The 72089-nt window shown below is 42.6% G+C and overlaps 2 protein-coding genes across 2 annotated transcripts; both read right to left on the minus strand.

The window, feature by feature from the left end:
• Positions 1–15241: 15241 nt before the first annotated feature.
• On the minus strand, positions 15242–38752 carry LOC147881048 (Cytidine/deoxycytidylate deaminase family protein). Its single transcript, XM_087369761.1, has 3 exons — positions 38309–38752; positions 36925–37223; positions 15242–16545 (listed from the first exon to the last, which is right to left on the minus strand). The coding sequence occupies exons 1-3, from the start codon at positions 38690–38692 to the stop codon at positions 15894–15896; spliced, it is 1335 nt and encodes a 444-aa protein (XP_087225887.1). The 5' UTR covers positions 38693–38752; the 3' UTR covers positions 15242–15893.
• A 16312-nt stretch (positions 38753–55064) lies between these two features.
• LOC147881049 (membrane protein PM19L-like) lies at positions 55065–56170 on the minus strand. Its single transcript, XM_087370152.1, has 4 exons — positions 56005–56170; positions 55665–55878; positions 55492–55537; positions 55065–55404 (listed from the first exon to the last, which is right to left on the minus strand). Exons 1-4 carry the CDS (start codon positions 56126–56128, stop codon positions 55234–55236), a joined length of 555 nt encoding a protein of 184 aa, XP_087226278.1. The 5' UTR covers positions 56129–56170; the 3' UTR covers positions 55065–55233.
• Between the last annotated feature and the right edge of the window lie 15919 nt (positions 56171–72089).

The following is a 72089-nucleotide window of genomic DNA, read 5'->3' on the forward strand; positions in this document are numbered from 1 at the left end:
ATGACTAACTCCACATTAGATTTAGTTGAAAATGTAGAATATATACAAACCCATTTAGGGTTAGGGTTAGGGGCAAATTCAAATAAGGTAGCAATAAACGGTCCTACCTTGGAATGAGCATTTGAAGTGCTCAAATCCTTTCTAGCTTTGAGTGGAGCAAATGTGCCCATGATATCTTTGCTCCCTTCTTGGATGCACTCAGCATAGCAAAAGAATCTCTGCTCATAGTATTTGTCTTTACTAGCAACTGCATCCTTTCGAGATACCAAACAATCTGCTAGCGCCTTCTCAAATTCTAAATCGACATCCTTTCTGTACACAACCTCCTCATTCTTTCTGCATTTCAGAATCGACATCCTTTCTGTACACAACCTTCTCATTGATGATGGGAAGCTAAAAGAACTGTGCTATAATTTCAGGGGAAACCATGACATTCTCAGTAAGCATACCTCCGCTTCATTGGAAGCTCTTGTATTGTGCCTATGCATGCAGGGAAGCCTTCCATGATGCCCAAGGTAAGCTCGCGTACTACAATAAACTGATTTTCTTTAGCCACTTCTGATGATCGGAGAGATCCAACGATACCTTGAAGTTTACAAAGCTAGTTGTGAGCATCTGCTTCTTTTACAAAGGAAGGGGTGGTTCTCCATCCGATTCAGTCTCCTCTAGGTCTGCTATGTGTATAGCGTTTTCTGCGGCCAGGCTTTGGCGTGGGATTTTTCGAGTAGGGATGAGAGATTTCTTGGGACCCATGGCTACGTCAAGGAGCACTGTAGTGCTTAAGAGCTAGAGGTTTGGCTCTGGCTATTCTGATGGGCTAGTAAGTGTGAGCCGATGGCTTCTTTTGGGTGCCATAAGTAGATCAGTCGCATGGGAAAAGCTTGTGTGGATGTGTTGTTGTGATGGATGGTCCGTCAGTGTGGCATGCAAGGAACTGGCAATGCTTTTCGGCGATTGGGAGAGACTAGTGTTGATATTTTGTTTAGCACTATGGGCAGCTTGCAAAATCTTTTTACCTGTAATATCTCCAGAGAAGTGTTCTCCTACTGGTCTCCATGGGCTTCAGCTAGGATAGCCTTCTGCTCATGATCTTGCACACATCTTATGATCACCTGGTCAATTCCTCTTCTATACAAAACACCAACAATTACTAGGAAAGGTCTGCTATGTAAACAAGTTTCTTTCTTTGATCCCTAGTTAATGTTTCGAGGATCAAACCATCAGTAAGAAAGAACAACATTGTGCACATGGGACCGGTGTAGTTGCAGATATTGATATCTGGCATAAGCGCATTGGTCATTTTAATGAACAGTGACTTGAATCAATGCAGGCCCAAAATATTGTTGCAGGATTGCCTAAATTCAAGGTTGCAGAAATGCATAAGTTATGTGAAGCCTGTCAATTTGGAAAACAGGCAAGGAAACCATTTCCTAGACATGTTCAAGAGAGTAAGAAGCTAATCCACTCTGATGTGTGGACTACTAAAGCTGCATCTATTGGAGGCTGTCATTATTTTGTCACTTTTATTGATGACTACAGCAGAAAATTTTGGGTGTATTTTATGAAAAAGAAAAGTGAAGTGTTTGGGCATTTCAAAGCTTTTAAAGCTATGGACCAGTGCACACTTGTGACTGTCTAGGGAGCGTGTGGCCTTGCTTGGGCTGTAAATAATGGCTCTCATCTTAAATGCAGGTGTTTGCATTGAGTATGGATGCCTATGGTCACATGGGTGTGATAGTAGAGTAATGTGTTGTGATACTGATGACTACTGGGTGAGGGAAGAGCATTGAATGCGAGTGAGTTGGTACTCACTGTGTAATCTCCTTGTGAGGAAGTAGAAACTAAAGAAGAAGAAGAACCAGAGAATGTCAAAGCTCTCACTGCAGGATGAAAGAGACACCTACAACAACTTTTCTTTTTTATGTTGATGAAGCATTTAGTCTTTCATGCCAATGTGGGACTAGGGGGATGGTCTTGGAAAATCCTAAACATTAATAGGTATGGGCACAAAGCCAAGAATTCCTTGGTATCAGAAGTAATAATACAATTGAGTATAAGGTTTGCTTTTTGGTTTGGAATGTTGTCTTAAAAAAACTAGGGAAAAAAAATCCACCGAGAAACCCTGGTATAAGGTCAACGAAAGGTGTATGGATTAACTTGACCTTAAAAAACAAAAAAAAACAAGACAACACCCAACTATTGATTCTAGGCCTAAAACAAAACCCAACCATTAATAACAAACTAAACCATAGACCTGCTGCTAACCAGCCAACAATGCCAAGGTAAAGCCTTGAGCATGCCGAGGTACTTAGTTGACCAAGGTTGGTGCGAGCGTGGTTAGGCTTGAAAAGCAGAAGCCAAGAAGAGGGCACAAGACCCCGGCAGGAGGGATGGGGTGAGCGGCAGTGGCAATATTGATGAAACTGTCTTTTTTTGAAGTGGGTCGCAGTTGAGAAGAAACGGAACAAGGAGAAACCAAAGAAGAGAAAGAAGAGAGGAGCACAGAAAGCAACAACAGAAAAAGAAGAGGAAGAGGAAAAACCCAGAAGCAGAAGCGGAAATTCTCTCAATGTCAATCATCCCTAAAGGTAGTACCCTTCGCATCCGAGAGGTCTGGGCCGACAACATACCAATTTGGTGGTTCTTCAATTCTTACCATAAAAATGCCTCCATCAAGAAGTTCATCTGGTATACCTGTTGGAGCTTCCCCTGATTGCAACCTACTCAAGTAATTAGCAATGGCATGTTGCTTTCCAGGCCTATGCACAATGCTATAGTCAAACTCTTGCAACAAGAGCATCCATCTGGCCAATCTTCTTGTTAATTGCAGTTTATTCACTAAGTAAATGAGAGCTTGATGATCTATATGAAAATTCACTTTGTTGCCCAATAAATAATGCTGAAATTTGTGCAATTCATAGATCATTCCAAGTGCTTCCCTCTCTGTGACTACATAATTCTTTTCATGCTTTGTTAAGATTCTCCTGGCATAGTAAACTGGTATGAATCACTTAGGTGTTTTTTGCTGTATAAGCACTGCACCTACTACTGCATCAGAAGCATCAACAAAAACCTCAAATGGAGGAGTCCAGCAAAGGGGTTGTAGTACAGGTGCTATCATCAACATTTTCTTCAAGATATTAAAAGCATATTGTTGTGCATCACCCCAGATGTATGGACCAGTTTCCCTTGTGATTTTTGTGAGTGGATAGCATATGTCAGCAAGGTATCTAAGAAATCTGCAGTACCATTTAATCTGGCCTATAAATCTCTGAAGCTGCTTAATGTTTTTGGGTGGTTTGGCATGTTGTATGGTTGACACTTTGTTGGGATCTATCTTCATTCCCTCCTGTGATATAATATGCCCTAGGAGAATTCCTCTACTCATAGCAAATGCACATTAAGCTAGGTTTAAGCTGAGACTAGCCATTCTACACTTTGCAAAACATAAACTCAAGTGTTGTAGATGTTCCATTTTTTCCCCAAATACTGAAAAATCATCAAGGAAGAATTTCATAAAAGATGTAAGATACTCAGCAAATACCTCTTGGATGTACTTTTGAAATGTTGGTAGAGCATTCTTAAGACCAATGGTCATGACATTAGAAGCAAATACTCCCCACTTAGTGAAAAATGATGTTTTGTCATTCTCTTCAGGTGCCGTTCTTATTTGGTTGTAGCCACTGAAACCATCCAAAAAACTATAGATTTTATGACCTGCTACTACAACATCTAGCAAAGAGTCACAAAATGGTAGAGGGAAAGGGTCAATGATGGTGGCAGCATTAAGCTTTCTATAGTCCACACATGTTCTGAGCTTTCCATTCTTTTTGGGCACAATGACAATAGGTGAAAGCCATGTCACATGGGTGAGAGGATATATAAAACCAACTCTCAACAACTTATCAATCTTCTCTTTGACTTGCTTTGCATAGTTGGGATTCATTCTATATCTTCCTTGCACTACTGGGACATCATCTTGCTTTAAGTTGTGTTGATAGAACTTAGGGTCTACTCCCTTCATATCAGTATAATGCCAAGCAAATATGCCTTTATACTCTGTCAATAAGTCTTTTAGTGCCATTTTGAAAGGTGGAGGAAGACCTATACTTACCAAAAATGTCTTGGGGTTGTTAGGGTCTCCAAGGTTCATCTCTTACAAGTCATCCTGTCGGACTCTGGCACTCTTTTGCATATGCTTCTGAAATTGAGTTTCAACTTCTAGGATGGCGTGTGCAATTGATTTTTGATTGTTCTCTTGTAGGGTGTCATCTGGTCCGCACGATTATCACTTGTCATTTTGTGGTTGGTAGAGTCTGCCTTCGACTGCTTTTCGACCGTGATCTATTCTGCAGTCATCGGTTGTAGGTCATGCTATTGTGTTTGTTGATTTGAGCATGCATATTGATCAATGATTTTGATTACATCAATTTCAAATATTTGGAAAATAGTAGGATTTATCCTAAGGAAAATCTCCTCCTCATCTTCCTCAAATTTAGCTATCATGTTGATGCCCTCTGCTTGTAGTGTGGCTGAACTTGTCTTGGGAAGCTTCTCGTTGAAGAGAGATTGACTTTAAACTTCTTTTTTCCTTTCTTGATCATTGTTCTTTATGATCTACAGTCTTGTTTTACTTTGGCAGCTCTCAGCCATGGCCTACCCACAATAACATGGAATAGGCACAATCTCTTTCCTTCATTCTGAGTACCACAAATGTGACTGTAAAGGATAGTCCCATTATGCTAATTTCCCATCCTCTTAGTATTCCAAGAGATTATATTCTTCTTTGATCAGCGATTCTGACCTGAAATGGTGCTGATGCAAGTTCATTGCAACAAAATTTTTTTAATAGATCCTCACAGAAGATTCTCTCCTGGTCCTCCATCTACCAATACTTTTGGTATCCTTTGCCTTTTATAATCCACATCTATGAGTGGGACTTGGTAATCCACATCTTCAATGGTGGATGTGTAAATGTCAGGTGTTTCATCTGCCTCTTCACTCTGTGGATGATTTTTTGTTTGAGGAATGTCCTTAAAATGCAAATTCTAACATAATTGGTTCTTGAATGCTGGAATAAGATTTAGAAGTTGATCCAATGTGATCTGAACTTTGGAGTCCAAAAGCTCTTTAAAGAAGAGTGTGGGGTCTTCATGTTCATATTTTGCCTTTTCTTGCATCAAACTTCTATTCTTCAATGTGTTGTCTGCAATTGGAACGGCTTGCTCTCTTTGATTTCCGTTAGCTTGACCTTGTCACCTCTATTTTTGTGCTCTGCTAAGTTCGAGCTTTTTCCGTCCAGCAAATCAACTTTTTCTTTGGGAATATATTTCAGGTTGGAAGAAGCTTGTCCTGTTGCGTGTGTATCTGGAACCCTATTAGGTTGTTGAATGCTACTTTGCTGAAGTTTATTATCTATATTTTGATGTCGGACGTTTTTCGTCAGAAGACTATCAGACTGTGTCCAGAGTTGTCTATAGTCGAGCTTAGCCTTACCCTTGTTTTGGAGCTATGATGTTCTTGCATCTATTGCTGCATCACTCTCAACTATTTGTTGTAGAGATTTATTTCGAACATGTGCTTGATTGGGCCAGTTCATTGGCTTTGCCATCTCTGTTGGTGCATCTCCAAGGCCGGGTGTTGGTTTTGTACCTCTGAATCTTGTAACTGCTAGTGCGTGGATGTTCCTTTGATTTCTTTGATTTTATTGATTGTAATCCTCATTGATAGGATCCAAGTATACCATATGAACACCTAGTGGTGTCTACTGCCTGCTAATTTTAGTTACCTCTTGCATTATAATTGATTATTAGAATTCCTCTTTCTCCTCTGTGTTTGTACCAAAGCTCACATTGAGGACCTTATCTGTGGCCTTCCATGCCACAATATGTGCATGCTTGATCTTGGTTTTGTCCTTGTTGATTTTCTCAATTTTGTTGATTGGGTCTTCTTGGTGCTGCATTGTTTAATCTTTGTTGTCCTTGCCTGCCTACTGCAACTTGATTAGCTGCCACCACGGGTGGGGCTTGATTGTTTGAATTTTGAACATGAGGAGGGACTCTCCCCCTATAATTTGGATTATAACAGCATCTCTCTTTCTCATGATTGTCCTTCCCACAAAATGCACAAGAAACTTTAGGCGGGGGTGGGGGTGTTTTTAAAGTTTCCAATTGCTCTTTAATCATTTGCTCTAACTTAGAGAGCTTGCATGTCTTCTTTTTGGCTTTTGATTTCTCTCCATTCTTGCTCTGTCTTTTCTTTTTCTTTGAGTTCTCTTCTTCACTCTCGTCATCTGATGTATCATATTGTGTATCATCACTATCCTCATCTTCTGCATCAATGTTTGTCTTTGTTTTAGAGTCTATGTCAGAGTCGGAATGCCTTTTGTTCTTTTGTTTTTTAGACCTTGACTTCGTGCTTAGTCTTCTTTTTGCTCTTTGTGCCGCATCAACCATGTTGTTTAAATCATTTACTCCTCCAAGTTGGTCTATGCCAGCTACTACTGTCTACAATTCTTTATTTAGTCCCTTACAAAAATAATCTTCCAACTGCTCATCAGTGGGTTGTTGATTGTTTGTTAGCCTTCTATTTAGATTTTTGAACATTTGGGCATAGTCTTCAACTAAGAGATGTTTTTGCTTCCTATTCCAAAGCTTCTTAAGTATGTCTTTTGGAGTTTTTTTTTTACAAAAATGGCTTAAAAATGTAGTTTTCAAATCATCATAAGATGCAAAATGAGCTACACCATATTGCGTAAGCCAAATCATTGCCTTACCATTAAAAGTTGCAATAAACTGCTCTTTCTTGGTGAGGTCTAGAAGTTGTCCGAATCCGCTTGCAGCCCATCTTGTTTCAAATTGTCCGACATGACTGTCTGGATCTTGCCCTTTCTTGTTGATGGATTTGGCTAACTTTACTAAAGGATTCTGCATTCTTGGCTGGCGTTGTTGTCTTTTAGCTTGAGCTTACAATTTCTTTTTTGGAGGTGGAGGTAATGGATTGAAGTCGAGTTTTCTTTGAGCCTAAACAAATATGCATGCTACGAAATTTGTTGCAATACTCCTTTTAAGTAATTCTTCAATAAGTGATTGCACCATCAATTTGAACCTCGCTTATTTCTGTGCTATGCACAAAATTATCAGAAGAGCTTGTTCCATTCGGTGTGTAATCTAGATCGTGGAAAATATCATCTTGATCATATGTTTGTGTGCCTGCTTCCAATCTAGCACAATTTCTTGTAAAATAAGCGTAGCCAATTTGGCGAGATGACGTTTTCTCCTGAAAGTTATCCGACATGGACCAAGATACTTGCCATGTAAGAAAGAAATAGAGAACTATGGCCAGTGGCTACTATTGAGTTTCTTGTAGTGCAATTCGATGAGGAGTCTGCTTGCACTTTGTTGGGGCTTCTTGCCTTGAATATTTGATGGTGATGTTGCGCAGTCGGATGACTGTCCGCCGCTGGTAATCTAATGACTACTTGCTAGCTTGTCTGGTCGATGTGGTGACTGAAGAATTTGATAGCAATGTCGCTTGTCGAACTGTGTATTGTACTTTTCTTGCCAAAGAGTTAACAAGTGTTTGTCGATAAGGGATTTTATCAAGTTGTTGCAAACTTGTATGGTTGGAATGGAGTCAAAAGAACAATCCACTTCTTGCTGAATGCTCAATCCGAGACACAACTTTGTAGACACCTCACTCATCACAGTGTGTTCACTTACGACACCTCACTTATCACAGTGTGCTCACTTTGATAGCAATGTCGCTTGTCAAACTATGTATTGTACTTTTCTTGCCAAAGAGTTAACAAGTGTTTGTCGATAAGGGATTTTATCAAGTTGTTGCAAACTTGTATGGTCGGAATGGACTCGGAGTACAATCCACTTCTTGCTGAATGCTCAATCCGAGACACAGCTTTGCAGACACCTCACTCGTCACAGTGTGTTCACTTATCCAAAGTGTTGTGGTGGCTATCTAGCTGGTTCTTGTCGTGAGATAGCTAGCTACATGCATTTGAACTCTCTCCTTCTAATGTAGTGTACAGTTTACTACATGGGTATGCACTCCTTTCTCTCTCCCACGATCGACTCCTATTTTGACTATCATGATAGCAATGTTTTGATACTCAAAGGCATATGCCTAAGGACAGGGATTAGAACTTGGAAGGCAGGACAAATTTGGCCTTGATGACATAGAGCAGCACAAAATTTGATTGGATGAGATTGATACCTAGTAGCAAATGCCACGGCATGTAGATCAAGACAAGGATTCTGTCTTAAACTGTGCCATCTCAAACTTCAAGACACAAGTTCATCCAGCTGTTTGCCAATGAGGTTGTATGCCGTTTCATGCTTTGTTAGAAGTTGTCTTTGCGACCATACGTTGTTGTTGATTTGATTTTCTTGGGAGCTATTGCCTCTGTTGGTCGATTTGTCTTGTAGTCATTGTAGATCGTACGGTTTTTACTCTTTTGCAGAATTGTTGTAGCAACAACCGGCAGCAGTCAGAGCTTGAACGCAATAGAGGATCACCAATAGTGTTAGTGGTGTCTCCAAAAGACTAAAAAACACCTACACATATCCACTCCTAGCAATGGGAATGCCAGGGGCGGACGTAAATTTGACTAATGTTGGAAAAGAAAGAGATAGTACAAAACATGCAAATAGCCGAGACAATCGTTTGTAGGGTAAAAATATTGTATATAGTTTGTATTTCAATAAATAGCAACAACAACCCTCATGCAGGAGATGATGATCAGCTTATAACATCCCATGGTATTCTGACCTCAGTGGGATAATAGTTAGAAATAGACATAGTTCCAGAAATGATGTGGTGAATAAGGCCACTACTACTGGCTACTAGGGACAGTTATAATTGTCCCTACAATTACAAAAGTATCCACTACTTGCTATTGTAGCCCCCCGGTCTAGTAACCCTCCTTGGTTAAGGTCCACGTGGGTGGAGGGGTCATCCTCAACAATCCACATTAGCACATCCACATCATCTGCCATGTCATTAGGGTTGACCAATCAACTACCACATCACCCTATCCAATCAGCACTGCCACATCATCATTGCCACATGGCCCTGACCCTTGTAGGCACAGTCTCCTACCAAGAACACTATGCGCACATTGCATGTGACCACACCTGCCACCTCAGTACAGGGCTTCACAGGCACACCTCTTGCTAGGCACAGTCATTGCATGTGACCCCCTGAGTGCCACATCATCACTGAGCACATTTTTCACCCTTTTCTGCCCCTCTACCTAGATCGTCGTATCTCTTGATCCAAGAAGAATTTGAGGGCACTCCAAATAGGAAAAAAGTTCAATTTTTTGTGCTCTATGTGCTTGTCACATTAGGCACACATTTCGATGCAAGTATCACTCACTTTTAAGCCTCACTGACAAATCCACTTCCTTCACACACATCAGCCTTTACATCGGTGCATCTAACCCAGCACATAAAAAGAACCAAAGAAAAAGAATTTATTTGTTGTTCTTTTCTTTGATCGACGGTTGGTCTAGATCTAGACCAGAGAAGACTAGATCACCAAAGTGGAGAAGATTTGAATTTCTCCAAGTTGCCAATATAAGCCATGCCCAAAATTCCCGACTAGTTCCTACTCGGAGTCAGTCCCTACGCTCACATGCGGTTTCACATCATCACATTACCTGAAACCTGATGCTCATTAGCTCAGTGAGCAGACTTCAAAGTGTTCAGAGGCATTGACCAATTGTTTGATGGGCAAATAGCACATGATTTGATTTCACACACACATGCCATCATTGTAAAGCCTATTTGGCTTTTTCACGGCATTGTGCACTTTATTCCAGTTTTGTAAAGCCTCTTGGCTATTCTCGGCATTATTTGCCACAAGCTTATAACAGATCAGATTATATATTGCAGTTCTACCTTCACTGACAGTTCAGATTTCACTTGCTACAGTCAGTATTTTGCAGCAGTTGATTCAAACAGCGATTTTCACAACACTTTGAGTACATTTCTTACACCACGTCTATGACTAGCAAACTCAATCTGGAGGCATCTACTAAGTTAGTCAACTCCAATTATGGCACATGGAAATACCGAATGGATACCATTCTTGTACTTCAGGAAAAATGGGAGTATGTCGATGGATCTACACCCAGACCATTGGATGATCCAGCTAACAGTAGCTCTACTCCTCTTGTTGTCACAACACCAGTAGCAGTGGGATCTACAGTGGGATCTCCAGCTACACAAGCAGTTTCCACACCTCTAGCAGATCCTGCCATTGCCCCAGCACAGGCAGAATGGGACCAGAAAGACAAGTATGCATATTACTTGATCAAGTAGAATGTGCAAGATGTCATGCTAGGACAACTCAACACCATCAAGACATCAAAAGAAGCATGGGATATGTTCGCAGCTCTCTACGAGTCCAAGAACACTTCCAGGATTCTCATATTGAGAAACCAAATAAACCAGAGTTTCTGCAACAATAGTGAAATCGATTGTGCTTACGTACTTAGGATCAAAGATTACAACAATCAACTCGCATTAGCAAGAGAGACTATGAATCCCACAAAAATGGTTCAAGTCATCATGAATGGACTAGGAGAGGGATACGAGAATCTAGTCCAGAGCATTACCATCCAATGGCAAATTCCAACACTGGAAGAACTTCAGTCAGTTTTACTTGGTGAAGAACTCACGACTCAGGCATTCGTGCGCGAAAAGGTCATTTCAATGATCAAGCATTCACAGCTTTAGATAGAAGTAGAGGAAAAGGCATAGGTAGAGGTAGATCATTCTAATGAAGTGATCATCATCAGCATTAAAATCATCATCAAAGTCAGAATCAACATCAGCATCAGCATCATCCTCAACAACATCAGAATCCACAGAGGAAATCATTCCAACCGAGGAAGATCCTGAGAATAAGGGAATGCATCCACCGTGTCAAACATTCAATGCAACTACTACCATAAGTTTGGACACTACAAAAGAGATTGCCCGCAAGAATTAGTACAACCAAGGCGATCAATCCAATAGTAATCGACGGAATTTTCACGAAAGAGGAAATCATCATGATAGACATTCTAGTCACAGTCATTATGCAAATGAACATGGGAATATGTTCCTTGCAAACGAGGAAATGTAGAAGATCGATACAATGTATCTAGACACTCATTGCAATTCAAAAGAAGATTTCAATTATCAAATCAACCAAGTAAATCAAGATCCTTGGTACATCAACAGCGATGCATCATCTCATATAACAAAGCATCAAGAATGGTTCACAGAGATGAAACCATTAGAAGGTCAAAATAATGTCCTCTACACAGTAGATAATACACCGAATCCAATTCAAGGGACATGCATTATCCCTATGAACAATATCACTGGTACAAAAGGATTGGTGAAAGATGTACTCTATGTTCGGAAGCTCAGCAAGAACCTCTTGTCAGTAGGTCAAATGATGAAACACAACTACCGAATCATGTTCGACGGAGATGAATGTACTATCAGAGACAAATCCAAAGGATTTCAGCTAGTAGGAAAAGCAGTCAAAGAAGGACGCTCGTTCCACAGTACCAGATATGCATGCCATGTCAACTCAACGGCAACAGATGCCACTATCCGCAAAATGGCACAAGAGATATGGACATTTCAAAAGCTTGATAGAGCTCAGAAATCAAAACATGGCAATTGGGATTCCTAAGCTACAGTTTGTTGAAAAAGTTTGCGAAGCATGCTACTTCGGCAAACAAAAGCGAACCAATTTTGGTAGAAGCACCTCTCAAGCACAAGGTATTCTTGATTTAATTCATATAAATGTATGGGGTTATGGCCAAATCCATAGCATCAATGGTTCACTTTACTACTTGACTTTCTTTGACGACTACAATAGATATTGTTGGGTCTACTTTTTGAGAGAGAAATATGAGGTCTTTTCCAGACTTCAAGAATTCGAAGGTCCAAACTTCAAGAATTAAAATCCATGGTAGAAAACCAAACATACAAAAAGATCAAAGTCATGAGATCAAATAGAGGAGGTGAATACATGTCTTTAGCATTCATGAACTTTTGCAGAAGCCATGGCATTCGAAGACAATTCACTTGTGCAGATACTCCTCAGCAGAATGCAAGAGCTGAAAGGAAGAATGGTACTTTAGCAGACAGTGCTAGAGAAACGCTTAGTGAGAAGCATTTTCTGAATCAGTATTAGGTAGAAGCGATAGCCACTACAAACTACTTGATTGCAATCAGCTTCCTACCAAACCAATTCAACATATGACACCTTATGAAGCATTCACTGGACACAAGCAACACATTGGGCATCTCCGCGTATTTGGTTGCATAGCATATGCCCACATATATGACGATCATGACATAAAATTGGATACAAAGTCACGTACATGCATCATAGTTGGCTACAATGAAGACATCAAAGCATACAAGTTATATGATCCCATCAACCGAAAGGTCATTATCTCGAGATATGTAATCTTTGATGAGGAATCAGAATGGAAAACCTCAAATACACACGAGATAGACTCACTGATTACTCAGTCATCTACAAAAAAGGTTGATGAAGAAGAGCAAGAATTTTCGAAAGCACCCAAAGCAGAGCCACAGCAGCTCAGATGGTCTACTAGGGAAAGCAGACCTCCAACCAAATTGACATATGCTCACAAAGGCAAAGCAATTTAGGTTGAAACCACCAACTATGCTCTTATCACTACCCTCAGGGATACAAAAGAGCCAGTGTACTTCAAAGATGCAGTTTGACAAGCCTGAATGGCAAACTGCTATGAATGAAAAAATGGATGCTTTGTATAAGAATAATCTATGCGACCTTTCACCAGGAAAGAAGGCCATATCAAACAAATGGGATTGAAAGATGCAAAGCCAGACTAGTTGCAAATGGATTTGCACAGCAACATGGTCAGGATTATGATGAGATTTATGCTCCAGTATAGCAAAGATGGATTCCATACAATTCTTGATATCACTAGCGACACTCAGCAGATGGAATGTGTACCAGCTCAATGTCAAGAATGCATTTCTCAATGATGATTACCTAGACGAGGAAGTTTACATGCAACAACCAACAGGTTATGTTGAACCAAGAAAGGAGAATCAGGTTTGCCATCTCAAGAAAAGTCTCTACGGCTTAAAGCAAGTACCCAAAAGTTGGTACAGTAGAATTGACAAGTATTTTACTGATCTAAAATACATGAAATCCAATGCAAATCATACTCTCTACTACAAAGTTCTACTATTGCACTTTTGTGACTTATCTGCAGAGTTCAACATGAAAGATCTTAGACTTAAGCACTATTGTTTTGGTATTGAGTTCTGGAGAGATTCAAATAGCACCTTTATGAGTCAGTTGAAATGTGTTGACAATCTCCTGAAGAAGTTTTATATGGCACATTGCAAGATTGCAGCCACTCCCATGAAACAAAGTTTGAAACTTACAAAAGATTCAAAAAACCCTACAGTCAATGACAGGTACTACAGGCAGCTCATCAAATCTCTTATATATCTGACTATCACATGGCCAGATATTTGTTATGTAGTAAATTCACTTGCACAGTTTATGGCAAATCCAAAACAGTCTCACTGGAATGTAGCCAAAAGAGTCTTGAGATACATCAGAGGTACAAGACAGTTTGGGATATAATACAGATGAAGTCATCCAAGGTTGCATGGATATTGTGACAGTGACTCAACATAGGGATATGCATTTTTAGCAACAATTCGACCCTGAATGAGGAGGATCATTAGAGGAGACAACTAAGGAGAGTATTGGCGCACAATTCTTCGAGTCTAGGAGCTAGTGGAGGCTAGGAATCCAGAATGTTTATAGGCTAGTTGAACCCTAGCTTTTAGAAAGCCAAGCATTCCAAAAAAGCCATCCGTCTAACTTGGAAGGCTTTTCGGGTTTTTTAGCTTCTAAGCATCGAACCCTTCTGGGCCCAATCCCGGTCTGACCAGCTCCCATCGCACCTCTCCTCCTAGCCTCCTAATACTCTCAACCAAACATTCCGCTATGGTCCCCCAAAATTTCCACCATAGCCTAGTGCTTCAATTTAGCAACCCTACTCAAGCTAATCCTCCCGCCATAAGATCCTCTCAACTCCGAATCCCTAGGTGCAAATCTGTCTCTCCCTGATCCTTCAACAAATCTTCCTAACTCTCCTTGCTTCACAGTGAATCCTCCTGGGCTCTCTTCACGAATCCCTTCTATCCCAATTCAAATGAGCTATAACCCTAACTAACAAATCCACGAGCTCTTGCAGGATTGAATCTTGGAGAAAATCATGTCCAGTCTTTCTTGCAACAAAAATTCATACCTCAAGAATTGGCTCTGATACCAACCAACACAACCCTACAGCTCCTAAGGATCCTGACCTACAAGCAAACACAACAGAAAATGTGAGGATCTGAGCAGGCTACTCACCACCCAACCACGACATCTACGAGACATGATCTCGAACCATGAGATGTCCCCTCCAAGCCACGAGCTAAGCTACTGACATGAACTCCCAACCAACCTAGTGTCCCATACCACCAGATGTCGCATGAAGACCTTGGATCCGCGAGCTACGCTACACATCTGTGACTCGATTCAAATAAGACCTAGCACTAGGAAACTAGATTTGCTCCCATCGACTCTCTAAGACTAAACCTCTAGGTCCCGAGGCTTTATAGGCTCGAGTCCAATGCACCAAAAATAGCGGAGACCTCTATCTGGTTCGTACCCTTGCCACTCAACCCGAGAATCAAGGATGCCTAGCCCTGAGCCTCCCCAAGCTACTTGAGCTAGTCTTCAGTACATAGCAGATACCAATCCATGCACATGACATTGGCATGGACATGTTAGAAGCATATCCCAAGAGTTGCATGTAAGTTGATTTTATGCTGCAACAAAATGACATTTGAAAAGGCAAGAGCCATGCTTTTCACATCCTTGTGATTATGGAGACGGAATAGTTGTGCATATTACAATTCTTTCTTTGTATGCCTTTTAGTAAACTATATGAACACTCCCAATGGGAATCATGGCAACCATATAAAGAAGGAAATCTGTTTCTAATCCGGTGTCCCATATTTTTGTGGTCATGCTTATTCATTTAATGATGTCCTTTTTAACTGTGGCCAATTCTCCCATATATTTTTCTCTAAATCTGAGTGACACCCTAAATTTGGAAACTCACTCCAACATATTTATTTCTTTGAATCCATCATGGGTGGTGTAGTTAAAGACAGCCCTAAAGGTTTGAAGACCACACGGTTTTAAATCACACATGCGCCTTAAGAAAGTAATACCTGCACTACAAGAATAGGGGCCAGTGGTTACAGTCCATTCAAGTTATGTCAGACCTTTCAAAGGTATTGCTTTACACTGATTCTCGTCATATACTCAAGATCTGTATAAAGTGAGGATGGCCTCTCTTAGATGACTCAATTCTGGGCCAAGCTTGGACATACATGGTAGAATTGGCAAAACTAGACTGTCAAACACTGGGCTCTCAGTCTCACTTCTTGTCCACTGTCCACTTCGAAGTCTAATTTGCATGCAACAGTAACCCTGAAAACCATAATGTCTCACCATGACCTCATAGACACCAAACAGTTCTACAGCCACTCGAACAGAGAAGTGTACATGACCTGTACTGTCACGTACGCCTGTAATTATGACCCTTGTCATTAATATGAAGAGGGCATACTTCCTCCCTTTTAAATAAGGACACTAACAGCTCTACTTCAAGAATGACCCCTTCACCATTGAAGGTACCAGTCTCCAATGATAGCAAGGTGTGGTGGGTTTTAAAAAGAACACCCCATCAACAAGAGCATTTACCAGCAACAACTTTGATGCTGCCAACAGCTATATCAACGTGGGATGTAACCTTCAACTATCACCTCCTCTCCTGACATTTTTGTACTCACTCTCTCCAGACGTAGCATGTCTTTACCAACAGTGAACCCTGGACCAGTTCTGTTGCATCCACAAATGACAGGAGAAATAGCTACTACGAGCTTCTGCAGCACACCCTCGTCCAGGGCCTGTATACCCAGAGAGTTTCCAGAACTCAACAGATCAGGACCGCGAGAATCCAGCAGCAGCGAGCAAAAGCCTTGTTGGTAGCAAATATCAAGCACAGAGTCCAAATTTAGCTCCTTAACTGCAATCACATCGACCCCTTTTTGCTGCAACAAGTATTCCATCGATTGACCCCCCCTTCCGCTGTTACTATTCTCTAAATCAGCCACCAAAGCCTGCTCAGTAGCAAGCACCAGTGTGGGTGCGAGTGAGGTGTCAAATATGTGCGACTCCAGAGGAAAATCAAAAGTCTTCGATAGCACAATACGGAATGGTTGCTTTGATCCGGGCTCTGAGGAAAGAAGGGTAGCATTGTCATAAAGTGCAGCATCCGGGACAACTATTGCATCGTTTTCCTGTAAAAGTTTTGAGAAATAGCTTCCCGGAGTACTGTTAACTGGAGCAGATCCCAAGAAAGCTCCATCCAGTGACATTGAAAACCTGTAAAATGTGTACTCTCCATCAAACTTGCTTTTCATTCAGCACCTATGTTAATCAGTTATGATCACGCATTATTTATTCACCTTAGGACTGCAATAATACAGGATTGGAAACAGGGACTCAAACAGGAAGTAAACAGATGGCGCTTAGACTATTCAAACAACAATCACACATTTTGAAACATCTTACAGAAAATTGCTGCTCTGACAGGAAAACTTTGCAAAAGCTGCATTGATATAAAACAAAACAAAACTTTCAGATAACATAAACAAGGCAACCGTAAGGCACAGCTCTGAAACCTCTACAATACCCATGTCTCTATTTCTCGTTGAACAAAGTTCCATTTGCACCAAAGCTGAAGAGAACTGAACATTCAAAATTGTGCTTTATCAATTGAACCTCACAAGGAGACGAGCTAGATTCATAGGTACTAACTTAACCCCCCCCCCCAAAAAAAAAAAAGCCCCATATGCCAAAAGGGACAGACAACACTTGAAAATGCTAGAAAGAGGACTGCAATAAAGACGTACCCTGCTCATTTCACCACAAAAAGGGTTTTTAATACAAGCTGAGGGCAACAAATTCCCCCCATCCTAACCTTAAACCCATTCACCCTGATGTCCACTGGACTACTATAGCATGAAATAAACATTATCTCTGTGAACCTCTTCACAAGATGCATCACAGGATTGGACGGTGTGACATCCCCTGGACTGCTACAGCACATTAAAAAAAATCATCTCCTCTCACACCATCTCCAAGTGGCAATGGTCACAATGGATCTGACATCATACACAGAAGCCCAACATAGGCAATTAAGGTCTCTCGCATGACCGATCATATGACTAGCAGACACTAGTGTACCCTATAACAGCTCCATCCCCAGGAGCTGTAGGCTGCAAGCCACAGTCTTCCAACTGCCCACTCCATTCCAAACACCCTAAAACTCATCATCTACTGGCCACACAATAAAGCTCATTTACTACAACCATAAATCCCTTCAGAATACTTGAGACCCCACACATATATATAGCCGTTTAAAAAGGCCCAAACCAATTCAAAAATATGCTCTACAACTGTCATAGCTGAAATATGCTTAGGAATGGGATGAAATCCCTTGGACCCCTCGTAGTTGGTCTGGGCATTTTTCACAGACAAAGGTTCACTTTTTTCGGGAGACCCTTGTTTCTGTTCACTGCAGGTTTTACATAGTAGGGCCTGGAGGACTGTTACAGATTGAGACAGGCAAGGATGGTCTGGATGCTTGGATGGTTTAGAGTGGCAACGGATCAGGGTAGTGGGCCCCGCTTAGGCAAGAGATGGCATATTGATCCACACACAATCCTGTTATCCCGAGAGAGATTAGTTGGGCATTTGTGGCTCTACGAGGGCCGTAACCTCGGTGATATTCAATGGGACCCCAAGGAGTAGTTCTAGCCAGCCAAAGTAGGGCAATTCAGTAGAGTAGAGAAGGTGCCCTTTTTCTCCTACACGACTCGCATTGGCCATCGTCTTCAGCTAGAGGCAGCTGCTTGGATACCCTCGAGGAAGCGCGTCTCTCAATTCTGGCCTTGTCTCTAGACTAGCATGAGACCACGGAAGATCTCCTATTTCTTTTGGTTGTTGACCCATGGGGGCTTGCCTAGTGGCCCTTGGCTAGAGTAGATGTGTGTAGATGGCAGATGCTGCATAGAGGGAATTCTGGACGACACCCCATTGCCAATGGGAATGTCCTACAGCAAAGGATTTGGCTGGCGACTTTTAGCATTGTGGCCCACACACAACGGATACAACGTGACTTCACTTGGGGGATGATCGCATGGATCATGGGGGGAGGGCATGCCTTCTCGATCAACCCAGCCTCTCCAGCATAAAGAGTGTTGGAAAGGTCACCTCCCCATCTGTAAGCCCCCAAATGAGGGAGTGTGGGGGAGGGAGACCTAGGGCACCATATGCCCAGAAAAGAGAGAACAGAGGACAAATGTACCTGGCTGATCTGAGTGGATCAGAAAAACAAGGAGTCCAACTCCGATTCAGATGGTGACACAAAAGCCAAAGCTAATGTGGCATCTTCGTGTGTTACTGAGGTAAGATATGCCGACCAAGAAGTCACAGTGATGATGTCTCACATTGAGATGTGGGCCGACGGAGAGTCGGAAACCTTTGTGAAGGTGAAGGACAGCATGGAGTGCTTGGAATCTTCCAGATGCATGGCTGTTGATACTGACATGAGGGTGGATTCCGTGGAGTGCCCTAGGGTTTCATGTTCAGATGGTTGCTGTAGTTCAGAAGGGGACAGTACAGGATAGTGCAGGTTATTGGTATGTGCCTCGATGAGGTGCATGGTTTGCTTTCAGAGCAACCACACAGGCAGTACAACGGTCTGGTATGTACTTGATGTTCTTAATATGGGAGCTGCTGCGGCAACGTCATCAACGTGTTGGCATTAGGTCGAGATGTGTCCGTGAGAGGGAGTGTTGAAAAGGTCACCTCCCCATTTGTAAACCCACAAATGAGGAGAGCGTCAGGGAGGGAGACCTAGGGCAGCATATGCCCAGAAAACAGAGAAGAGAGGACAAAGGTACCTGGCTGATCTGCAGGAGCATAAGGCGGAGCAGAGGAACTAAGAGAAAAGGCTATGAGCTCACGGACGGCATCAGCAGAAGTACGGATCAGTACAGGATAGAGGCACACACATGTGAGCGGATCAAGGAGCCAGAAGAGAGCGCAGCAGAGGTGGGACAGACCAGCACATGGATCGACCAAGAGAGAGGCTGGTTGAGCTGCTTGGAGGCAGCCAACAAGGCCTTTTATAGGGCAGACCTAGGTCTGGGCCCTTGCCTTGATGCGAGGGCCAGTGCCCTAGTTTTGTGGGCCAAGGGCCCCTAGTTTTGAGCCCCAAAAGGAGCGCTTTTAAGGAGCTGGAGTCGGCTGTAGGCCAGACTGAGTCTACCAGAATGGGACAGACCAGTCAGTATTTTTGGGGCTCCTTGAGGCCTATAAAAGGGCCCCCTTGGGGGGCATAATATCATCCAGCACACCAGCAGTTGTGGGTGCAGGCAGTAGTGTACACATCTTCAGGTCTACTTCCAGGAGGCAGAAGAGTGCAACAGAGGCTGCAGACTGAGCTCTACTAGGGCTGGAACTTGGCTGTCTTCTAGGGCAGCAAGAAGCTGAGATCTCTGGACGGAGAAGTCTGCATACGCTCAAAGTGGAGCACGCAGGCTCAAGTTCTAGAGATATCCAGCAGATAGTAGAAGTACGTGGTGGTAAGATCAAAGAACCACCCTCTGGTGGGACTTTGGATCTATCTCTCTTTGTATTGTGTCCATAGTTTTGGACGGAAATATATTCTTTTGGTAGCTTCTATATCTTGCTGGATTATTGTCTATTGATGAGTCTGCACATCTATTTTTTGCGATTTCACTCCCCACATACAATGTGTGAGCTCCTGGGCTATTCTATCAATCTTCTGCTGTGCGTACCCTCTATTGGTTGATTTCTAACACAGAGTCCATGGTGAACAAGTCTTCCAAATAGAGACTGGTGATGCATCGCCACCTTCCTGTGTATGCCGATGCCCACACCAGAGGACAATGTTTGGGAGACAATATCCAGCATCACTACCTGGAACATATGGGTCACACGGTGCAAACAAGTGCTAGGAGCTCAGCAGATCACTCCATCTGCTACGCTTATTGCCATCTAGCAAGACATTATCTTTACTTTGCGTGCTATTTGGGAGCGCAGTACTCCAGGATCGAGAGCAATTGTTGAAAGACGGGAGCAATTCTGGAAGGCTTGGCCACTTCTACACGCTTCCTGCCGGGGATATCCGTTGGATGTATAAACCCCCACCCTAGTTGTTAGCCCATGTTGTGGAGATTCCCTAGGCAGTCTGTTGGGTTCTCTAAGCAACAGGTTGATTATTTTCTAACAGCCAGTTCTTTCCCTTGTACTTGCCTCCTTTTGGCAACTGAGTTGTTTTTTTCAAACACTAGTAGAAGCTTCCTTTTTCTATTCAAAAAAAATAGTGGGGGTAGGCCAGAGTATCAACATATGCTCTCACACATACATATCCACATACCCACACACACTTCAGCATCCATTTATACAGAGGTCTTTGTGATGACTTTCTGTCAGCACTCCGGAGGGAAATTGCAAACTTATCCGTGACAAAGACTAGTATTAAAGAAGAAGGTTACTGAAAAACTAGTCCACATTCTCTTCATTCAAGCTACAACTACTTGTGAAGACTATACGATCTCACTTTAGTCTCTCCTTGACGAGCATTTCTAAGCAAAAAAAACTTAGACAATCTAGCTAATAGGGCAATACACCATTTAAGATAGAAAGAACTTATCGCAATATTAGCAAGATGCAACATGGACAAAAACTTCACAAGATGAAATTTGCATGTCCGCAAATATCAAGAGCATGCCCAAACATCTCCTCTAGAAACGCAACACGATGTGCAGTTTCAATATCATGGCAGTCACTCACAAGGTTGAAAACCATAAACTCATCACGCATAGCATGGACTAGCTACTATGGCATCCCCACCAACGTCATCAATGCTCAATAGTAAGTGTAGGCCATAGTATAAAATATGGACTCACACAACCATCCATTTATATAAAGCTCATCTTCAGTCTTTCTTTTGAAAAAGATCTTGTACATGCACCTCGACTTATCCAGTGCATTTCAAGACAGGATGTTGACATTGGTGTCAATTCCACCATTGAGATAGGGTTCATGTGACAAACTCTAACCTTAACCATAATGGGTGAACACGTATAGATTTCAATTTCTTTGTAATACAGCACAGTGTACAATTGGTCATCTGTAATGCACTCCACTCTTCTCCCCCCCAATCTTTCAAAAAGCAATGGTAAGAACTTAGCAATCAAGTTTGGCATGTGCAATTGTTTGGATAGATCGGTCATGTCCCAACCTATGAGCCTCCCATATGAGGGGAAAACACCTAAACAAGAAAAGGGACTTGTAAAATGGTCAGAAGAAATGGTTGTCATGTGGGCAGTAAAGATGACTATATGGGCTGCAAGGTTGTATGTGTGTTTGTGTAATGCGGTACATGATGTGTGTTAGTTGGTATGATGGAGAGATTCAAGGAGTAGTTTGTGGATCTCAATATGCTCATCTATGAGCTCACGTATGATGTAAGAGCACTAGATGCTCAAGCCTACTTGAGGCATACTCAACATGAATAAAACACTTCCGATTATGTTGGCATCTTCCCTTATTGAGCCTCCACAATCCTTTCCTCTCCACTCCCAGCACTCACCATTTTCTACAAAGCCTTGCTTCCCTCACCACATCCACCGTGATCATGGAGATCTTTTCAAGAACTGTGTGGAGTTCCTGTTGTATTTAAGGAGGTCCCGATCTGCTTTTTGGGCTCTTCCAGATCTGCCTGGATCGCCTACTTGTGTTGCCGCCCTCCAGCCATTGCAGGCTGCCCTGTCTACTACAGGAGACACCTTGTTTTCTATCTGATTTGTACACTTTTTTATTTGCTTTGGCTAATTGCTCTATGCTCGTATCTACTACTCAACCATGGTCTCAACTCTCATTGCCACCATTTCAGACATCTGTCCCTCGCTTGCCAATCAGAATTGACATTTGTTGCTGTCACGATAGCAGTAGAATCACTGAGGGCCCCCTCTCCCAATCAGGGGAGAATTTGCTGTATACTTGAACTGAGAAATAAAAATAACACTCTTCGAGAGAGCACAAAAACGCACTTTTAAAGAGGACACTGTGCACACGTATTGCAGACCCAAAGACCTGAGAGGCAATGCCAACCGATACCGAGACCTTGATGATGTCCACAATGACAATGTAGGGCCCTTCTGCAAGGCAAGGAAGAGGCTTGTGCTGTCCACCGGGATGCAGGGTTACTGAGTGAGTGAGAGAGTGAAAGCTAGGAGTAATAGATTCTAAAAGAGAGCTGAGAGATGACTGAAATATAGAGCGGAAAGAAAGAAAGAAAGAAAGAAAGAAAGTTTATTAAAGTCTTCCGAAGACCGATGGATCTATGAGACTGTGAAAATCCTGATACAACGAGCTGTGGTAGTGCAGCTACTAAACAAGCGTCCATACCAATGCAAAATGCAAAATGCCAAAAATGCAGAATGGCAGTACTAAGTCCTAAGTACAACATAGTCATGTCGGTGGTCGACTATATATCAATCTCAGCATCATCATCAATATCATCATCATCCCCAGCAACAGCAAGATATCAGGATGGATGAGGCAGTGGAGGCATGAAGTCGGCAATAGAGTGCTGTCAGCCACTCAGAGGTGCGGTCCTGGCACGTGTCTTGGTCGTAGCTCTACGTCTAACCAGGGCTACTGTGACCCCCGTCGGTCGGGCTCCAACTCTAAACAAGGAGGGGATGTCTCCAAGTGTGATTTGTGTGTCGACCCTCTGTCTGAGCTGTCGGGTCACGGGCTCCGGGTCACGGTCATGTCGAGGCCTCGTCTCGTTGGGGTCCATGTGATCTAGCTGAAAGAACTCCGTGATAGAGCTCTGAGAGGGATCAACCGAGGAAGAAGTCTGCTCCTATCTCCGTGCTCGGAGTATCCTCTCGCGGTGTCTAAGTGCCTCATGAATGAAACCTGCCAAACTGTAAAGAAAGCTGTAAAAAGCTGCTGAAACAGTACCCTAACCCTACTCCGTTTGCTGGTCCGAATCCTCAACTGTGGTGCTGCGTATACACCTTCCGAACAGGCTGAACTGAAGGCCAGGCTGATCAGGGCCAACTTCGGAGGTGTTCAGGGCTGCACACAAGAGGCTGGAGGGGAGCTGTTTGGAGTGCTGAAAGCTGCGGAGCTGGATGAGAAATGAGGGCCTGGAGGCCCCCTATTTATAGGGCTGAAGGGCTGAGCCAACCTGCCCAAAATAGCCAACTTTTCAGTCGGCTGTTTTGGGGCTGGTTGGCTGGTCCCTTGGCCTCATAAAGGCAGCCCTAGGCCCCATAAAAGGTGGCCTAGAAAGGGGTGTAGGGTAGCCTATAAAGGCAGCCTTTGCCCTACCATTCCCCTTCACTTGTTCCAGCCCTGAGGGGGCCTAAAAGGGCTCCTATCCTAGGCTGGACCTAGACCTATCTCTAATCCTAAGACAGAAACACTACCCCACTGTTCTCCAGTGGGTACCAGTGAATAGGGACAGATCTATCTAACTGACCTAAGGCTGAGAGACTGACTTATGTAGCTTGTGCCTGACTGTCCTTGGACAAGCGCTCACAAAGGGGCCACAGCATACGACAAAATCCCCTATTAGGGAACTATTACACACTTGTCGATGTAGCCAGTGTCACATTGCACCGAAGTGTAGGGGTGCATGTGGCCAGTCTACAGGCAGATTTCAGGGGGCTCCAGCCCGATGTAAAGGCAAAGGGCCTTGGCTCTATTCATTGTTATCCATCAGTTGTGCCTCACAATAGGCTGTCCAGCAAGGAGGCCAACATCTACTGTTGGTGGGCCAGAGAATGCGCAGCAGTCTGGAGCAGCAAACATCAGCGCCCAACAGTGGGTGTAGACCATAGTATAAAAATATGCTCTCACACATACAAATCCACACACCCACACATACTTGAGCATCCATTTATACAAAGTCTTTGTACTGAGTTTCTGTTGGCACTCCGGAGGTGAAGGGCAGACTCAGCCATGACGAAGGCTAGCACTAAAGGAGAAGGCTAATCAAAAGGTAGTCCAAAATCTCTTCATTCAAGCTACAACTGCTTGTGAAGTCTAAACGTTTTCATTTTAGTCTCTCCCCAACGAGCATATCTAAATCTAAATCTAGCTGATAGGGCAATGCACCATTTAAGATAGAAAGAATTATCACAATACCAGCAAGCCGCAACTTGGGCGAAAACTTCACAAGGTGAAATTTGCATGTCTGCTAATACGGCAGAAGCATATACCTAGATGAATCCAGGAACATTCCCAAACTCATCCTCTAAAAACACAACATAGTGTACTTTCAATCTCATGATAGTCACTCACAAGGTTGAAAACCATAAACTCCATCATGCATAGCAAGGACTAGCTACTATGACATCCCCACTGACGTCATCAGCGCCCAACAGTGGGTGTAGACCATAGTATAAAAATATGCTCTCACACATACAAATCCACACACCCACACATACTTGAGCATCCATTTATACAAAGTCTTCGTACTGAGTTTCTGTCGACACTCCGGAGATGAAGGGCAGACTCAACCGTGACGAAGGCTTGCACTAAAGGAGAAGGCTAATCAAAAGGTAGTCCAAAATCTCTTCATTCAAGCTACAACTGCTTGTGAAGTCTAAATGTTTTCATTTTAGTCTCTCCCCAACGAGCATATCTAAATCTAAATCTAGCTGATAGGACAACGCACCATTTAAGATAGAAAGAATTATCACAATACCAGCAGGCCGCAACTTGGACAAAAACTTCATAAGGTGAAATTTGCATGTCTGCTAATACGGCAGAAGCATATACCTAGATGAATCCAGGAACATTCCCAAACTCATCCTCTAAAAACACAACATAGTGTAGTTTCGATCTCATGATAGTCACTCACAAGGTTGAAAACCATAAACTCCATCATGCATAGCAAGGACTAGCTACTATGACATCCCCACAGACGTCATCAGCGCCCAACAGTGGGTGTAGACCATATTATAAAAATATGCTCTCACACATACAAATCCACACACCCAAACATACTTGAGCATCCATTTATACAAAGTCTTCGTACTGAGTTTCTGTCGTACTGAGTTTCTGTCGGCACTCCGGAGGTAAAGGGCAAACTCAACCATGACGAAGGCTAGCACTAGAGGAGAAGGCTAATCAAAAGGTAGTCCAAAATCTCTTCATTCAAGCTACAACTGCTTGTGAAGTCTAAACGTTTTCATTTTAGATTCAGGAGCTGTTTGACAGGTCGGGGCAAGGCACGAACATGCAACAGACAAGCACAACAGTCGGGGCTTCCATGTGGCAGCGGCTGACCAGGTCGAGCCAATGGTGTAAGAAATCCTAGATTTACTATATTTAGAAATGTGCTAAGGAACAAAAAAGGAGACTAAAATAGCAGAGAACAAGGAATATTTGTATTGCTTGAGTGTCTGTAGTGTGTCATCCATACAGTTGGGCCTCTCTTATATAGAGAGTGAAGAGTCACACATGAAAAGGTGTGTACTCCAAAGTGTATGTGCATAAAGAGGTGTGTACCCCTTATGAAGGGTGTGACCCTTGATGAGAGGGTACATTATGGTAGTGTCTCTTTAATAGAATGTCTCTTGTGAAGGGTTGTGCCTCATGGGAAGTGTCCCGTCGAAAGGGCATACCCTTCCACAAGTGTCCATTCATCAAACCATCCATAAGTGTAAGGTATAGAGAAAGGAATACGTCACAGATCGTGACATCCCCTCCCACTCCCTGGTGGAGATAATGAACTGGTGTAGAAAATATCACAGTAAATTCTGAAAATATTGCTGTAAAATGTCAGGGTACTGCTGTAAGTCTTCATCAGATTGCCAAGTAGCGTCGGAGTCGTCCAGATCTCGCCAAAGAACAAGGAATTCCGTGATAAGTCGATGTCGAGTCTCTCGCTGTCGATGGTCCAGAATACACTCAGGAATAAGGAAAACATAATCGTCTTCGATACCTGGGACATCAAGAGGAACTACTTCATCGCCTGGAATGTACGTCTTCAGCCAAGAAATATGAAATGTCGGGTGGATTTTACCCCATGATGGTGGTAATTCCATTGTAATCTAAAGGTGAAATTTTCTTGATGGTCCGGAAAGGTCCATAGTATCTTGGTCGCAACTTAGGAAACACAGAATTAACAGTCTTGTAGCGATGTGGGGCTACAAATAATAGCACCATGTCACCACTTTCAAATTCCAGGTGATGTCTATGTTTGTTAGCAGACCGTTAATACCGCTCTTGCGCTTTTCGCATATCATCCTTGACTTGGAGTAGAATGTCTTGCATTTCTTGAACCAGTTGATCAACTAGGGCCACTCGATGTTGAAGTACAAAATTCGTTGGTACAATCAAAGTGTGTCCATAAGCTACTTGGAATGGAGCCATGTTGATGGCACTATGGAAAGAGTTATTATAAGCCAACTCAAGGAGTGGTAGATACTCTTCCCAAGCTGCTAGGCGTGACTGAATATAATGTCGAAGCATTTCTTCTAGAATTTGGTTGACTCTTTCAGTCAGTCCATCTGATTCTGGGTGGTAGGCTGAATTGAACAGTAGAGTTGTACCCAAAGATTCGAACAATGAAATCCAAAAGTGACTGGTGAACTTAGGATCTCTGTCGGAAACGATATTCTTGGGCAATCCATGGTGTCGGAAGATGTGTTGTATGAAAAGTTTGGCGATGTCCAGAGCCTGTGCACTTCTTTCACTTGGAACTGGAAGAGACTGAAGAAGTCTTGCTGGAAGTCGTCGGCTTGCTTTCATTTGTTGACAAGATAAGCAAGATGTGACCATTTTGATGATGTCGCTTTTCATCTGAGGCCAATAGTATGTTGCACTGAGTAGCATGTAAGTCTTGTTGATGCCTGGATGGGCAGCATAAGGAACTATGATGCTCTTTTAACAAAAGACGTCGAAATCCTTGTCATGTGGTACACAGACGCGATCTTGATAATACAGAAGGTCGTCCGTATAAGAATAGGATGAGAATCTTCTGTTCGGAAGTTGAAGGTTGATCTTTCGAAAGAACTTGTACTGCTGTGCCAAAGTCTTTATCATTGAGATACTTCCCTTTGAATGAAATCGGAACATCCACAGATAATGTAGAGATTACCATAGCTAATGCTAGAGTTAACCTACTGAGAGCATCTGCAACTACATTGCAGTCCTAGAATGTACTCAATGGTCATGTGAAAGTTGGCTAGAAACTCAACCCAGCGTGCTTGTCGAGCGTTCATGACTGGCTAAGTAAAGATATACTTTAGAGAGTCATGGTCTGTCTTGACCACCGAGTTGGCTCCCATGAGATAATGTTTCCAAAAGCGATAAGCATGTACAATGGCAAGAAACTCCTTATCATAAACCGGGTATCGGGTTTGGATATCGGAATGTTTATGGCTGTCAAAAGCAATAACTCTGCCTTCTTGCATCAAGATTGCTCCTGTAGCAATGTCGGAAGCGTCGGTCATGACCTCAAATGGAAGATTTGGATCAGCAATGGCCATAATTGGTGTGGTAGTGAGTGCTTGCTTGAGTTGTTGGAAACTATACTCTGTTTCGGGAAGCCACTGAAAAACTGCTATGCTTTTCAATAATTCCAACATAGGAGCTACGATCTCCGAAGACTGATAGACCTTTGTATGGTAGAAGTTGCCAATCCGAGAAAAGAGCGGACATCATGAACATTCTTAGAAGTAGGCCAGTTTCGGATTACCTCGACCTTCTTGGGATCCACAGAGATGCCTTTAGCTGAAATAACATGTTCCACATATTCGAATTGGGTCTTGAAGAACTCACTCTTCTCAACGTTGATGTACACAGAATTTGCGCGGAGAACTTCAAAAACTTGGTGAAGATGATGTTTGTGCTCATGTAGGGATCTGCTGAAAATGAGGATGTCATCAAGGTAAACGATGACAAACTTATCGAGGAAAAGCTTGAAAACGTCGTTCATTAATGTCATGAATGTGGCCGGGGCATTGTTTAACCCAAAAGGCATGACCAAACATTCATAGTGTCCATACTTTGTTCGAAAAGCTGTCTTGTACTCATCGCCTTCTCGTATGCGAATTTGATGATAACCTGAACGAAGATCAATCTTTGAGAATTGTGTTGCATGTAGAAGTTGATCAAAAAGGTCATCGATGCGAGGCAATGGATACTTGTTTTTTATAGTGAGCTTGTTGACGGCTTGATAGTCGATGCAGAGACGCATTGACTTATTCTTTTTTTCCACAAGTAGTACAGAAGATCCGAAAGGGCTGCGACTGGGACGAATGTGACCTTTGTCGAGTAGTTCGGTCACCTGTCTTTGGATTTCTTCAATTTGAGTGAAAGAAACCCGATAAGGAGGTTTCGACGGTGGATTACTACCGGGAATAAGCTCGATTGGGTGATCCACTGGTTGTCGAGATTCCATGTGTTTTGAAAATCGATAATGCGCTCTGCGTAAGCAATAGCGCTAGCTGTGGTGGTGATGTTTGCTTTGAGGACATCAATGCATAACGAGGGATTTAGGCCTGAGATGAAAGCATGAAGGCAATCATCATCAGTTAAACCATCGATCTCTAGCACTAATGTGGTGAACTGAGAGATGTTGGAAGACAAGGAACCCGTTTGCTGCAACTGTCGGAGTTTTGAACGTGCTTGAAAGTCCGCATTGGCAGGTATGAACCGCTTACGGAGCACATGTTCAAAACATTCCCAAGTTAACACACTTTTTCCGTCCTTTAAGCGTTGTTGCCACCATAGGAAAGCTGTATCCTTGAGGAGGGAGGCTGCCAAGGCAATCTTTTTGCCTTCAGTGAGGTCATCAGTATCAAAGTACATGCGCACTTTTGCGAGCCATTGGTCAACTGTTCAGCGATTTCGTTGACCAATGTAGGCTTCTAGAAGTTTAATGTCAAGTCTTTTAGTTTTAAAAGCTTGGAGTAAGCAGTAGAGAGCACGGAGTTCAGTGTTTTCTACCTCTGGTGGGAACAAGTCCACATAGTCGTCCAATGGCGTCACGTCGTCCTTTGTATGTGTGGTACTGCGAGAATCTTGGAGTTGTTGGACTTTCTGGACCAAGTCGGAGATGCTGTCCTGAAGCTAAGAAATTTGAAGTTGAAGTAGTGCTTCGCCTTGTAAGTTGACTTCAGGGGTCTTTTTTGGACTTGAGTCGCTTATCTCCGGAGAGGCTGCACGCGAGTGTTGCGACATATCTGAGGTCCCTGTGAGAAGAGCACAAACATGTGCTCTAGTTTGTGCCATTCCTGGAAGAATATCCGAGCTGCTCCCTAAGGTTGCTTACGTTGGAGGGAGCAGGCAAGGTAGGATGGAACCACCCGTGGAAATCTGGTAAAGGAGGTCTTGTTTGAGGTAACACTGGTGATGCCGAAGTGGGTGTTACTGCTCATGAGAGTACAGAGGTAGGTTGCAGAGTCCACGGATCTGAGAAGGGATAAGGAGCTGCTGTCAGGAGTGGAGGATATCCAGGAGAAGGAGTGCCTTCAGAGTGTAAATACTATCTTGGGGAAGGTAAAACCTGTGCAGAAGGATATTTGGGAGCTGAAGGAGGTGGAGAGTACCCTGGAGATGCTGAAGCTGAGGGGTAAAAGTCTCTCCAAAGATGGACAGCAAACTCGTGAGGAATATCAGGTTCTGGGTATCTACGTGTCTCGTGAAACACAACCTGGACTACGCTGAGGAAGTAATGTAATTGAGGTGCCTCACGCAGAAGATATAGGATGTGGTCCAAGTCACTGGAAGGGCACGTGACACAAAAGACCCACGATGCAAAAGCTCCGAAGTGGGCTGGTTGTGCAATCTGAACACGATATTGAGTGATAGGTGATGCTTGAGGTGTCCGTGAAGGGACTGGGGCATTACCAGGGGTTTCCATGCTCTGAGGAGGGGGCTTTCATTTGCTGTAATTTGATAATGAGCAGCAAATAACAATATGAAAGAGAATCCTTAGAAATAGAATGGAAAGAATCCACCTGGCATAGATTAGAGCTGCCAGACTGTGCTGAAAAGCGTGTACCAGCGGTGGGCTTCAGGCTGGAAAAAGTACAGCATCAATTGCGAGTTGAAGGAGGTCCTGATGTCAGGCTTCAAATTTCGAAATTAGGGTTTTCTGTAGAGGGAGGCGATTCAGCGACGAAACAGTCCGGTGGTGGGCAGCAGAATATGTTGCTAGCAAAAACCACGAACCACCCAGGGTCTCGATCTGTTGTGTAGAGGCGAGATTTTCTTGTACAAGAGGGGCTGGCTGAGGGGATTTGCTGGACAGCAAGGCCTCTGTTCGCAGGCTGAGATGGCGAGGTGAAGAGATATAGCAGGATGTGCAGAGATTGGCATCAGGCTGTCACTCTTCAGAGGCGATGGAACACATCCATGGCTGAGCAAAGGCTGGCGAACAGATTCAGAAGGCTGAGGGCATGATTGGCGTGACTATGGAAGGCCGCCAAAGGCTGAGCAAAGCCTGGAAACAGAAAACGGCAAGCTTGGTGTGGGCTTGGCGTGGGCTGGCAAGCAGAAATCGGCAAGGGAGGGGCAGAATCGGCATGATAGACTGTACGGAGCAGCAGGTGCAACTTTCGAGAAGAGGGCACGACTTACGAGACGCCAAAGGCCGATTTGCGAAAGCTGCAATAACTGCTAGGCCTTGCTTTTCTCAAAACTTAAAGGCTGGGTTACTTGAACGCAAGGGTAATCTTGGGTTGGGCCTTAGGTTTACCTTTTTAGGCCCTCTAGATACCCTTTTGTAGGGTGGTGCTTGGTGCCAAAGGGTGTGCCTATTCTAAGGGGTGTGACCCTTGGAATAGGTGTACCTTTTCATGAAGGGGTGTAACCCTGTTTTAAAGAGGGGTGTCCCAACACGAAAAGATGTGTCCTTTTTTCCACGATGGGGTGTGTCCCTTGGGTGAGGAGTCAAAAACTCTTCATCAAAAGGTGTGTCCGATGGTGGAAAAGGTGCATCCCTTGGTTTTGGGACAGCCCAAGCACATCAAAAGACACGATTTTTGTCGTGTCCATTCACATCAACTCGTGATGTGAGGGAGATGGAGAGGCCACTGATGACTTGGGTGGGGTTGGCCCTAAAAAATTTTGCGCTCATTCTCTGGATCTCTTCCATGCACAACGTGCGTGGATATCCTTCTAGCTGCAAAAGATGTATCAAATAGGCGCTAGAAGGTGTGGGGCATTTCCTACAGGTAGGAGCGAAATTTGCTCTGATACCACTGTAAGAAATCCTAGATTTACTATATTTAGAAATGTGCTAAGGAACAGAAAAGGAGACTGAAATAGCAGAGAACAAGGAATATTTGTATTGCTTGAGTGTCTGTAGTGTGTCATCCATACAGTTGGGCCTCTCTTATATAGAGAGTGAAGAGTCGCACATAAAAAGGTGTGTACTCCAAAGTGTATGTGCATGAAGAGGTGTGTACCCCTTGTGAAGGGTGTGACCCTTGATGAGAGGGTACATTACAATGGTAGTGTCTCTTCAATAGAATGTCTCTTGTGAAGGGTTATGCCTCATAGGAAGTGTCCCGTCGAAAGGGCATACCCTTCCACAAGTGTCCATTCATCAAACCGAATCTAAGGTATAGAGAAAGGAATACGTCACAGATCGTGACAAATGGCTGACTTCAGTAAGCCATAACCAGGTCCTATATAAGGGGCCTCAGCCCCCCATTCCTCCGATTCAGTCCTGCACTTCCGACCCTGCATCACCAGCCTCTGCTGCAGCCATGCATCAGCTCCAATCGCGCCATCTGCAGCAAGCTCTCTCAGTCCAGATCTGCCGCAATTTCACCATTCCTTGGGGCAGGGATCCACAACAGCAGCACCACTTTGCACAGCAGCAAGGGTGGCTCCATTCAGGCTGTTTCAGCATTCTTTCTTTTTCATCTCTCAGTTCATATCTCAGTAAATCTCTCACTCATGCAGAAGTATCCTACATCAACGGTGTGAACAGCATTTAGGCCTCAATCAGGGTTTGGAGCTGCTTCTCAGGTTTTAGGGCATTTGTTTTGGCAGTCTAGAGTCCATATTCAATGTTGCATTCCTTTTCTTTCTTGAAGAATGTATTTCAGCATTGTATTTCAGTCCTCCAATTTAAAGGAAATTCTGCTACATTTGTATGAGGGGGCCCTCAGTAGGAGTTGCGCTCTTTTTCTCTCTTGAAGAGTGGATATCAGCATTGTATTTCAGTTCTCCAATTTAAAGCAAATTCTCCTACATTTGTAGGAGGGGGCCCTCACTAGGTACAAGGACCCTATTGGGTGGAGGTGGTGGCCTTCGTCCCTCGAACATGGTTAATTGAAAAAGTGCTGAAAGCCTCCTTGTATATATGGTCAACCATTTGGGTACAAGGAGAGGCATGGCTATGGGGCGGATTGGGACCTGCACCCGACGCAGCTTATGACACATGGCACGCGTAGGCATGCCAACATGGAATCAGAGCCAGGTTCACTGCCTGCGTAACTGTTCTGGCAGCTTTTGTGCAAAGCAACACGTGGCGACGCGGCTAACGCTGGACGTTGTGGAGTCTGTCGCAATCTACAGTGGCAAGTAAGTGCGACTTGACGTTTCATGGCAGCAGCGGCTCTTCTTGATTTGTTCCATGTGTGCCTCCCATGGACTTTGGCTACAGGCTATCCGTGTACGCTGCTGGTCTTTGTTGGCTACGTGGACTTCGATTTGTCCCATGTGCCTTGTTTGGTTGGCCCCTCCTTGCTTTGGTTGGGGGTTGCCTTTGGTTTGGTCAGTTGTACCTCGAGGTTTGTCCACAGGGGGGTGTTGGAGGTCGTGGCCTTCAACCCTCGAGCAGGTTAATTGAAGAATTGAAGAGGGGGGCTTGCGCGTAGTGACACGTGTGTTTGGAGGGAAATAGTTGGTGTTTTACCTTTGACACCAGAGGCACATTGGCATTGGGCTTAGTTGTTGTGACATGGTCTGTTTTCTTGGGGGAAGCGGGTTCTTGTGAAACCGCCCTTGGCGCAGACCCTTGCTTTCGTGAGTAGGTCGGTACCGTCAAAGGTGGTACGATCACAATTACTTTCGAGGGTTTTCCTTCAGAATTAGAGGGAGGTTCTTGTGTAACACCTCGAAGGGAAGGGGTCACGGTCCTTGCGCTACTCCTGGCGGATTGGTACCCGTACCCGGTGCAGCTTATGACACATGGCACACGTAGGCGTGCCAACATTTGTCTCTCAACCCTTCTCTCTTCCCCTCTCTGTGGTGTACATTGAAGACACCTTGCTAAAGGTTTAAAGAAGGTCTTGCTGCGATTCACATGATCTTTAACAACTGCATGTTACACTCCGGCTCTCCCCCACAATCCTTGAGTCCATAGTAGATTTGTTTGATTCCAAAGGGACATGGATGGGTCTGACATATATTAACGAAGACTGATTAGTTTGTTGGACACCACCTACAAGGTCTTAGCCAAGGTCTTGAGCTTGAAGTTGCGGCCCCATCTTGTTGATATCATCCACAACACACAGATAGGTTTTGTTCCGGAACACATCGTAGACAATATCTTCACCTTCTAGGAAGCTATTCATTGGGCCCACGAGGAGTCTCGGCCTATCACGTTACTGCTTTTGGATTTCGAGGAGGCTTACGACAAGGTGGAGTACTTGCAGAGGATGGGTTTTAAAAATAGGTGGATTCAGAGGCCTTGGCCATGTAGGCAAGGAGTGCCACCTAGAAGCCTATTGGTGGTCAAGAGAGGGGGGGGAAGACTTCGGTCTCTCTCGCTCACTACGACAAGGTGGCCCCTTCACTCCCTTCCTCTTTCTCATTGCAGTAGACACTCAAGACTAGCACTAGTTTGTTAGTGGGAGGAGTTACTTGACTCAAAGTTTGCAACTGACACAGCAATTGTGGAGGGCACAATGGAGACCCTAGAGGGGGTCTACGGTGCTAAATCCCTAGAGAAAACGTGTGGCCTCTAGGGCCAAGATGAACTAGACCATGTCAGTTGGCTTCCTCGTAGTAGATGAGGAGGTTCAAGAGATCCTAGACTGGGGAGCTGCACTTGGCTTCTAGTGGATTCCACATGGGCGTACAACGAGATACTGAGGTTGTCAAATGGGCATTGATATCTCTACAAAGCAGCACATTGCCCCACTGCTTGAGAGTGTGAGGTACAAGCTTTTGTACTGAAGCTCGGCCAAACTCTCCCTCACAAGCACGGCCCTTGTGGCCAATTAGGTCCTCTGGACTACGGCTTGGTATAAAGCCTTTCGCTAGTGCTTTCACAAAGGTTGTATGCGCCATCTCAGGCACCTAGGTTCTCATGGCACAAGGAACACTAGAGCAAAGATCGCTTGGTAGACGGTCATCCCGCCCCACGCAATAAGGAGGACTTGGCATTATTGATTCCGAGATTCAAAGTAGAGCCCTTTTGGGCAGGCTAGTGGTATGTGATCCCTGTTAGAAATCACACAACAAATGGTACCCACCGTGGAAGACTGCTGATAGAGCACCCATGAATTCACACAAAAGTGTTTGACTCTGAAATCCAAAACTTTTTTACTTTGTGTACTCAACATACATATGTGCAAGCCAGTAAATAGACAATGCTCCAAGAGAGATATAGAACCAACAAAGATATATTTCCGTCCAAAAATGACACAATACAAAAGAGTCCAAAGTCCCACCAAATCGTGGTCCTCTGTCCTTCCCAAAACGTTGTCCTACTACCTCCTTGGCACTTCTAGATCCCTAAGCCTGCACACTCCCCATCGAGCTTCTATAGACTTTAGTCACCGCGCCTTGATCCCTGCACCTTACTGCCCTGAATGTCAGCCTACGTGTGCAGCCTGCTGTGAGCTGTTTGTCTGCAGGCCCTTGCCACCTTTCTCTGGAAGCCCCTTCAGACTGGCTGTGTCCTGCTCCAATCTGCTCCTCAATTGCTGCTCAAGTGGATCCCTTGATCCTTGTACCTTGCTGCCCTGCAAGACAGCCAAGGGTGCAGCCCTTCCTTGAGCTCTGTCTGCAGTACCCAGCTCCGTCTTGGCTGTGCCCAAACTCTGCTGGTCCGCTACTCCAGTTGCTCCTTGAAGGCTGCCACAATGGATGAATAATGAGCCCCAAGGGCTCCCCTTTTATATGGCTGAGCACCCTCCATCCAGTAGGACCCTGATTGGCTGACTTTCTGGCTTTATATCAGCCGACCAAAAGACCCTAACGAGCCGATCTGCAAGTCATCCTGGTTGGCTGCCTTTTCCTGGCCTATTGCATGGCTTTGCTGGCCCCGCCTGTCCACATGGCAGGCAGCCAGTGGACCAGGCCCCTCCAGCGGGCCTCTTTCCAGCCGTCTACCATTTGCCATCCAAATCAGGCGCAATCCTCCTGCACCAATTACACCATCTGTCAAGCCACTTCCAGCTCCTGGATCCATCACTATAGGTCCATACTGCCCCATACATGCTGCGTCAGCCTTCTTAGACCCTTTGCAGGCACCTGGGATGCCGACACCAGCCTCCAAGAGAGGATGTGTGCGCAGTGGGATAGTAGCCCAGCCAGTTCTTTCAGACATGGAACCGCCTTCCCACGAAGCCAAGGACATGAGTCGGCATGAGTCGGCCAATCTCTCATCTGAGAGGAGCCGGTCCTCCTATGACCAGAGGCACCATGTCACCCCCTCTTGCCCTACCAAGATTGGAACTGAGTCAATGGTCTAGTCCTTGCCAAAGCGGCCCACTACCGTGATCCTTTGCCACTCGAGCAAGTCCAACACCTCGTCAACCTCACCAGTCTCAGCCAAAGAAGGCCTTCAGCACCCACTTTGTATACTCTACATTGCCAGGAGCCCGGTACTACTGCCAAAACTGAATCCCAAGGGGCACCTCAGTCCTAGAAATTTGTTTGTACCAACGAGGCGGGTCAGTGTAGATCTCATTTTTCATGTCAACACTCAGATTCACTGCATGTGTGTGAATTTCCTCCCTTTTTTTCATTGTATGTCAGTATCCTTGTGCGGCTATCTCAATTTCCTTGGATTGTGTGTCCTTGTTGAGAGTGTGGGAGAAGAGGGTGGTAGACCTTCAAAATCCATGATAGTGTTTCCCTTCTTTTCTCTTTGAAAAAACATTTGCACTTAACCTGATCATGTATATCTTGTGTTCCAGTTGCCACACCATTTGTTTATTTACAAAAGCGCCTTTACATGTTGAATCACAAAGAATGCAATCTTCTTTTGTTTGACCACATATGCAAAGCTTCCAGCCTTTCATTGCTCTCTCCCTTTCCCTTATGCTCTTTTTCACGAGGGGCTCTTTAGTATCCAAAGTCAGTCCTTCGTGTTAAGGGCTTAATGCTACTTGCACGAAGTATACCCTTTAAAGCTGGCATGCCTTTAACTTTGGAGCAAAGTTGCAACTAGGTCAAACTCTTCTTGTGTGGGAATGGATCATGCACTTTTCTCTAAATTGCCTCTAATAAATCAATCCTTCTGGAATTGGTCTTCAATCATCCATTTTTGTAGAAAGCACAGCTTTCGAAAATATGCTTTGTCATAAGTATTTCCTTAGATTTCCTAACAAACACTTGAAATTAATTATATTAGGGTTGTACACCCTTTTCTGCATCAGTTTAACTATATTATAGATGTTTTTTAGATCAGGGACAGCCATGCTTAGATAAAATATCATGTACCTGAGAGTGGCAAACGGCTTTTTCTCAAGCATTCGGTGAATATATGCCTCATTGAGCGTTTGACAGGAGGCTTCCTCCACTCCTACTATCACCTCAATGCCTGCTTTCATCAAAGTCTCAACTCCCTTCCCTGCAACAATAGGATTTGGATCAAGCATTCCCACTACAACTCGCCTTACACGAGCTTGGATCAGTGCACGAGTACACGGGGGTGTTCGGCCAAAGTGATTGCATGGCTCTAAGGTAACATAAGCTGTAGCCGCATTCGCATTTGCTCCAGCCTCTCTTAATGCAAAAACCTGTGTAAATGGGATTGAACAATCTTAGCCCTTTACCATCTAGAGATAAGACAAAGCCCTCTCTCTCTCTCTCTCTCTCTCTCTCTCTCTCTCTCTCTCATCTAGCGATTAGGCAAAAAGCCACACCAACGCTCACATGAGACATGGATGCATTGAAGCAATCCCAAGGACACCACATAACCATGCTATCAGTTCCGAACTAGAGAAGGTCAGTTGTAACTCAAAACTCTGAAAGGCACAAAAACAAGGGTAGCCAAGGAGCTAACCCCTAGTTAGCGAAGGTGAACGGAAAGGAGGGTAAGTGAGCCACTTGCCGTGAAGGCAATGCTCTCATCGGGGATTTCAAATTGAAGCCTAGAGACTCTCGGTCTATAACTAATGTAAGCAAATAAATAGGTTTTGAAAGTGGATGCCCACTATATATAGGTTTTCGAGGCTCATAGATCTTTTGCTCTCTCTCCCTCTCTCTCTACCATCCTCTCGTCCAAAATTACCAAGGCACTTGGACTTGAGTCACAAGAAATCAAGCAAGGGATCACCAAAGGTGGCACTCTTCAAGGCCTTGATGCATTTGAATCCCTTTGAAGAACAAAAATTGCAGCTCTCAAGCAAGAGGGTTCCAATGTGCCTCTTCCTTCTCGTGCCCAAGGGAGAACATCTGCTACACAGTCCCAAAGTAGGTGACAGCAAGACAAATTTGGCAAGCTATAAGCTGGAATCTTGTCTGGGACTATGCATTCCCAAAAATCTAGTGGCATCATCCATGTTTCCACCAAGAAGATTGCATATTTCATTGCCCCCATGCATCACTAATAAATTGCCTCCCTAAAATAAGATGTCCAAAAAGATAGCAGCATGATCCGCGGACCATCCAAGTCGAGAGAGAGAGAGAGAGAGAGAGAGAGAGAGAGAGAGAGAGACGATCGAAAATCAACATGAACTTTGAGAGAAACCCTTTGAGTAGTATGTGAAATCAAAGCACATGTATATGAGGAGTACATATCGCACAGAAAACAGGGACGAAAGGTGCCTTTTCACAATCGCAAGGAATCGCTGAGCTACGTTGCAAACACGACGAGACGAACCTCAGCATGGGGCTCCCCTGCCTTCGGATGATATCCCCGACCTATAATGTGACCATTTTTTACAATGACGCACCCAACCATAGGGTTAGGAGACGTGAAACCCAACGCAGTTCTTGCCAAGTCCACACACATCCTCATGTACTCGGCATCCATCTCAGTCGCTCCATTTGGCAGGACGACAGGTTCGTTGGAAGCGACAGAGCAGGTAATGAGCCTCTGCAATCGAGCAGGCAGGAGGGGAGAGGTGAGGAAGGGGGACGGATATGAGAGGAAGGCGGACTTTAGTAAGAAGCGGGTGCAAGGTAGAGGAGAAGAGGAAGGTGGACGAGGAGCAGAGGAAGGGCGCAGGAAGAAGATGGTAGCTGAAGAAGAGATCATCGCCATAGCTAATGTACAGAAGAAGTTTTAGACAAAGGTTGATCAAGGGAGGCACTCTCTACCTAGCCATAGTAAGAATGGTCACAAGAAGTTTTAGGCAAGGTTAGGCACTCTCTACCTAGCTAGGTGCGGCTAACTCCGGCAGATTGCCAAGTCGCCACACTGCCTGCCAAGAGGGGCAGAGGAAGAGCGCAGGAAGAAGATGATAGCCAAAGAAGAGATTATCACCATAGCTAATGTTCAGAAGAAGTTTTAGACAGATTGACACATTATCATAACATTATGAGCTTGATCAAGGGAGGCACTGTGTACCTAGCTAGGTGCGGCTAACTCCTCGGGATTGCTAGGCCGCCACACTGCCTGCCAAGGAAGAAGATGGTAGCTAAAGAAGAGACCATCTCCATAGCTAATGTTCAGAAGAAGTTTTAGACAGATTGACAGATTATCACAACATCATGAGCTTGATCATGGGAGGCACTAGCTAACTCCAAGGGATTGCCAAGCCACCACACTGTCTGCCAAGAGGGACAGAGGAAGGGCGTAGAAAGAAGATGGTAGCTGAAGAAGAGATTGTGGCCATAGCTTATCTTCAACATAAGTTTTAGACAGATTGCCACATTATAACAACATCAGGAGCTTGATCAAGGGGAGGCACTGTGTACCTAACTACGTGCGGCTAACTCCAGGGGATTGCCAAGCCACCACACTATCTGCCAAGAGGGACAAAGGAAGGGCGCAGAAAGAAGATGGTAGCTGAAGAAGAGATTGTGGCCATAGCTAATCTTCAACATAAGTTTTAGACAGATTGACACATTATAACAACATCAAGAGCTTGATCAAGGGGAGGCACTGTGTACCTAACTATGTGCGGCTAACTCCAGGGGATTGCTAGGCCGCCACACTCGACAAGCAGTCCCTTGTTGCTAGCCACACCTAGCTAGCTGCATGGTGCCTCCCCTAGAGAAGCTCATGATGTTGGACATTATAGTTTCCACAAGGGAAAATGTCCAAAAATTCTTCGGGTTATTAGTGCCTGAGGCTCTCTTTCCTTGTTATCATTTTCATTTGCCACGGAGTGTTCACTTCACGAAAACATTTAAATTTTTTAAAGCCTTTCTTGAGAATTTGTAGATTTTTCACCTAAAATATAACTAAATTGCCTAAAATTTGGGAGATTTTGCAAATCGAGAAAATAAATTTTACAAGCAAAAATGAAAATGTTGCAGGTTCATTGTATATAGTTTGTAGTTTTTTTGTGCAACCAGGGATCAAACTCACACATATGTATCCACGCGCACACCAATCGAGCACCAAGCTAGGACACCGAGGTGGCTCACTTCCTACCATATGTTAACTTCAAAGTGGCAATTACAAACCCCATCTTGAACCAACACATGTGCTCTTGTCTCCTCTTAACACATGGGATGGTTTAGGATGAGGTTTGTAATTGCCACTGGAAAGCTAGACTTAGCGTTTTAACACATGGTAGGAAATGACCACCTTGATTTCCCTAAAAGGCTCACCTCATGCCTTTTGCTGACATCAAATTTCAGCAAAAGGACAACTTGAATATGACTTAGTTAGCATTCATGCATTGGTAGTGCCCAAAAGAGCCTCTTCTTGTTTTCAAAAACAACCAAAAGTTGGACGACTTCTTGAGATGGTACATGCGAATCAACATGATGGCTTAGATTTGATTTTCTCATGTGGGAAACACATTTAATCTGACAATCGACATTAAATGTTGCCTGTCCACTGCCCTTGTCGAGAATGGAAGGGGTGGTCCCATCCATATTCTAATGTATTTCTATCATATTCCCATCCCACCATTTGCTAGGATGGGTGAGGTAGGAGAGGACACGTGGCATCATTTCATGTGGGAGGGGATGAGTTAGGTGCAGGAGGGCATATGGCATCATTTCATGTGTTTAGGAGAGGCCATGTTCTAGGATGGAAGAAACATTGTTTATTCCCATTTTAACCCCATTAATGATGACAAATAGATTCCCATGCATCCTTGTGCTCAGCTCCCTCATAATTCTGAAATTTCACCCTAATTGGGGGCGTGACCTTGGGCTTTGCAACCACTGGCTCCAGTTCTGGTTCTGTTTCCTCAAGAGATTATTTGTCCTCTTCTTGCCGAGTATAAGCACACCCCTGAACTGGCGGGGCCAAATCTTTTGGTTGAGCCTGCTCCCCATGCAAGGGTATGTTTGATGCAACTAACCTTGATCATCCATGTACTAGCACATAAGTGCAACTGGGCTTGGCCCTCATGGCCATTTCCCAGCTCGGACATGGGCTTGAGGGAGTGCAGGACAAGGTGCTATACATCAAGGACTTGGCATAGTAGTTCTCAAAGTACTCTGCTTGGATGCGATCATGCTTTCTTGTAAGATCAGGCTTGGAGTACTTGGCATGGATACCAGACCTTGGGCTAGTTCTCAGCTTGCTCGTCCTCGACTATGGCTCCTTTCATGGTTGGAAACCCACCTATTGGCATGACCAGGTTCTTGTTCTGTCTCAGACTTACAAATAGAATCCCATTGTTGCTCTTGATTGGAAGCTTGTCCTAACTTCAGGCCGGACGCTCCCCTTATGGACCTAGCCCCATGCCGTCGACTCTGCTTGCTTATAGGCTCTCCAAGTTCTTCAACATGTAGAATTTTTGTGGATGATTGCTCAGAATCCTCCATCCAATGCTTAAAGGTTGCTTCCGGATTGAAGATTTCAAGTCGTCGAAGATGGCTTCCCCTAACTCGTTCACTCCAGATGTTAGTGTAGTCAAATCCCACACATCTTGGACCATGATCCATGCTTCTTCAAGATTGTTCAAGCCATCTCAAGGGTTTACATCTTCACCACTTAGATTCACCCACTCACTCATACCCGGTTCGAAATTCATTATTGCAACCTCCCTATCTCCTAAGTCTTGCCACCATCTGTAGCCTCAACGCAGGTGTTCCTCTCTCTTGGCTGCAAATCGTTGTCTTCTTTCAGCATGTGAAGCATCCATCTTCAATTTCTTGGATGATACAAAGGCTCGCTGGGGAGCACTCCTCACTCTAGACACCAGTCTTCAAATAGGTCTATAAGATTTTGAAATCAACAATAAACACTCGGAGACATGTTTTGAAATATTGCACCCATCCAAGTAACAATGTAACTCATAATAATCAACATATATTGTTGCTTTGTGGTTCTATCTGTGCACTCGGAGCTAAGACCCTATCCTTAATCCACTCAAACCTTATAATACATATGCTTCCCCAATAGGATCGCCAAATGTTGATGCTTAGGTCCACTCACCTCTGAGGTTACTCGGTGCCCATTGCTTGGTGAGCAGTGCATGCACAGTGCATGCACAGTGCCTGCTTGGAAGATGCCCTCTTTTATACTCCTTGGTGACTAGCTCAAATGTTCCTACCGATGCTTGGTTGTAGAACCGTGTCATGCACTAATGGGGTCTATGTTGTGTGGGAGAAAACCATATGAAGATGAGTGAAAAGAGAAGCAACACAAGTACACAATTGTATGAATAAACAATTGAATGCAATACTTGCATTAATCAAGAAGCATGCACCTAGTACAAATAGCCATGGGCTACATAGACTCACACCTCAACTCCAGGCGAAACCACTCACTCTCGCAATAGGACTCCAAACTCATGCAAACTTACCTCTCATATAAGTATTTATGATCCAAGAAGACCATTCCATCATTACAATAAGGCTCTTATCGATTAGTTCCCATCTACCACACGGTTCTAGCAACTGACCTGCTAAATTCTTATTTGGGAACCTTACTCGATTGCTAGCTACCATTGGGTTGCTTTAGTGTTGACGTGCTTCCTGTCCTTGTCGCCCGAAATTCCACCGCTTGTCACTTGGCACGCTCGTCGAGTTAACCAGGGTGTCTAGTTGCCCAGCTCAAAGTAGTCTATACCAAACGAACTACAAGAAAAAGAAAGGTGAGTCCATCCACGATTTAATCCTAAGGATGAGGACTTTGACCAACCAGCTTATAGCATGCCACCCGATGATAAGTGTTTGCGCGACTGTACCCAGGTAAACATTCGATCTCCAAAAATTGTTAATCCTACTAAGACTTATGAAGACTTGCTTAACCAAGATGTTGGCCTTGGAGAAAATTGGTGGGGCCAAGTCCAAGACACTACTTGTATGGCTCCCAATTTCTTATATTGACTGATCACCAGTCAATCAAGTATGTGTGTGACACGTCAGAATTACAGGGAAGAAAGGCTAGATGGGTAGAGTTAATGCAAGACTTTGATTTTGAAATACGTTATCGCAAGGGTTCCTTGAATAGTGTGGCAGATGCCTTAAGTCGAGTCATGTTTGTAAATGCTATGTCATTACGGAAATATCCTCAAACCTATTTCAATCCTTTATTAGGGCTGACCACTGGGGTTGCCTTCTTTAGGCATGCTTCTTTGTTGCTGCAATTTTTCATAGCCAGAGGACATTCATAAAAGTTATGGCCTCGCCTGCCACACTTGAAGCACTGTCTCTTGGAATAATACTTTTTTTTTGTTGCGATGGCAAGGAATGAAAGATCTTTCTGCTTTTTTTTTACTGGCTGGCTGCCTTTTTCCCTTTTGGTATGTCTCTTCCCTTTTGATCCTATGAGAAGTCTCTTTGGAACTTTTGCTTGTCTTTGGGGTTGTGTTTGTTGGAGAAAAGCTGCTTCTTCTCCACATTCAAAACAACATTAATGTGTCCTTGAGAGAAACATGAGCATCAATATCCACTTCATTCTAGATGGTCTAGCATAGAGTTTTCTTTGATGTTCTTGTTTATCCTTCCTATAGAATGCTTGAACTTTCAGCAAAGTATCCCAAAAATGAGTAGCATACTAACTTTCTCTTTTTGTTATTGATGGAGTATGTCCCATTGGACCTTCATGTCCCTCTTGAAGTCTTTGGGCAAGAAGTGGTCTTACAGTTGCTTCTTGAAGCGCTTCCAGATAGTGGCTTGATGTTTCGTACTTGCCATAGCTACCGACCAAAGTGAAGCATGGTCTTGCAGATGTAAGGCTGCAAATTGGAGCTTTTGGCATCCTCTTCATACTTGTCCCCTTAGAAGAAGAGCTTGAGATATTGGATCCAGATTAGCAAGACTTTAGGCTGATCCCCTGCCTTGTACTTGTTGAATTTGAAGAGCTTATCTCCAAGAGGCATTTTTGGACTGCCCACTGGGAAGGTATAGTGATGGTTGTCCTCCGAAAGAAGGTAAAATTGAATTTGGGATGTTGGAAAAGGGGATTGGGCAATGTTCCCTTCTACTTATTGGTGCTATAAAATAGACAGTCCACGAAGTTTTTGTGTGAGGGGCTCGCTAGTGTTTGATGTTGGGTTAAATTTATTGGGTGTTAGTATTTTTGGAGAACCTTTTTGCGTCTTATTCTTCAAATTGTACTTATGACTGAAATATGTGTTTAGAGTGAGTTTGCGGGCAGATGTATGTTTTTAAAAAATTGACCATCATGGTTTGGGCATGAAGCATAGTGGATATCATTCTAATCCTTTCTATGTTCTCACATTTAACTTTGAATATAATTCCATAGTTTCATTGTCTTCTTTTTCTCCAATATAGTCTTGGAAATCAAATTGTTCTATTGAATGTCATGACTATTAGGAATAATTTGTAACAATACTATCTATTAGGAATAATTTGTAACAATACTATTGTATTTGTTGTTATCATTATAAATTGCATCTTGTACTATGAATTTGTAATCATGGTATGCTTGACTCTGAATGTTTTCTCCTCAAGCATTTAGTGTAGCATAAAAAACTCTTAAAAATACACTAGAAATGCTTGCAGAGTACATGGAAACTTTGGAGGCTTGATACCTCACTCCAAGCATCACCAAGATAGGGGCTTTTGCTGCTCAATCATAGATCTATATGCAAGGAAAGCTCAAAACAAACCATAGCTGAAATGGTGCATTATAACTCCCAGGGCAGCAGCTTCTTCTTCACTTGAGGAATCTCTGTCTTCTCAGAAGTTGACTGGTTTTTTGCTGAATACTCCCTCATCTCTAGACCAAATCACTCCAAATCTTTACACTAGGTAGCTCTAGTAGTGGAGAAGACTTGGCTCAAATGAATTATGAGGTAAGTGACTGTAGTGAGCAGCATTGCAGAAGTGGCACAGAATAGACAGATAGGTGGTGCACAAATATGGCGATGAGATTCATCAATCCCTTCGGCTAGATAGGTCACCCATATGAGAGGAAGGTCTGGCTGAAATGGTTTCTCAAACCATTGCTTGGATGGAGAGAACTACGCTTCCCAAGTTCAAGGTAGCAGAAGGAAGCATTTGGAAAGAAGATGGAATTTATTGAGAATCTACTTGGAATCTCATTCTAGGCACTTAGATTCTAACCAAGCTCTGATACCACGTGTAAATCCATATAGAAACAATGAGACACAAAGTATATTTCTTTATTCCAAGAGTGGTTACATATATAGGCAACTGCCTCCATGTAGGTAGATCCTAGATCCACAATCATCTCCTTGATTATCTCAATCAATCACCTCCTATGATCACTCACTCATCACACCAATCTGACACACCTAACTAGAACCTTCTAGCACACCTACACACACACTTCTTGCATGGGACTCCAAGCCCATAGGCGCACACACATACACACATCAGTTTGCCCCTTCAAGGGGCTTGTAAGTTTGTGACTATTGGGTTAGTTGAAAGTGGTGAGAGGCATGAGCAAAGAGACGATGAAGGGAGTAGATGTTAGGCTAGAGCTTAGGGCAGGTTAAGAGGGTGGTAGCAGCAAGGGTAAGTGAGGTTATGAGGTTGGCATAGAGAGTGGTTAGATATGGGAAGTTGGATGTGAGATAGGCGGCCCTGTCATCCTTCGACACTTCTTTTTGCTGGTGCGATGGGATCATCAGTTGCAAGGGTGGGATGTCGGTTATGTCAAGCCTTGTAGATAATAGTGATGGCCACTGTAGCAATGGCAATAAACCAGCAATAACCCTGAGGGGAGGACTATCCATGAGGCATACATATGTGATGAAAGCATCTGTCCTGAGTGCTATAAACCCAGCATGTGTAGAGAGGTAGAAGATATTTTTTTCATCTTCAAACAAGTCTTGGCAAATTATGTGTAGAGTTTTGGTCCCTATGGAACATTCCCATTTGATTGTTGGATGAGCGGATATGATCCTAAGTTGGATTTGCTTCCATTGGATAAGCACTCATGCTTTGAGGTGATCTTCTCACATGCACCTGTAGTGTGTGCTCTATATTCTGCTTCAGTCGAAGACAAAGAAACAATTGGCTGTTTATTTGACAACCATGATGTAGCACCTTGACCAAGGAAAAACACATATCCCTGTGTGGATCTCTTAGTCTCATGATCTCCGACATAGTCACTGCCATAGTATCCATGCAACCGTGGATGACTTCCTCTATATTCTGTCCCAAACTATCTTGTACCTCTGATGTATCTCAAGAATCTTTTGGCTGCATTCCAGTGAGACTGTTTTGGATTTGCCATAAACTGTGCTAGTGAACTTACTGCATAATAAATATCTGGCCGTGTGATAGTCACATATATAAGAGATCCGATGAGCTACCTGTAGTACCTGTCATTGATTGTAAGCTTTTCTGAATCTTTAGTAAGTTTCAAAATCTGTTCCATGGGAGTGGCTGAAATCTTGCAATCTGCCATATGAAACTTCTTTAGGAGGCTGTCAACATACTTAAGCTGACTCATGAAGGTGCTGTTTGAATCTCTCCAGAACTCAATACCAAGACAATAGTGCATAAGTCCAAGATCTTTCATGCTGAACTTTGCAAATAAGTCTTGTTTTAGCTTTCTGATGAAGCTATTCTTGCTTCTAGTCATAATCAGATCATCTACGTACAAAACTGCAATAGTAATGTCTTCCCCTTGAACTTTGTAGTAGAGAGTATAACCTGCATTGGACTACATGTATCCCAGATTAGCAAAATACTTATCGATTCTTCTGTACCAACTTCTGGGTGCTTGCTTTAAGCCGTAGAGCCTTTTCTTGAGATGGCAAACCTTATTCTTCTTTCCTGGCTCAACATAACCTATTGGTTGTTGCATGTAGACTTCCTTATTGAAATGCATTCTTGACATCGAGCTGGTACACATTCCATCTGCTGAGTGTCGCTAGTGATATCAAGAACTGTATGGAATCCATCTTTGCTATTGGAGCATGAGTCTCATCATAATCTTGACCATATTGTTGTGCAAATCCTTTTGCAACTAGTCTGGCTTTGTATCTTTGAATGCTTCCATCTAGATTATACTTCACTTTGTATACCCATTTGTTTGCTATGGCCTTCTTTCCTGGTGGACGGTTGCATAGGCCCTCTTCCCAAGAAGAAAAAGGCAAAGCATCATCGCAGTTCATCCAATTCATCGTCATCTTCTAGCTCTACCTCTTCATCCTCAATATCATTTTGTTCTTGTGGATCTTCAGAGCCAAAGAAGAAGAAGAAGAAGAACAAGCAGAAGAAGAAGAAGAAGACTAAAGAATTTAAAGATGGTGCAAAGTTAGTAAGACTTGCCACTTACAATGGCCAGTATGGCCAAGCTAAAAAGGCAATGCAGTTCATAAGGTAGTTTGATGCTGCTTTTAGCCTGGAAAATTTTCGTGAGTCCTCAAAGCTTCATATGGTTGGTTTACACTTGACTGGTACAGCCAATGCATGGTGGATAGCTAAAACAACCAACTATGTAGCCCCCAGGAGATAGGACTTCAAGAGTAGACCGTCTGAGCTGCTGTGGCTCTGCTTGGGTGTTTCTAGCAATTCTTGCTCTTCTTCATCAACGTGTTTAGTAGATGACTGTGAAATTGGTGTGTTTATCTCTTGTGTATTTGAGGTTTTGCATTTTGATTCCTCATCAAAGATTACATCTCTAGAGATAATTATACCTTTCGGATGATAATCATGATGTATGTGGGTATATGCTATGCAACCAAATATGCGGAGATGCCCAACGTGTGGCTTGTGTCCAGTGAATGCTTCATGAAGTGTCATACCCTGAATTGGTTCGGTCGAAAGCCAATTAAGCAAATAGTTTGTAGTGGCTATTGTTTTTTGCCCTATACTGATTTGGAAGAAGCTTCTCACTAAGCATTGCTCTAGCACTGTCTGCTAAAGTACCATTCTTCCTTTCAGCTCTTGCATTTTGCTGAGGAGTATCTGCACAAGTGAATTGTCTTGGAATGCCATGACTTCTACGAAAGTTCATGAATGCTGGACTTGTATTCACCTCCTCTATCTCATCTCATGACTTTGATCTTTTTGCCTGTTTGGTTTTCTACCATGGCTTTGAATTCTTGAAATCTGGAAAACACTTCAAATTTCTTTTTCAAAAAGTAGACCCAATAATATTTGCTGTAGTCGTCGATGAAAGTCTAGTAAAGTGAACCATTGATGCTATGCGTTTGGGCATAATCCCATACATCTGTATGTATCAAATCAAGAATACCTCATGCTGGAGAGGTGCTTCTACCAAAGTTGGTTCACATTTGTTTACCAAAGCAACATGCTTCGCAAACTTTTCCAAGAAACTATAGCTTAGGAATTCCTATTGCCATATTCTGATTCCTTAGATCTAGCAAGCTCTTGAAATTGACATGACCATATCTCTTGTGCCATTTTGTGGTGGATAGCGGCATCTGTTGTGGTTGAGCTGACATGGCATGCATATCTGGTACTATAGCTAGCATTTTGTACAAGCGTCCTTCCTTGACACCTTTTCCTACTATGCTGAAATCTTCTAGATTTGTCTCTAATAGTGAATTCATCTCCGTCGAAGATGACTCAATAGTTCTGTTCCATCATTTGATCTACTAACAAGAGGTTCTTGTTGAGCTTTGGAACATAGAGTAGGGATAGAGTACATCTTTCACCAATCATTTTGTACCAGTGAAATTGTTTATGGGGATAATGCATGTCCCTTGAACTGGATTTTGTGTATTATCTACTGTGTAGATGACATTCTTTTGACCTTCTAATGGTTTCAACTCTGTGAACATTCCTAATGATTTGTCATGTGAGATGATGCACCGCTATCGATGTACCAAGGATCCTATTCTGCTTGGTCGACTTGATAGCTAAAATCCTCTTTTGGATTGTAATCAGTGTCTAGGTACACTATCTAGGTACACTGTATCAACATTCTACACTCATTTTGCATTTCCTCATTTGCAAGAAACCTATTCCCATGTTCATTTGCAAAATGACTGTGACTAGAATGTCCACCATGATGATTTCCTATTCTGTAGAAATTCCCTTGATTACTGTTGGATTGATCGCCTTGGTCGTACTGCTTCTTGTGGCAATCTCTTTCATAATATCCAAACTATGACAGTACTCGCACTGGATGTTTGACACGTTGGTGGATGCATTCCCTCGTCCTTGGAATCTTCCTCGGTTGGAATGATTTCCTCTTAGAGTTGATTTTGATGTTGTTGGGGGTGATGCTGATGCTGATGCTGACTTTGCTGTGATGAATTTGTTGTTGATGATGACCACTTCTCTAGAATGATCTACCTCTGCCTCTGCTTCTGTCTGAAGCTGTGAATGCCTGATCATTAGAATAACCTTTGCGTGCATGAATGGCCTGAGTCCTGAGTTCTTCACCAAGTAACACTGACTAAAGTTCTTTAAGTGTTAGAATTTGCCATTGAATGGCAATACTTTGGACTAGATTCTCATATCCCTCTCCTAGTCCATTTAGGATGACTTGAACCATTTCTGCTGGATTCATTGTGTCTCCTGTTGCTGCTGCTGCGAGTTGATTGTTGTAGTCTTTGATCCGCCGGAGAACATAAGCATGACCAGTTTCACTGCAGTTGCGGAAACTCTAGTTTATTTGGTTTCTCAGTGTGAGAATCCTGAAAGTGTTCTTGGACTCGTAGAGAGTTGCGAACATATCCCATGCTTCTTTTGATGTCTTGACGGTGTTGTTTGTCCTAGCATGACATCTTGCACATTTTTCTTGATTAGATGATATGCATACTTATATTTCTTATCCCATTTTGCCTATGCTCGAAAAATGGCAGGATCTGCTATAGGTGCGGAAACTATTTGTGTAGCTGGAGATCCTACTGCTAGTTTGAGGAGCGAGGGCACAGCTAGAGAGCACACCACTGTACACTATATTTAGTTAAAAATGTAGAATATATACAAACCCATTTAGGGTTAGGGTTAGGGCATATAACCCTTTCCCTTATAGCACTCTATAAGTGTTAGTGCTATTCACATATGATCACAGGATGTTGAGCATGATCGATCAACAAAGGAGAGAGAGGAGAAGGGAGGAGGAGGAGAGAGGAGGGAGGAGGAGAAGGGAGGAGGTGGGAGGAGGAGGAGGGAGGAGGAGGTGGGAGGACGAGAAGGGACGAGAAGGGAGGAGGAGGAGGGAGGAGGAGGAGGGTGGAGGAGGAGGGAGGAGAAGGAGGAGGAAGAGAGAGAGAGGTGGGTTGCAAGGTTGGAGGAGAGGGGAGGAGGAGTTGCAAGGTTAGGACATGATTTTGGACGTGGAGTGCAAGGAATCATGAACACTTTGAGACAATTGCTTGGAATACCACAGTATAACTCAACACAATGCCCCCAAGAGTGTGGGCTTCATTCCATTATGGGGTATTTATGGAAGTTGGAGAGCTTCTCTCTCTGCATGTAGGATTTGTAAGACATTCTCTCTCTACATGTAGAACTTGCATAGTAGGAGTTGCAAGTTGCATGTTGCATCTAGGAGTTGCATGTAGAACTCACATGTTGCATGTAGGAGTTGCATGTAGAACTCGCACATAGAACATGCATGTAGGAATCTCATGTAGGACTTGTAGGAGTTGCAAGCCTGAACTTGTTGAGGATTCCTAAGAGAGATTATTCCTAGCCTTATGCAAGTACAAGCGGAGCTTTGTCGCTACTCTACACACATTCTTTGCTACCTAAGTCCATGTTGGCATAGAGACAACAGCAAGGGAGAAAGAAACGCTTGAGAGGGATAGAAGATGAAACAGTGAAGGGAATGGAATAGCGAAGGCTTAAGTTTGTAGCCCGACTACAAGGAACTATCAAGGTGAGAGCCACCATAATGGTTGGCTCGAATTTTGATTAATTCAAGGCAATAGTACTACCTTGCATGGTAATGAGTGATTAGAGATGATTAGGTTTCATGATTTACATCTGTGGTAATTACTAGCATCTTCAGTCGGTGGTGGTCACCGCTAGTGGCGTCTAAGATTATCAGCCACGTCTGTGGTGGTGGCTAAGATTCCACCGGGCTGGCAGTTAATTACTAGCCACCGCAGTGACCCACAATTACTTAGCTGCTAGTTACCACCATTGGGCTTGCATGCATGATTACTACAAGTGCAGTAAATTACTGGTCAACCAGGCTTGCATGCTCAGTAGAGTGCGTGGCAATGAGTGACTAGAGGTGATTAGGCTTCATTATTTACATTTGTGGTAATTATTTCTTGGTGGTGGTGGCTCTCATTAGCCATGTCTGTGGTGGCTAAGCTTCTACCCAACTAGCAGCAGTTAATTACCAACCACTGCAGCAGCCCACAATTACTCACCTGATGGTTACCATCATCGGGCTTGCATGATCAATAGAGTGCTGTTAATTACCAGTCACCGGGCTTGCATGCTCAGTAGAGTACTAGAGTGCGTTGTAATGAGTGATTAGAGGTGATTAGGCTTCATGATTTATTTTTGTGGTAATTACTACCCCGTGGTGGTGACTCTCATCAACGTTTGTCGCTGCTAAGACTCCACCACACTGTCAGTTAATTACCAGTAGCCACATCGTAATTAATTTCCATTGCCCATCTGGGGTGGCGCCTAAGATTCCATCGGGCTGGCAGTTAATTACCAGACCACCGCAGTGGCCTGCAATTAATATGCATGGAACATCGAGCCTCCAGGCTTCCAGCCACTACGGTGGCTTGAACTTTATAGTATATAAGGTCCGTGGCATTTGGTAGTTTTCTACGTTGCTCTCATCTGCCCCTGCTCCACTGCTTTGCTCCACACACCCTCCTCCAACTCCCTTCCACCCCTGCTCTAATTTGCACCACGCTGCATCCTCTAACTCTCATCACTCATCTGCTCCCCTGCTCATCTACTCCACTGCTCACCCACTCAACTTCACCATGCCTATTGGAACTACTACCACCCCTTGATGCAACGTGATCCCAATGTTATCTGCCTTCTCGGATAAAGTGATTGCGTTGCACTCTGTAGGACTTACAGAATGAAGTTTCACATGAGTATATGTCATGGAAAATGGAGGGGTACATTCTCTAGATTGAAGGTTAGAACTTGAACAAGGAGGTATGCAATAATAGAGGCAATAGAGAGGAGAAAACCATGCTAATTGAAAACCACTAGCTCTTGGTGCTATTAATGAAGGGCCTTCTACTAGGCCAGTTTTCAATAGCTCTTGGTGCTATTGAAGGGCCTTCTACTAGGCTACCGACTAGACTCTTATGGTATAAATGTTTGGATTTAGATATTCTAGTCATAATAATGTCCCTTTACTTTTTGGGTGAATATTTTTGATTAATCATTACACCAGCTAATCCATATAGCTAATTCATATGGATGGCAAAATTTGGAATAGTTGACTTCAATATGATGGCAAGACTTGGGATTAGTTGAAGCGTGTGCAATATGATGGCAAGACTTGGGATTAGTTGACACAGGTGAAGAGATGAGATACCAAGAGCCAAAATTTTGGCAATGTGCTCACAAGGGTCCCCACTCTCACCACTACTATTTGCTATTTCAATAGGGCACATTCATAGGTCTCGCTACAAGGAAATGTATGGAAAAAATACTAGTGCTAACTAGTGATAACTAATAATTACTATAAGAAATTTTAAATAACATTACACAAATGTGAACTAAACCAATCTTTTTTTACCATCATGCAATAGCTCTATGTATATATTATGATTTTTGCAATTATTTTTTATTATTAACTTTTACCATCAAGCAATAACTCTATGTATATATTATGATTTTTGCAATTATTTTTTATTATTAACAAAACTAGAGAAGATGTAGAGACATGCTAACATTTAACACCTTGCCAAGCATTAACATATGTGCAGCAAATATTTTCAACGTTGAAAATATTGCAATGTCCTCTATAGTGATCTCGACTTCATGGCTTAAAACAGCAACTTAAAAAATCAATTTTAAGTGGCGAATTTTCTGGTTCGATCGTCAATCAAGATTTTGGAGATATATAGACTCGTTTGGTGATCAAGTTCATCAGATTTTGGCAAATCGCACAAGTTATACCTACTCCAAGCTACTCATTTTTAAATCGATTTTGCATGTGATATTTTGGTTATAAAAGTTACTAGCTTTATAAGCAAAAGCTACTCTTTTTAGAACCATTTTCAAATTGATTTTTTCATGTGATATTTTAGTTATAAAAGCTACTAGCTTTATAAGCAAAAGATTTTTTCTATTTATAACTTCAAATATGTGAAGAATAGATCTAGTCTACGTCTCTACAGATAGGAATAGGCTTTCTTGAAATTCAAGTGCTTGGGTAATACAACCAAGAAATCACAGATTACTTGTATCATAATCTTAAATCTTGAACTTGCCACAAAACTCTTTTGACACAAAAATCGCATATTACTTGTATCATAATCTTAAATCTTGAACATGCCACAAAACTCTTTGACACACTCAAGATCATATCCATGACCTGCACACACATGGATGTGGAGACCTCATGGGGGGAGCAAGCGCTACGTTCAAATAGGAAAATAACAAGTCCACATATTTTTCCACATTCTTAACGCTAACATGAATTCCACACTTGTTGCATTCTCTTCCACCATACTTTCTTATAAGAGCACCTTCGATGACCCATTATACTCTTTTTTCACTTCTGTTTAGTTTAGATGTTCTATTCCCATTTTTGCTAATACATTCCCTACTATTACTCGAGAGGTCTTTGCTTTTGCCATTTCTTATTGATTTGCTGTGATTGCAATATCTTACACACCCTAGATGATTTTCCAACTAAATGGAACTGAAACACCCATCCCTTTATAAAGAAAAAAGAATAAGCACCTACACCAGGATACTTGAGTGTACTGGAACACCCACCCCTAAAACTAGCACCCCTAGGCACTCCACCAAACCCAAGTGTTGTATCACGTTCACCTAGGATATTTAGTGTTCATGCTCATTCAAGGAAACGCTTATGCTCGACATCCTTCAAGCAACCCCTTTGCACTAAACTTTGCAGGACTCTTTTCAAAATGTGCTACTTGCCTAACCTAAAGCCTCGTGTCTTTTGGGCAGAAGTAGGAAGACTATCCACCCTACATGGAGCAACACAATGCGAGCAAAAATCACTTCAATGGGACTAGTTTGAAGCAATATCACCTAGTTTGTTCTACAAACTAGTTTTAGCTTTTGGTAACACCCTTACTCCAAGAAACATGCTTAGCGCATACCCATACTAGTAGAACCGCCCTTGAAGCTAGATCCGTACTAGTAGTACCACCCTTTTGGCTAGCTTGAAGCTAGACCCGTACTAGTAGTACCACCCTTTGGGCTAGCTTGAAGCTCGTGCTTTGGTCACACCCTTTCTTCTACTACTATTGTACCTCTCTTGTACCTTTCCCTCGTTCTGAGAGTTTGGGGGGGCCGGGGGGGGGAGAGGAGGCGGGAGGGGAGGGGAAAAGGGAGAGCAAAGGTGGGGAAGCCACAACTGGATGTGGAGTTGGGACTTAATGCCGCAGCACGACGAGGAAAAATCAACAATTCACAAACTAGACGAGGAAGAATCCACAATTCACAACTATATATAGTGATGGCTGGAAATGGAGATGGGGACTTCATACCACAACAGGACGAGGAAGAATCCACCATTCACAACTAGATAGTGATTTGAGTCTTGATATACATGGCTTACAATAATGCCACGTTAACCTATGGGGAACCCAGAGCTACATATAGAAAAAATTAAAATGTACATTGCAAATCCCTACTTCCATGCATGCATGTGTTACCTCAAGCTGCGATACGCAAATTCCCTATCTACTTAGGCAAAAAGCAATGGGAGGAGTGCTTTTTGTGATGGTGATACGAAAATGGAAATGGGAGGCATGAAAAACCACACAACACAACATACGAAAAAAGTGCAAGTGGTTTGAGGCCATAAACTCGCACTTGAAAATGTGTTTTTAGTTTTTGCAAGCATTTCGTCTAAATCCTATCAAATTTGAGGAGGGAGTAGTACACGCGAAATAATATAAGCAAAAACATAGCGTAACTATTCACAATGAACTTAAGTCAGCGAATACAATCTACTACTAGATGCACTATGTTCAATATTCGCAGTCGAGCTGATGAAATGTAACTATTAACAATGAGCATCATTCAGAGACTGATTACACTCTGCGCTATGTTAAATATAAATATTCGCACACTTGCCCTGATGAAAGGTACACGAACTTAACATCCATCCTAGACAGCGGAAGCTGCCGGTGTCTTGACATGGGGTTCTGTAACCGTAGGTCCGTAAGCTCGAGGGGAATATGCGGGTCCGTATCTGCTGCTGAACATACCGGCGTGAAGCAGTATCAAGTACAGCAGCTGAAATCCTCCAAGAATGATCACGAAGGCCTCCAAAACTTTCTGCGGACAGAAAATCAAACGTATGTAGGCCATGCGACGGAAAGAATGAAGAGACCGAAAAACTTTAACCAGAATATACGTTCTTACCAGCCTCGTTCCGCGAGGACCCGTATGAATCTCTTTGCAAGCCAACCTGTGACGAGGAAAGCAAGCAGACCCATTAGTGTTTCACAAAAAATGAATCGTTCACTTTAAGGAACCATCGCAGGAAAAAACCAGGAAGCCAATCCGGGGTGTTGGGGAAAACAAGCAAGAAGTACCCTAAGGCCAGAAGAGTTAGAAGCCATGCTATCAAAGCGGCAGTTGCAGCAGCAGCTAAGCTTTCCGTTCTCCAAATTGCAAGGTGAATGAATCCAGCGATTGTAGAAGCCACGCCCACGACTCCCGCTATGAGAGCAAAAATCACAAAGAAAAGAGTAGCCCTGTTCCCGAAGGCAACTGCAGCAGCAGCGGTGGCCGGAAGCACCTTATATTCTGCAACCAAAAGCCCAAAAAATGCTAAATCAATCGATGCAAATCACAAGAGGAAAACCCCAAACCCAAGATTGCAGGGGCAAAGTGCATAACTCGACATGCAAGCTGCAGGAAGAAGGAGAGCACCTGCGTATACGTCCATGGTACGGTTGAGGGCCCAACCGGCGATACCGAGGACGACCATGTACATGCAGAAGTTCAAGAGAGCGATGGGGGCGACCATAGCTTTGCCAACTCTGTCGTTAGCCATGGCTACGAGGTCGAAAAGAAGGAGATGGTGGTAATGAATGGGGCAAAAACGACGGAGTTGGAAACATATGCAGGGATAATGAGCTGCAAACAAGAAAGGTGGTGGAAGAAAGCCCAAGAAGGAGCGCGAAGCCGGTGGATAACTAAACCCCATATAAAGCAAGCCCGCTACGTGTACTTGCACCTTGGTTAAGCTGCCACACGGCATTTGCCGTCCTTTGTAGATTTTAGAAAGGCCACATTTTAGAAACGCCTCTTGTCGCATGGTCTCTTCTTACTGTGGACTTGAGGTCTTCTATCAAGGAGCACGTAGACCACGTGGCAAACATATGTGGGTGAGTTTGGCCTAGTTCAACGTTCAAACCCCCTAAGGGCCGCTCCATGGGGCCCTGTTTGCACTTCAAATAAAAGCATATCCCAAAGATAAAATGAAAATTGAGCTCTTATTCACACTCCCTCTGGAGCCTACCCTCCATGCTTAGCCACAATTCTGGTTGGTAAAAAGTTACCCTTGGCAACATTGTATAGGTCGGCACTCTCTTGGGAAGGGAGGACAATAACATGTTTAACATGAGCTTGGGCATTGGTAGTTTGTTGTCCATTGCCTCTCTCTCTCTCTCTCTCTCTCTTGTCTATCTTTTTAGTTCTACTTCATCCCTTGCCACCCATGATCTCTCACTGGGGGGGGGGGGTGTGTGTGTGTGTATCATTAAATCCAACTAGGCATAGTGCCTCCCTTTTTAGTTCTACTTCATCCTTACTGCCCTTCCTTATCGAAAAAGTAAAATTGTGCTAAGCATAGTCTAAAAACATGATGAACATAAGGATCAGGGAGGCTCAAATTAATCAAGATAAGCCATTGCACATAAGGTGGGGTAGGCACAAGATAGGCACACTTAACTCAATCTATTGCAAGGTGTTGTAAACCATATAGTGAGAGGCTTCTTAAGACCTATATAGACAACCTCTAGATCACATGTACATGTTAACATGCATTTGTGGTTCTCCTTGTCCCACATCTTTTCTTGTAGTTCTCCTTCGCACAAATAATATCATACACCGCTAAGGTGCAGTCACATGTCATCATATAAGCCTTGAAACGCGGGCTTATCATGTTTCATCACTCCCCCTTGAGCAAAGGGTGTGTAACCTTACCAAAACTTACCACTCACCTCAAATGTGTGCGCATGTGTCTAGCCAACCTAGACACCTCAAGTCCATTTCGAGCACCAAGTTGCTTAGGCAGACTCCCCCAATAGCTTTTTGTACACCTGATGTATGAACAACTCAATGCATACCATAATACAAGTCATTTTGAGCACCAGTGGGCTTGGATGGTAGAGTACCCTCATAATACAAGGTGAGAGAAAATATAAATATGCCATGTGCAAGGGCCATGGGTGGGGCACCTATCTCAAGAAATAGTGGTTACCCCAATTTAAATAAAAATTACAATCATCCACGGCTTTTAGCATAAGCCAATATCTATGATATTTCAAGGCTATGGAGAGAATCCAAATGCAACAAGATATCTCCATTGCGTCCTTCACCTCTTTGTGCTTAAGCTGCTTCTCCTCCATTGGCTTTCTTGCGGGAGTCCACATGGATGTGCTTATGGTAATGCAACAGCTAACGATTGTCTTCTCTCCACGTCTGCACTTCTATCAAACAACAGTGCCTCCATCTCTCCCTTTAGTAGGTTGCAGGTCTTCAATTTGATCCATGCTCAAGGTTGTCATTCTTTGTCTTCTTCTCAAAGCTTGTTTCATCTTTTGATCTTCATGTGTGCCATTTGGTTCTTCGCTCCATGCCAAAGCTAGTGGGAACTATATGCCTAAATGGAAATTCAAAAGGGATACTCTAGATGTTCCCTTAAAAATCCCAAAAACTAAGTTTTTTCAGCCCTCTCTTTTAAACAATCTCTTAACAATAGCATGAGATCCATAAGTTTTGCACTTTAAAAAATAGAAAATAAAATTGGAAGTGCCAAAAAGCAATTACTCTTTGAAGTTTGTAACGCTTGCATTTTTACACTGCCTCATGATTACATCTAGTTTCACCGAGCTTCCAAAAAATGCACAAAAATAATTTCATAAATTATTTTTAAAGATTGGAAAATAGAGCTAGATGGGGATTCCTCACTTTTAACATGTGACCAGGAAGGATATGTTTGCCTTCGTGCAAACAATCAGGTTTTCAGGATGACGAGAGAAAACAAACGACACAAAAGACTACAATACATTAAAAAAGAGGCTTTTTTAAAGAAAGTACAAACAGTGGAAAATGCCCTTAGTGAATTTGCAAGTGCAGTGGTAGATGAGATCAAAAGTAGGTTTCCACGAAATGACCTAATGGAAGCATTTACCATCATATTTCCACATTTTTGGGTCAATGGATCTTATGAAAGTATCAAAGCAAGTCTAAAGAATCATTTGGATGCTCTCAAAAAACACTTTGGATGGGACATTGACATGGACAATATAAAGTACAATGGTTTGTTGGATTTTGGAAAGCTTTATTCACAGTCTTCCCTTTTTGAAGAAGTCATGCACCAACAAAGTAATTTAATGGAAAATGTTCAAATGCAAGGTTCGATGGTTTGGCTTTGGAACGAGCTCTCTTGCGGTACATTCCTATAAGATAACATTTCTGAGTACTTCAAGCTTGCAAATTTATGTCAAACCTTTATTCTTGGCTCAGTTGAGGATGAAAGGTGTTTTAGTACTCTCGGTTACTTGAAGAATAAGCTTCGTAATAAGCTAGATGATAACTTAGATCTTAGCTTGAGATTATACTCTTGTTCTTATGATGTTAGTAGTTTTCCGTATGATAGAGCATTAGCACTCTGGAAGTCAAGCTGTAAAAGAAAATGCTATAATTAGCTTTTTTGGGGCTTTTTTGGACTATTTAAACTAGACTTTGAGAATTTTCTTCCCCCATTGGATTTGAAGGATATTCATTATCCTTAAACAATTTTATGTTTTGCATACTCTACAGTAACCTAAATGCTTGCTATTTCATGTATTTTGAAATTATGTAAAATGGAAAAGACAGAGTTTTCAATATAACTAGTTTTCAGTATATTTGTGAAAATTGAAAGTTTTTTAAGTGCCCTAGAATATTTAGCCAAGTTTTGAAACAAAAATTATAACAAAAGATATAATTCGCCAATTCTTTGAAACTGTTATGAAGAAACTAGTGCCATCCCCCAATCAATTATGCAAACTCTACATGCACCATTTGCTGTGAAATCTAATAGAATGTTACCAGGATGTAAGTCTGTATGAATCCATTGACCCTTATGTAACCTTGCTAATCCAGTAATGAGTGCATGTATAATGTGGTGCACATTTGAACTAAAGTAGTTAATTTGCTCTATTTGCTCCCTTGTGCATGCATCTTCCAATGTTCCTTGTGCCCTTACCTTCGTTTCTTTGCCTCTTTTTAGGACTATGTCAACATAGCACCTAAACCTACCTTGCTCATATGGTAAAGTTCTCATGAAGTGCATCAAGCTACCATCGTTAAAATATCGTGTGATAGTCCACAAGGGCTCTTCTAGAGTTGTTGCAATAACACAAACAAGCATAGGATGCCGAATTTGCATTGCTCCCTCCTTCCTTGCCTCTTGTGTACGATCCCCTATGTCACCCTTATATTGCTTTCCGGCATAGCATATATGATGTAATAATCCTGGAGCACCTATGAGTTGTACTTTGTAGACAAATCCATATGTGCGAGAACCTACCTTTTCACCAACTTGGATCTCATTTTCAGTTATGTACATCATGAAGGACACATTGCTTATATGACTTGCCCTGATCTGTAGATTTTGAGAATCACTACCTTACACTTCTTGCATTTTTCCATTCAAGATCCTTGCACTTTCTTCTCCTTTTGCTACTTCCTCCGCCCTTCCGAAAGCAATTGCTGACTTTTTCTCCCAACTTACAGCTAGTACGGTTTTCACATCCGACCTTATAATCTTTGTCTTACTTTTAGCCCAGGAGGAATTCCATAAATGCATCTTTTCCTCATTAATATCATTTGCAAATGTTGGGTTCCTTGTGCATGCTTCATTAAACCGAGCCAAGACATTCCCAATGTTGCTCTCTACCCATAGCATAACATCATTCCCATTTTGTGATCCCTACAGGGTGTTTCCTGTTAGGATCCAGTTCTACTTGACGCCTTGTATTCAAAACAACTTTGCTCTTTAGAGTATGCAATCTAGAAGTGCTTTCTATGGTCATCTCCATCTCCTTTGTACTCATGTTATTTATCTTTGCAAGAAGCTCATCTCGAAGGACTTGATTGACATACTTCCGTTGTCCTTTAGATAACTCAAAATCAATAGCCTTATGCTTAGATCCTTCCATCCCTAAACCATATGTAGGATCAAAACAAAAGGGCATTCAAAAATAGTTCTAAATCTAAGAAATGGAACAACTTTATCATAGCCCAACATACATGAAATTGGTATCAACTTATTAAAAAAAGAAGGATCACATCACATCATGCATACCAAACAATAATGCATATGCATATTCACAACATAAACTTAAAAAAAATAAATAAGCATATATTTCTTCAGGTTGTCAGCTAGAACTAAGGAACTTGGTCCAAGGTCGTGGTGCCTCTTAGCCCCCTGCCTTGTGAGTGTAGGAACCAGAAACCACTTCCTAAACCAAGCCCTTCTTTCATGTTTGAAATCATAAAACTACACTACATAAAGCATGCCAAACCAATTTCAACTTACCCTATACAATGCACCAATAAATACATTAACAAAGAAAGAGCACATCACAGACAATGATGCATATGCATATTCACAATAGAAAATTTTAAAAAATAAATAAGCATACATTTCTAGAAACCAGACACCAGCCAAGCCCTTCTTTCATGTTTGAAATCATAATACTACACTACATAAAGCATGCCAAACCAATTTCAACTTACTCTTTACAATGCACCAATAAATACATTAACAAAGAAAGAGCACATCACAAACAATGATGCATATGCATATTCACAATGGAAACTTTTACAAAATAAATAAGCATACATTTCTTCAGCTTGTCAACTAGATCTAAGAAAGTTGGCCCTAGGTCGTGTGCCTCTTAGCCCCCTACCTTGTGAGCGCAGGAACTAGACACCACTTCCCGAACCAAGCCCTTCTTTTATGTTTGAAAAAATAATACTACACTACATAAAGCATGCCAAACTTACTCTATACAATGCACCAATAAATACATTAACAAAGAAAGAGCACATCACAGACAATGATGCATATGCATATTCACAATAGAAACTTTTACAAAATATATAAGCATACATTTCTTTAGCTTATCAACTAGATCTAAGAAACTTGGTCCTAGGTCGTGGTGCCTCTTAGCCCATCTATGCACACTAAGATTTTTACTCAAAGAAATCGTTGCAATCATTCAGTTCATCCTTATGTGCCTCCCTTCATGTGTAGATGGTGGTGACTTCTCGCCTTTGCTGTTGCTAGCGAAGATGTAGGACTACTTATGCTCATTAGCAAAAGTTTACCTCCTAGAACTTGAATGTGTAGTATGAGGTACTAAAATAAGTTTCTCACTTTCTAGATTGGAATTCCATTCTGGAGAAAGCCCTCGCAAGCTTGTCCCAGAAGTGATCGTAATAGATGTTTAGACGCAGCTTTCCAAGCCTGAGGTCAGGGGTGGTAGATCACGATGTTCAAGTTTAGATAGATTACCTCATTTAGGGACTGGGAGTCTCAATATTTCACAGAAAGAGAACCAGAGGGCTGATGTGCTCAAGCTTGAAATGAAACGGTAGCATGTCATACATTGCTACAAACGACAAGCTATACCAACGCAATATTAAAAAAAAAAGGACTTTCTTTCTAGAAATTGAAGATTTTCTCCCACTCCGTCTCAACTACGATGACAAATAAGGTAATGAGCACTCCGTAGCAACGTAAGATCCCATTGAGAACCTACAGAAAATAGTCACAACATTAGACGCAAACGATTACCGCACCAACAGTTGAAAAGAGGGCATTGCATACTTTCGCTGGATCTGTGTCTAGCCCTAGGAAGATGAGTATTGCCATCAATGTCAACAAACCAGAGAGGGCTAGCGAGTCCAACACTGCGACTTCAGGTGCACGTAAAGTTGGAAAGAATGCTCGCACTTTTTTAAATGCTCGGGCCATTGCTTGATTGGAGGTCACAAGATCTCAACGCGTGCCTAGAATTATTTCTTTGTATGGACAACGCACAGAAGCAAACAGTCTGCATCCTAACGATAGCCCATTAGATTTGGGATAAACTCCGTCAAACATACGAGTATCTCATCCTTGGCCACTTTACTGCTATATGTCTCTTGGCTGCTCTACCACCATCCTAGAAACTTTTCATCACAACACAATCCACTCAAAAGTCATGCCAACCTCACCATTCCTCTACTGATACCCGCTATCCTGCAAGAAAACCCTCCCCCATCCTTTCCTCTTATCTCAAGCCCTGTTGCACCCATATGGCCACAAGGTGCATGTAGCTAGGAGAGGTCTTACTCATATGGGACTTCAATGCCAAGACCAACGACATATATGTGTGTGTGTGTGTGTGTGTTTGTGTGAAAATAGAAAGAGAGTATGTCCACCTATGCATTGATACATATATTTAAGTATTTGCATGTGGCATTTTACTTTAGTTCATTTCTTCTTATTTCTTGTCATAAATCTGTAGAATCTTCCATTATACAAGATTGTGAGACTAGATAGATGGCTTAAGTGTGCTAAATATATGAGAATGCTTGAAGGGTAGATTTATATTTAAAGCCTCTATTGACTGGCAAGTTCTTTGCATTGTGATAAATTTTTAAGTATATAAATGTACAGAAGTAGATGGTGAAATTAAAGTTAGATTTTCACACACACACACACACACACAACTAAATACATGACTTACTGCATATTCACTACTCTAGCTCTATTCATTAATTTAGTTGAAATTTTACCTACTTTTCGCAATCATAAACTGCGACTAAAGAAATACTTAAAATATCTAGCAAGATACCTTCTAGCAATCCATTATAGAAAATTTCATTCTTTAAATTTGTGTCATTTTAATCATTTGATTCTTCTTGCTAAGAATCTACTTGTTGCTTATGTTTACCTATGTATGTAGTGTCCTTCCATGTCCTTGTTGAAGATAGAAGCATGGAGAGATATACCCCTACTATATGACTTGATGAGGGGTAGACATAGTGCTGGTGATGGGCCTACCATAGGCTTAAGTTAGCCAAATGTACATTGGATATAAGGCCACACATTGGTCTAATTAAGGTATTGATTGAGCATTGAATTCAATTTGTACTGTCTCGGATATATTGGCGACAATAGTACATTGCATTTACATTTATGCAATATCAAACAGCTTCATGTTCAAATAGATAAAACCTCCAAATTATTATCATTCTAGCAAGCATTAAATGTTAACACTAGATTGTACTTGATTGCACAAGTCTTCTTTTGGTGCTTAATTCTATAGATCTAGCCAAGTTTTTAAATTGTATATATAATATGTAGGCAAAAGTTTCCAAATATATTTATTTATTATATAAAACTTTGGCGAATTTTCATGGACTTTATTTATAATTTTATGATCTTAAAGGCTAAACCTAGCTCTTTTTTAAATTTTAGTTTCAAATTGTGGCAAATATACTAAGCTTATATTTTTATAAAAGCATACAAACTTTCACAAGGCATATAAAACTTTCGCTTATTAATGAAACTAACGCGAAAAAATCATCCTTGTAGCAAAGACAATGTAATGAAGGCAAGCTGCATGTTTACACACTGTCTATAGTGTCAAGCAACAAAGCTACACTCATTCACCTCAAATTTCACTTTTGGAATACCCACACTATAAATTTTTCTCTATCAGAACCAATTCTGAGTCACTTGCATCCTCCCAAGACATAGCACATAAAATGAACCAAGAAAAGAAGATTTTTGTCTCATTTTCCTCAATTGATATGAAGTCTAGGCATAGGACTACCTTATCTTAAAGGAGAATCTACCAAGCCATATAATCCCTTGCCCAAAATTCCCAATGATTTCCTAACTGCATCTATCCCTTTATATTCTATCATCAGACCACACACTCACATAATGGTAACCAATTTAACACCTTGGTAGTGGGTAGTTACACACCTTGTGATCCCTTTGGTAGTTGGATCAGTGACTTGAATACATTTTCTCATAGTTTCACTCACATGCATCATTTTTGTAAGGACACTAGCTGACTATCTTGGCATTGGTAGGCTACACTTTCTCATAATCAGCATTATCAATCCTTTGGCTGTCACCAACACTTTGTTGCTATATATTTATATACATGTTCTGATCTTGTGCACACAACTTGCTCATTATGGCTAGAATTCAAGATGATTCATTTTTATAGACCATAATAGCAAGCTAGATGGTTGTACGATATAATAATTGAAATAGAGAAGAGGAAACATGAGCCTTCGCTTATGAGTTTGACAACTCCCCTCACTCTTGATTAGCTTCAAGAGCTAATGAAGAAACAATTTGATTGAGATGAGAGGTCGAGGCTTGCATTGAACCTCCATTGAAAATCATAAAGTTTTATGTGAAGGATGCCATGATATTCATTCTTTGAGGTCAGATATTTATTGTACTTGCATGGAAGTATCTTGAGAGCTAGTTCAATGCTAGCCTGTCTAAGATTATTTGACTATAGAAAATCAGCTAAACAACAATCCCAAGCTAGCAATTGAATTGGGTCCACACTAATCAATCAAATTGAAGGAAAATGGAGATCAATTAATTTATTAAAAAACATCAGAGGTCACCTAACTTCAATCAGGCGAGGTCTAGCGAGGGTGACTAGCCCAAATTAACATCACTAAGAAAGAACTACGAGCAATGTGTGACTACAATAGTCACAAGAGATGCACCTCCCTCGTTCCAAATCATGTCAGATATGCTCATGCTGGAGAGAGAGAGAGAGAGAGAGAGAGAGAGAGAGAGAGAGAGAGAGAGAGAGAGAGAGAGAGAGAGAGAGAGAGAGAGAGAGCCAGAGGGAGGGAGAGGGAGAGAGAGGGATAGAGGAAGGGGGAGAGAGAGAGAGAGAGAGAGAGAGAGAGAGAGAGAGAGAGAGAGAGAGAGAGAGAGAGAGAGAGAGAGAGAGAGAGAGAGACTATCTTGATTTTGGTTGCAATGAAATGTTCAAACAAAGTCCATGTTCTTTCATACTTGAGAAGATCCTTGCCAAATGCTCATGTATGACTCTATTGGAGCAATATAGTGGGAGTTTCCATTCTTGGAGCCTGTCTCATCAATCTAGTGCTATCCAACTGAAGATAATCCAAGCAAGTGCTCTCGGAGAATCCATACCTACTATGTAAGAAATGCACAACAAGATACAATTCCTAGAAATTCCACTCAAAAGAAACTTTTCATTTCTCACTCTCATGCTCATTAGCAATGTGACTAATTGCTTGAGTGCTATTCGAACAATGAGGAATTTCAATAAGCAAGATTCTATGATAATATTAGCCTTTGGCTCATTAATAAAGTGACAAACTATTCAAGGACTATTGGAGTCAAAATAGAAGAGATGATTGCAATGGTGGATCTTGTCATTTGGCATCTTTTCCCTTGGAACTCCTTGATTTTGCAAGGAACCATAACATCAATTATAGGTGGCTAAGATGATTCCAGGAGATGTTTGAAAGACTAATCAAAGGCCTGGTGCTAGGCTTTTGGTCCAATTCCATTGATGAAGGATCTTTTGATTGATGGCCACGTGTGTCACTTCTAGCTAACATTGATATGTGAAATGTTAAAGGCATTTGCGTGACACAAAGTCAAACCCTGACTATAGTGTAGAGAAATTGGGGAGATTTGAATTACATATTTCAAAGGAAATATTGGATTTATGAGGACCTTATAGACTCTAAGCTTGCATGAACTTGTCACTATGGCTCCTATAGATAGGTCCTTACTTATGATGGATTTTAGTGGTGGAGCCAGTATGGCTCCCCTCTTTAGTATACTTTTGATGAAGCTTCCTCAACATGTGGCAGTATCCTAGAACTTCCACCTTTTGTACACTTTGGATGAAGCTTCCTTGATGTGTAATAGTTTTTTAGAGCTCAAACCAATAAGGTTTCTGATAGGCTTTCCATCTGGGAGGATTGTTCATGCATAAAGTATCATTTTGAGCTAACAAACTATGAGTACCCAATGAGTCTCCTTGGAACTATGGAGATGAAGATAAAAAAAGGAGTCCCCTTAGTACTCCTTGGATTGAGCAACACTCAAACAATTAGTCACATCATGATGAGCCTGAAAGCAAGAATTGTGAATGTGTTCTAGCCAAGTTGATCTTCATGTCTTGGCTCTTGCAAAAGGTCTCTAGGATGGATTCTAGTTTGCAATGAGCTACTTCTTCTCACTAAGCATGATATTAAACTAGACTTGATGGGACTCCATAGTCATTTTAAGTGATCCTTTACACATTTGAGAAGAAGTTATGATGCTGAGACTTTAGCATGATCCTTCATCAATAGAGCCTCAATAGCTCCTTTGAATTTAGCCCATTAGTGGGACTTCCATTCTAACTGATTGGTTGAGATCCTTTCCTTGCTCATAAAACTCATATCTGAAAGCCTTCACAATTTTTATAGGTAAGTTCACACCTAGGTCATGAAGCCGCTTCATCAACTTTAGAACCATCTTCCTTGAGCTCAGCTCCTCTAACTAATTCTAAAGTTTCCATGAGAATCATCACGAGAAAGCTCATACCTTGAGATTTTAGAACGTTTTGGTCAAAGGAAACTCATATAATGCCACCCCCAAGAAGAAATTAGTGGGAGGTAGTTGAAGGGAGTACTTCACTTGAGCACTCCACAAGACCAAGTGGGGGGGAGAGAGAGAGAGAGAGAGAGAGAGAGAGAGAGAGAGAGAGAGAGAGAGAGAGAGAGCCAAAGCAATAATTGAGCAATGAGGCTGCTATCTACATATCCATTTGTGCATCTCCACAAAATGACACGGAAACTAAATTGGCATCTTGATTTGCTTTGACCTATGTATTTTGCTTTTCTCTATGGATTCATTAATTGCACTTTGGCCACTACTTATAGGTGTGATTTGTGGGTTCAGACTTTACACTCAATTATTTCATCTACAGCTCACCTAGAGTAAGTCATTACATCTCATGCTTTGTTTTCCTTGGCTTCTAAACATTCAATACTTTAATCTACATTTCACCTTGAGTAAGTCATTACCCCTCATGCTTTGTTTTCCTTAGCTCGTGAACATTCAATACTTTGATTCTTTCATGAATTCATTCAACTTGTAGCTTTGTTTTAAATCATTATCTACCTTTTTCCTTCACCCATGGCGCTCATTTATGTGAGTTGTAGCTAGTCTTACCAATTTCTACAACTTGACCAATTGTATGGCATTTACTTATAGGGACACCATAAAAGGGATGTGTAGGCATTCATTTATTTGTCCTTTTCATGTATTTGTAATTCTTCATTTTGTAATGTGTATTGATTTGTCTAATTTATTAAGATCTTGGTTGCCAACAATTCACCCACACTTGAATAGCATTCATTTGTTAGGCATTTGAAAGGCCTTAGGAGGAGATGCATTTGGATTCCTTCCCTTAGATCCCTATATAGGGTGTGCACACACTTTGAGTAGCTCGAGGAACAAATTTAGGTATCCAAGTTGTTTGAAGACTATTGAGAAATTGGCCCACACAACAGAAAGCCTTAGTCCTAATATATCACTTATTTTGCAATGAGTTTTAGCTTTTTGGAAAGAGCAGTGCTCAAAATAAATCTAACAATATTTTCACTCTTTCTCTCATTATTTCTTTTAAGGTTTTTGTCATCTACAATTTTGTTGTTGCGGTTTTTGTCATCTACAATTCTGTTGTTGCTCATTGTAGCATAGCTGTTCACAAGTGTAGCATAGGTCTTCGGGTCCTATTCTGGTGAGAGGTTTAGGCCTAAGTCTGGAAAATGTTTCGTGCATGAGTGTATGTGTGCAAACAGTGTTGTTCATGAGATTTGATGGAAGTTGTCACCTCCATAGGGTTTTAAGTCTTTAGGAAAGATTTGTAGGGATTAGGACGAGGATAATAGGCTTGAGAACTCTAATTATGGGTTTAAGGTTGAGAGACAGTAACATGGTTAAGGAAAACTTCATGGCTTTGAGGAGTGGATAATTAGTTTTATTCATGGATTCAAGAGTTTAAGGGTTAAGGAGTGAAAAAAGGTGAGGAGAAAGTGGGAGGAGGATGAGGAGGGAGGAAGTGAGAGGAGGATGAGGAGGAGGGAGGGGGAGGAGGAGGGGGAGGGGGAAGGAGGAGGGAGGAGGGAGGGGGAGGAGGAGGAGCACAGGGGAGGAGGAGGAGGGAGTGTAAGGGTATGGGTTGCAAGGGCGAGGGCATACTAGTATGGGGAGGAGGAGGAGAGGGGAGGAGGAGGAGGGAGTGTAAGAGTATGGGTTGCAAGGGTGAGGGCATGCTAGTATACGTTGATAGTGTAAGGGAGCATGGGCACAAGGAAATCAAGCACAAGAACACTTGAAGTGGACTAAATATTGAGCCTCAAAGAGTGGGAACTTCTTTCCATTGAGATACATTTGTATATGTTCTTTGACATGTTTTGGTCTCTCCACAAAGTGTATGCCAAGGTTCTCAACACAAAGTGTAGGTCACATCACAAGTAGGTCATAGAATGTGTATGACACTTCACAAACTGTAGCGTTTGTCTTTCTTTCTCTAGATCATCATGACTTTGAAAGTATGCTAGATCTTTTCTAGAGAGTATTTTGGATATCTCTATACTACTAGATTCATCAAATATATTTCTAAAATGCCCAATGTATTACAAGCGAAACTATACTACTACTCCACACACATAATGATCTCTTTGTTGCTCTTGATTGTGATTTTGACTCTTGTTGTCACAAGGTTAACAACTCCCAAGTAGAATTATTTGATTACCCATACTAGGTTGTGATTGATTATGTAGACAAACTTGTATTGCTATTTTCTTTACCTAGCTATTGTGATAGAGGTGTTTGAGCTATAAAGCTTATTGTAGATTGTCTCCTTGAATTGCTTGATATCCATGGAGATTTTTTTTAGTATCCGAAAATTTAATTCAATTTTCTTCAAATATACACATGTATCACCCTTCAAGTGATATGACATGTTCAAATCAGTGACTTGTAGTCTGAGCATCTATGTTTTCATTTGAATAGAAGCTAAGTATGGGCAGACGTTGATCAAGTTTTGGGAGAGTTCAAAGATTATTTCCAAATGCTTGACTATATTTCACACTTTTGTTGGGGTTGGATCTGTTGGAGGTCAACATCTCCTAATGTCACTAGAGAGGGCCAGTGCTTGTGGATGTGTCCCGCCCCCCATGAGGCTAGGGTAGGATGAGTGAGGGCCTATGTTGTGGGCATGCCCTCCCTTGTCAGGGTAGTCTAGGGTAGATATTTCGTGTTCCTTCTTGGCCCCTTGTTGGTCCACATGCTATTTTGGCAAGCCCTAGCAGCCCTTTATAGGCTGCGGGAGGCATGCTACTTGGCCCATGTTAGGGCAGCAGGTGTTGGCCCTAGGAGAGGGGAAGTTAGGCTAGGTGGCAAGGCTTATAGACCTCATATGAGGCTTTGTAGTAGCCCTTATAGAGGATAGAGGGAGTCACCCCCCTAGATATTGGGGCAGCTTCCTAGGCTGAGAGAGGTGCCCCCATATAGGCATGTGTGCATCCCCTTATGTGATGGAGGGCAATCAGCCAAATGGCCTAATGGGGCGGCCCAGTTGCAGGCTAGTTGGCTCCCTCTCTAGATGACCAACCAAGGGGGAGGATGGGGTTATATATAAGCCCCCATTCCTTGGTGTTTTTATCACTTGCTGGAGCTGTACTTCTAGACACGTTTATGCATTTTCTAGAGCAGTCCTTCCAGCCTTTGGGTGGAGGAGTTTCCATCCTTGTTGTTCATCTTAGTTGTGGAGGTTGTTGAGCAGTGTTCTTGGCTCATAAGCAGCCCATTGTGTAGAAGTTTTGCCCAAGGTGTAGTGCAGCTTTTGCCAGATATCACTTGTGCTTCTCTTGTTTCCTTCTCTCCATCTTAGTGTGGTGTGTGTAAGATGTGCCATCTCTCTCCATTTCTGTTCATTTCCACTATGCATATCACATGGTATCAAAGCCACGGTTAGCTAGAGACCTAGGGAGCAGAGGGATTGTTGATCCAGCACACATAGAGGACGTTTAGGGTGCTATTTGATGGAGACATATTTGAGGAGAGCATGTGCAAGGTGTGGAATGTTCGGGTGCCCAGCAAGGGGTGATTTTGAAGGGTGTTTTGGGATAAAAATGGAGGTGTTCTTAAGGGATTGATAGCGAGGAGTGAACATTGGGATGTCATCCCCTTCTTCCTCTTCTCCATCCCTCTCCTTTCTTCCACCTTCTATCATTGTCTATCCCATCCACCTTCTCTTTCAGCTTAGCTCTCTCCCCAACTTGGCAACTTTGTCTGAGATGGTCGAGAACAAGACTAGAATTCCAGTGTTTCCCACATTGCCATAACTCTACTGTCCCAATTATCCTCTCAGTATGGGACCTTCTATTTTTTCCTCATCACAAGTGGCAGGATGCATGAATTGACTTGGGAGGAATTGGTCATGCCGATGGTGCTTGACCAAGAGGACCGCTTTGTAGATCGTACCTATGAGAGTCAGCCCAAGGCTTTGGTAGTTGAGTAGAAGGGTAGCAAGTAGATGTCATTTGAGGAAGGAAAAGCACTCAAGGCATCCCGTACTTATAACCAATGTGGCCCAAAAGGTCATTATTGCCGGTAGTTCCCCACTAGTTGGCCAATGTTACCACCATGATGATGTATACTCCACCCTTCTAGTAACCAATGTGGCCAAAAAGGTCATTCTTGCTGGAAGTTCCCAAAAGGAATGGTGAGAGGCCCAGTAACTAGTTGGCCAATGTTACCACTGCGATGATGTATACTCCAACCTTCTAGTAGCATGAGGCAAGATGTGCTGGTAGTATGTTTCTTGGATCAAGATGGAGGATTGCTTGCTTATTTGTGGCAATGGGACTTGCCAATTAGGTGCCAGCTAAGGGAGTCATTGATTGAGGTAGGCTTTCAAGTAGGACCTCGAGCCACAAGGAGTTGGTTCGGTTGACTGAGGTGGTAGTATGTTATGAATATGTATTTTGTTTAGATGTTATGACTTGGTAGATTTAGAGGGGGTCTCCTAGTGTTTTTCTATAATGAGATACCAAAGATCCGAATGGGTCACAAGATTTCTAGTTGGGAATCTAGACATAGTTGATTGATCCTTATGAGTTTCTCTATGCCTGTCGTTGTCATTAGAGCACTAAAGTTCATTGCTCTAGAGATAGTGTACTGGTTTGGAATTCAGAGGGGGCTATCTAGCTTTGAGATACAGGTGCCCATGAAGGGAAGTAGACCTTGCACCGGGGTCAGTATCAGTTGGATTATTGTTTGAGTTCCTTCTATTGTGGTGATGTACCAATAGTAGTAGTTGGATTGTTGTACCAGATAATGTATCATAGCGATACCAAAATTGAGGAGTGTACCTAGCACCTATGGTCTAGGAACAATAGTTCTAGGATTCCAGTGATTGTGCTACGTAGTTTGTGCCAATAGGGCTTCTTCGATAGTACCTGAGGTGATCTTGAGCGATGGCATATCACACGATAGATCCCTCTAATTATTTGAGTGGTCCACCTAGATCCATGGCATCTTGATTCCATCTAGGGGCTAAGAGGGGTGTTGGAGGTCAACATCCTCTAATCTCACCTATGAGAAAGGTCCAGTGCTTGTGGGTGTGCTCGCCCCCCATGCGGCTAGGTAGGATGAACGAGGTCCT

The sequence above is a fragment of the Dipteris shenzhenensis genome, chromosome 31 (assembly GCF_047967505.1).
Source record: "Dipteris shenzhenensis isolate YYH24624 ecotype China chromosome 31, Dip_SZ_1.0, whole genome shotgun sequence".
Taxonomy (NCBI): domain Eukaryota; kingdom Viridiplantae; phylum Streptophyta; class Polypodiopsida; order Gleicheniales; family Dipteridaceae; genus Dipteris; species Dipteris shenzhenensis.

Excerpts from the sequence above, each read along its gene's own strand:
- LOC147881048 (XM_087369761.1), bottom strand. The coding sequence starts at position 38,692 with ATGGCGATGATCTCTTCTTCAGCTACCATCTTCTTCCTGCGCCCTTCC. Across the intron at positions 37,224-38,308 it reads CAGGGGAGCCCCATGCTGAG|GTTTTTGCATTAAGAGAGGC; the intron begins GTTCGTCTCGTC and ends CCATTTACACAG. Across the intron at positions 16,546-36,924 it reads AAGCCGTTTGCCACTCTCAG|GTTTTCAATGTCACTGGATG; the intron begins GTACATGATATT and ends CACATTTTACAG.
- LOC147881049 (XM_087370152.1), bottom strand. The coding sequence starts at position 56,128 with ATGGCTAACGACAGAGTTGGCAAAGCTATGGTCGCCCCCATCGCTCTC. Across the intron at positions 55,879-56,004 it reads TACCATGGACGTATACGCAG|AATATAAGGTGCTTCCGGCC; the intron begins GTGCTCTCCTTC and ends TTTTGGTTGCAG. Across the intron at positions 55,405-55,491 it reads GTCCTCGCGGAACGAGGCTG|AAAGTTTTGGAGGCCTTCGT; the intron begins GTAAGAACGTAT and ends TTCTGTCCGCAG.